The 72,089-nt window shown below is 40.6% G+C and overlaps 1 protein-coding gene and 1 long non-coding RNA gene across 2 annotated transcripts; one reads left to right on the forward strand and one right to left on the reverse strand.

The window, feature by feature from the left end:
- Positions 1–22,929: 22,929 nt before the first annotated feature.
- LOC138819669 (uncharacterized) lies at positions 22,930–34,019 on the reverse strand. Its single transcript, XR_011369567.1, has 3 exons — positions 33,923–34,019; positions 33,125–33,268; positions 22,930–23,007 (listed from the first exon to the last, which is right to left on the reverse strand). It is a non-coding gene; the product is annotated as an uncharacterized lncRNA (long non-coding RNA).
- Positions 34,020–43,475: 9,456 nt separating this feature from the next.
- Positions 43,476–49,714, forward strand: LOC138819699 (ferritin heavy chain-like). The gene is made up of 2 exons (XM_070011205.1): positions 43,476–44,943; positions 49,532–49,714. The coding sequence occupies exon 1, from the start codon at positions 43,476–43,478 to the stop codon at positions 44,205–44,207; it is 732 nt and encodes a 243-aa protein (XP_069867306.1). The 3' UTR covers positions 44,208–44,943; positions 49,532–49,714.
- The last annotated feature ends 22,375 nt before the right edge of the window (positions 49,715–72,089 follow it).

Below are 72,089 nucleotides of genomic sequence, written 5' to 3' on the forward strand. Positions count from 1 at the left end.
AATTTACACAGGAGAAGCTATATCGCATAGACGCAAGCACTGCGGTCATGTCCAACAGACACATGCAGCATCTGGTGGGAGATCACGTGGTGAAAGGCTTTGTGGGGGTGGGCCTCACAGCGCAATGATGCTCACGTCCTAGAAATTGTTAAACCGAGTTTATCCCTTAAAGTGAGTCATCTCTAGATAGCTCCTTCTCTCTGAGCACCAACTAGTTTCCTAAGGACTATGAACTTACTTTCTTCCTAGAATAAAGAAGTCTTTGGAACGTGGCAGATATGATATATTTTTCAATTAGTTTGTTTATAGTTGGTTTGGATGGGAAGAACAGAGCAATTTTCACCAATCTAATCTCATTAATCTCCAAGTTATCTATCTGAGAGAGAAATGCCACAGAGCCAGGCTATTTATTTTCTAGGCAGTGAATTCTCGTGTTGTTCCCCTTGCAGCTTAATGAACAGTTTCTCCAAATCCTCAGAGCAGCTGAAGTGTTTATTTCAGCAAATAATACATTTTTCAGAAGCACACATCATTACATAAGTCTGTCCTGGGAAACTTCCCTTCTGATAGATCGTCACTGCTCATTCCACTGTGAGGAGGAAGGTCACAATAAAGTGATAGAGCACATTTATTCTTGGTCCACAGATAACAAAGTACAATTTGGCAAATGATTTATACCCTTTACTTTATAGGATTTAATCATCTGGATTCAGTACTTTTCTTTTTCTTTTTTGGTGCCAATCCTGAAGTTTAAGCTCAAGGCCTAGACAGCGTCTCCCAGATTTTGTGTTCAAAACTAGCACTCTACCACTTGAGCCACAGATCTACTTCCAGCTTTTGTGTGTGTGGTATGTGTGTGTGTGTGTGTGCTATGTGTGTGTGCTGTGCGTGGTGTGTGTGTGTGTGTGTGTGTGTGTGTGTGTGTGTGGTTAATGGCTATAAGAATCCCATGAACTTTCCTGCCAGGTTGAAAACTACAATCCTAAGACCTCAGCCTCCTGAGTTGCTACGATTATAGGCATGCTCCACCAGCACCTGGCTTGATTGAGCACCTCCTCATGAAGTAAAATATACATATTTTAAAGGATACATGGTATACAGGCCTATGAATTTCTACAAGTTACATACATTGGCACTACCCATACTCAAATGATGAAGCACACCATTACCAACAGCCCAGAAGATGCCCGCAGGCCTTTGGGGCTCCCCTAACTACTGCGTTCTGTCTTCCATCAGCTTCAATTGATTTGTTGTTTGCATTTCATATAAGTAAAATGCACAGCACAGAAACTCTGTGCCTAACTTCTTTGATTCAGCCTTTTCAAACTGTTGATGAATTCTTGAGTGGCTTCAAGCTTGCTACCATTACAACTCTTGCTTTAATGAAAATTCTTATATAAATGTTGGTGAGCATCAGTGTTCACCCCTATAGGAGGTTCTGCTGGGCGTGGGATGCTGGGGTCATGGTGTATGATGTATTTGTGGGATCATATTTAATAACCCATTTTTATAACAAAGGAGGTGACAATCCTCAATAGGAAATGTACTCATTACCTTACTTATGTAACTGTAACCCCTCTGTACAATATTTCTACAATAAAAACATATAAAACATTTTTTAAAATAACCCAGTTTTATGAATTATTTCTATCAATTTTCACTATCAGCAGTATTTAAGTGTTCATTAATTTACATGATCATCAACATCACTATAGATAGTTGGGTGGTTATGTAGTTATGTGACATTGTAACATAATTAGTTATAAGACTTGGAATGTCTTTTATAATTGTGTACTATTGTGTATTTTTGTTTTTATTTTTGTTATAAAAGTGATGTACAGAGAGGTTACAGTTACTCAAGGCAGACAATGAGTACATTTCTTTATGAACACTGTCACCCGGGTCTTCCCTTGCTCTCCCCCAGTGTTTCCCTCCCATCCCCACCCACAAGTTGTATAGTTCATATTCAACCTAGTGTCTAGTGAGTACAACTGTTGCATTTGTTCACCCTTTGTCTCTCCAGTTCTGTGTCCCCCTTACCCTCCCAAAGACAGATAAATGAACAAAGAAAACAAAAAGAAAACAAAAACAGCAACAAAGAAAAACACATCTTGCTTTCATTTTCTTTATATTACTTTATATGATGTGCATAGTTATTGTGCCTATGTGATCCTCTCCTAAGAATATCCTCCTTTGGTCTCACTGTGTGTGAATGCCTAGAGACCTGTATAATTTATCATGTCTCAGTGTATTTTTTTCTTTTTCCATCCAAGGTGTTTACTTGTCATTTATAGTACATTTCTTTTTGGACAATGTCACCCCGTCCTTCACTTTCCCCCAGTTTTTCCCTCCTGTCCCCACCACAAGTTGTATAGTTCATTTTCAACATGGTGTCTAGTACACTGCTATATTTCTTTACCCTTTATCCCTTGATTTGTTCTCCTGCCTTACACCCCCCACACACACACAAGACAGATAAATGAACATATGAGACAAAAAAGCTCTTGTTTCCATTTCCAGGAACTCATTTAAATAAATATTATTTTATATGATCAGAAGTATTTGTGCCTTTGTGTTCCTCCCCTAATAGTATCTTCCTTTTGTCTCACTGTTTATGAATGCCTAGAATCCTGTTTAATTTAGCATGTCCCGGTGTATTCTAGATCTAGCTTCTGAATATGAATGGGGAAAAAGGCATGCACCATTGGTCTCTCTGAGCTTGGCTTATCTTACTTAATATGATTTGTTCTTGTTCCATCCATTTCTCTGTAAATGGCATAATATTCTTTCTAATGGCTGTGTAAAATTCCATTTTGTATAAACACCACATTTTTCATCCATTCATCTATAGTAGGGCATCTGGACTGGAATGTTGATTTATATGTTAGTTGGATATGTGTGCATGTATGTTTATATATATATAATATTTCAAGTATGTTAAGTATTTTTCAACTGAGTTAGAACATTCCATCCTACAGCTACAGGATAGACACTCTTCTCCTCAGAATATAGAATGTTCTCTAGGATGGACAATATGATAGATTGCAAAACAAATCTCAATAAAATTTTAAAAGTTGAAATAATATCACGTGTCTTTTCTGACCATGATACTAATTGCTAATTACTATTCATACAAATTTGCTGATCATTATTCAGAACCACAACTTTATATGTACTATCAAACATAATTTGGTAGATCAATAATTTTAAGATTTTTGTGAATAAAAGACAGTCAAAATGAAAAAGACTATTATTGAAACATAAGGGAGTAAAATGACTGTAATTCACAGTAAGCACCAAAAGTAGATGATGAAATATCAGTGACTTTAATAGCAGCTGTCATTACTCCTAAGCCTTCTGAAGAAGTCGTTTTTTCCTCTGATTCCAACTGTGAAGTATGATCCTATTTCCAAATAGGAATAATATTATAAAACTTTATCTAATAATTATATCCTTAAAAATTTAACTTCATCTGTGAAGAGGAAGCAGGGAGGGGCTGTTCTCCTGGGCAGACCTAACAACTACCACATTTAAACACCTAGGCTGAGCAGGGTTTGGTTTACTCAGTTGTGCTATGTCAGGGCAAATATATACATGTAATAGGCTTAACGTGTTGAAGGTTTAGTCTCCAAAGCATCTGTGTTCAGAGGAGGGGTCTTCAGATAAAACTGAATCATGAATTTTACAAAATCATTCGTGAATTAATAAAGAAGTAGTAGAAACTTTGGTGGGTTAGGCCTACTTGAAGGAAGTAGACCATTAGGTATTATGGTAGTATGTACTTGGAGGGTTCTATGTTCTTTTTGGTGCCTCTCTGTCTCTCTGTCTGCTTGCCTGCCTGCCTGCCTGCCTGCCTGCCTGTCTGTCTGTCTGTCTGTCTGTCTCTATCTCTGTCTCTGTCTCTGTCTCTGTCTCTGTCTGTCTGTCTGTCTGTCTGTCTGTCTGTCTCTCTCTCTCTCTCTCTCTCTCTCTCTCTCTCTCCTTCTGCTTCTTGACCACATTGAGGTAAGCAGCCTCTTCTATTTCTATTACACAGCCCCTGCCTTACCACAAGCTCAGAAACAATACAATCTAAGAGACCATGGGCTGACAACTCCAAAACCATGAGCCAAAATAAATCTCTCCTCCCTCAACTTGAATTTCTGAAGCTCTTTGTATCCATGATGGAAAACTAACAGAATATCCATTTGGATTGCTTCACAATCCAATCAGATCAAGTACCAAAGTGTAAATCTAATTTTCAAAATGGGTTTCATTAAGTTCTTAGTTATATCCTTACAAAAATACACTGATAAAAAGGAGAGAACACACCCAAATTAATAAACTCAGAGATGAGAATGGAAACATCACCACGGAAACAACCAAGATTCAGAACATTATAAGGGAATACTTCTCAAAACTTTATGCTAATAAGTTTGAGAACTTGACAGAAATGGACCTTTTCCTAGCAAATATTGACATGCCAAAACTAAACCAAGATGAGTTAAACCAGCTTAACAGGCCCATATCAAGCATTGAAATAGAAACAGCAATAAGAGACCTCCCAGCTAAGAAAAGTCCAGGACCAGATGGTTTTACAGCGGAATTTTACAAGGCCTTCAAAGCAGAGCTCACACCAATACTCCTCCAACTCTTCAATGAAATTGAAAGAGAAAGCTCACTACCGAACACATTCTATGAAGCCATCATAACCCTCATCCCAAAACCAGGCAGGGACTCATCAAAGAAAGAGAACTATAGACCCATTTCTTTGATGAACATTGATGCAAAACTTCTCAACAAAATTTTGGCCAATCGACTTCAACAATTCATCCAAAAAAATCATACACCATGATCAAACAGGATTCATTTCAGGGATGCAAAGCTGGTTCAATATACGCAAATCAATTAATATTATTCATCACATCAACAGGAGCAAGAATAAGAACCACATGGTTATCTCAATAGATGCAGAAAAAGCATTTGACAAGATCCAACACCCCTTTATGATGAAGGTTCTGGAAAAATTAGGAATCCATGGAACATTCCTCAATACAATAAAGGCTGTATATGACAAACCTACAGCCAGCATTATACTCAATGGTGAAAAACTAAAGCCATTTCCTCTTAACTCAGGAACAAGACAAGGATGCCCACTCTCTCCACTTCTCTTCAATCTAGTATTAGAATGCCTAGCTACAGCAATAAGACAAGATGCAGATAAAGGGGATCCAAATAGGGAAAGAAGAAATAAAACTCTCTCTCTTTGCAGATGACATGATCTTGTATTTAAAGAATCCCATAGACTCCACTCCCAAATTACTCAAGCTGATTCAAAACTTTGGCAAAGTAGCAGGTTATAAAATTAACCCCCAAAAATCAATGGCTTTTCTATATGCCAACAATGAGAAAAGTGTGGCTGAAATTAGGAAAGCAACTCCATTTGTAATAGCCCCACAAAAAATAAAATACCTAGGAATTAACTTAACCAAAGAAGTGAAGGACCTCTATGATGAAAACTTTAAAATCTTGAAAAAGGAAATCAACACAGAACTTAAAAAATGGCAAAACCTCCCATGCTCCTGGATTGGCAAGATTAACATCGTGAAAATGGCAATACTTCCCAAGGCTATCTACAAATTCAACGCGATACCTATCAAAATTCCACCCTCATTCTTCAAGGAAATAGAGGAGGCAATCCAAAAATTCATATGGAACAATAAAAGACCCCGAATAGCAAAAACGCTCCTCAACGGAAAGAACACTGCTGGAGGAATATCAATAACAAATTTCAAACTCTACTATAAAGCCATAGTAATCAAAACAGCTTGGTATTGGCATAAGAACAGACCTCAGGACCAATGGAATAGAATTGAAAACCCAGAAATGAACCTACAGACCTACAGCCATCTAATCTTCGATAAGGAAGCTAAAACAATAGAATGGAAGAAAGACAGCCTCTTCAGTAAATGGTGCTGGCAAAATTGGTTAACTACATGTAGAAAACTAAAGCTAGATCCTTATATATCACCCTGCACCAGAATCAACTCCAAATGGATCAAAGACCTTGAACTCGAAGCAGACACTCTGAAAACATTACAGGATGGAATAGGAGAAACCCTAGGTCTCCTTGGCTCAGGTCGAAATTTTCTGAATAGAGACCCGGAAGCACAACAAATCAAAGAAAGGTTGGACAAATGGGATTGCATAAGATTGCAGAGCTTCTGCAGGGCAAATGACATAGCTGGCAAGATCAATAGAAAGCCCACCGATTGGGAGAAGATCTTTACTAGCCATACAACGGACAAGGGTCTCATATCTAAAATATACTTGGAACTCAAAAAATTAAACCACCCAACAACAAATCCTCAAAGAAACAACTGCCCAATAAATAAGTGGGCGAAAGACTTAAAGAGAAACTTCTCTGAAGAAGAAAGAAGGATGGCCAATAGACACATGAAGAAATGTTCAACATCCCTAGCCATAAAAGAAATGCAAATCAAAACAACATTGAGATATCACCTCACTCCAGTTAGAATAGCAAAAATCAAGAACTCTAACAACAACAGATGCTGGAGGGGATGTGGACAGAAAGGAACCTTACTTCATTGTTGGTGGGAATGTAAACTTGTTCAACCACTTTGGAAAGCAGTATGGAGGTTCCTCAGAAGACTTCACATAGATCTCCCCTATGATCCAGCAATCCCACTTTTGGGCATTTACCCAAATGTTTACAAACAAGACCACACTAAAGCTACCAGCACAACTATGTTTATTGCAGCATTATTTACCATAGCTAAGATATGGAACCAACCCAGATGCCCCTCAGTAGATGAATGGATCAAGAAAATGTGGTATATATACACAATGGAATTCTATGCCTCCATCAGAAAGAATGACATTTCCCCATTTGTTAGGAAATGGAAAGGTTTGGAAAAAATTATATTAAGTGAAGTAAGCCAGGCCCAAAGAAGCATAGGTCCCATGGTTTCCCTTATTTGCAATATCTAGTATAGGTATGAGTCAAGCGGAAAAGGTCAGATAATGTGATGTTAGGAAAATGAACCCTTAAATATGTATTTTAATGTTTTCGTTTCTTTCATGCATGTGTTTCTAACGCATTTATAAGATTATTTCTTTGTTGCTTTGTATGTCCCTCCCCCACAGTGTAACCCCCGCTTTCACTATATTTGATGTCAGTATAACATGTGGAGGAGATGGGGACAAACAAGTCGTTTAAGGATTCAGGTGGACCTGTTGCAACAATGAGAAGTACAAAATGTCATGTCAAAACCAGCTTTACAATGTCGGTGTGGGGGGGGGGAGGGGGGTAAAATTGGGTGGGGGGAGGGGGGTAAAATTGGGTGGGGAGAGGGGGGAGGCGGGGAAGGGAAGTGAAGGGTAAACAAAGGAGGAGGCTGCAATGCTTGGTAAGAAATGTATGCATTATCCTGCCCATGTAATTGTAGCCCCCCTGTACAGTATGTTCTCAAATAAAATAAAATACAATTAAAAAAAAAAAAGAAAAGAAAAAAAAATACACTGATACAAGCCTGTTTGATTTGAGCTATTTCAGTTCATTCAGAGTAATAATAGGAATTGTAAGTGCAACCTTGAGTCCTTCTTTCTCTGCTTGTATTTTAAATATTCAAACAGACATACAAACCAGATTAAGAAATAGAATGTGAAAACAAACAATAGGATAAATTAATGCCAACTATCAACTGATTTTATAATGTTCATTGGTACTATTATTTTCCAAGTTATTGCTCTGTAGGAACACATAGTTATAATTATCTGCACTTTTAACCACCAGTTCTTCCAGGCAGAAAGGAATGAATTTGTATTTGGGATTCGTGAAATTCGTGAGAAACTAATTCCCAAGGATCAGCGTATATACCCTGTGCTATAATACAATGGTTAGTTAAGAACAATTTTAATTGAAAATAACATATGAGTTTCTATTTCTTGTACCATTTGTAAGCAGTACAGTTACCACAGGTGGTAGAAACATCAGTTTGGCTGAGTACTGTGAAGAAAATAAAAGTAGATCTATGATATAGCATGGAACAGAGATTTATAAAGGAAGAAAAACGATGGAAAAGTATTGGAGGGAAAAACCTTAAAGAAAAAACCAATAGGAATAAGCCAAAACAACATATACATAGAGAAGGAAAAGAAGTAAATCCTGTAGAGAAGAGTAGTATGTTTTTTCAGAGTTTGCTTGGGTTGTGTTATATACACTTCATTACCTACCTTCTCCTCAGTGAAGTTCCTTATTAAATGATATGTTATTGCTAACAGTGACATTTCATAGGTTGATTGTCCTGAAAAATTGGAAGGGCTGATTAGTGTTTATGAGGATCAGGGATCAACAGAAAATAATTCAAGAACACAGAGTTTGAGGTGATGGAAGTGTCAATATCCTGATTATGCACTCTGTGTCTAGTTCATAATTTAGACTGTTATTACCTGCTTTCAAGATTACTGTGCCTCAACAAAGGAACTCGGGAGCCGTTGGAACACATGTTTATGTAACTCTTTGATATAACTGAATAATACTGAGTATTGACAACAAATTGTGCCCAAATGGCAATTTTATAATCTGTACATGCCCTGAAATAGCGTAATTGTAAACTGCTAATGCCATGCTGGAGAACAGATTCATTTTTCTCTACCCATTATAGAATTAAGAGGCAGGAAAGTGTTCAAGGTAAACAGAGTATGTTTATGAGAAAAATGAAATGAAAGCTGTGAAGGACAGTCGCAAAGCTGTCCATCAGGAGTGGGACCACAGGGGGTACAGCGAGTCCTCTGGGAGGGCGACTGCACAGCATGGTGCTCCTCCCTAGCCCCTCCCCTCAGCTTCGCACTGATGGCTCAGTGGTTGGCAGATGCACCACGGTGGCTCTTGTCATTGGTGAAGTGGACACCTATGGCATCCTGGGGGAAAAGGAGCATTTGAGCAGGAGCCAGGGATGGAAACAAGAACTGCCCTGAGGGGCACAGGTTATAGGTCACCTGCTTTTTATCTCCATCTAGCTAGCGATTCCCTTTTCTCTCTCCCGATGTGTTGATTATTATTATTATTATTATCTGAGACGGAGTCTCAGTATGTAGTCCAGGTTGGAGGGCCACTCACCACCCTGCTGCCTCCGCAGGTCCCAGCCGGCAGTGACTACTTCTGTGCATTGTGAATTCTCAGCAGCTTTCCATTCTGTGAGGGTAATAAGTTGGCTCCACACCAGATGTCTCTAGAAATATGAAAGTTGTACTCTTCATGTGCATACTGAGGCAGGTTAGCCAGAAGGAAAGAACGCTGATGTGTTCTGTCTCCTCCCTAGTACCTCCCATTGCCACACCTCCTGGAGAGTCTTAATGACCATTCTGATGACAGAACTACTCCACAGTGTAGAAAGACTCCAGACCGGTTCTAACCAAATGAACTCTTCATAGGTCTTTAGCCTCAACCAACTCCTACATAAGGCTTCATGCACATGTGTTGCATTTCATACATAGACTTAAAACTATGGGATGGCAGCCTTTTCTGTGTACAGATCCCTTCCAAAACGCTGTCAGATCGTGATCCCTCCTTTCCCTAAGATTAGCTATTATCATTATTACCATTACTATCATTACTATGAACTATTATCATTACTATTCACTCTTCCCTGAGCCCTAGAAAACTACCATTTTGTTCTTGAGTCACCTAGCTCTGGTCCATCAATTTTTAAGGGTGACTATCTCCTTTGTGACTAAACTTTTAGCTTTGCCACTTTGCGTGTGTGTGTGTGTGTGTGTGTGTGTGTGTGTGTGTGTGTGTGTGTGTGTGTGTGTGTGCGTGTGTATTCAATCAATTCTTTGTTGGAGATAGCATGAATCTGAGATTTTTACCTCCTCAACCTTCCACTGGTAACTACTCTCTGGTTAAAATTCTACCCATCTACTAAACATGCCAATATAGAATCCCCCGTGATGAGTTTTGCCTCAATAGATAATGTGATTTTCTGCTTAGGAACTAAAAGTGTTTCATTATAGGGAAAATAACTTCAAGCTAAAGTCATTTGCCTCATCTTAGAAAACCTCCACTGTTCTTCCCATAACTGAATATTTCCAATTGACTTTTATTTAAATCAATAAGCCATGCTGTCTGCTACTCACCTAAAGCCAACTTAATATTAGCAGGTTTTTCCTAAGTGGAAAAAGGCACAGAGACTGACAGCCTCATGAATAGAAAACACATGGAGAAGCATAATCCTCTCCCAATATGATGTTTGAGTGACAGCCACCAGGCACAGGTGCAGCAGCTGAGAACTAACAAGGTAGATAGGCATGAGGGGAGCTCAAACACAAAACTCTGTTCACCTGCATGTAATAAGGACGACTGTCCTTCACACAGCCCACAGAAGGAACTTCAAGAAGAATGTATTTTGGGAGCCAGGGAAAGAGATGGAAAGCCAATATAAAGATAATGTGATAGTTATTCCAATAAAATCTGCAACAAAGGGAGAGTTGAGAATAATGAAATGCAGGAAGCATAGAAGAAAAAGTAACTAGAGGGCAAACTTTAATTGTTATCGACTTTGTCGCATAGAAAGAAATGATGATTACTCCGATGCTGTGTTTCAGTCTCACATTTAAAAAACCTTTTACCCAGAGGATTCAAGACTGCTGGAAAAAACCATAGCATGGCCCAAGATACACGCAACAACATAGTTACAGTTAAGTAGACATATCATTAAGTTCAACAAGAATACATTAAAACTAAAGCAACTTTTCACTTGATTGCCAGATCTAAGTGAAAGAAAATGAATTTTTTAATCAAAAAATAAAACTAGAAAAATAAAAAATCCTTTTGCTTCTTGGTATTGCTACAGTAGTTGGTATGGTAGTAAATGTTCCACAACTTGTAGCAGCGGCCTTTTTGCCCATGCTTTCCTTTCCTAGCATTATTGTAATAAGTGAGGAAAAAAGCATTTGGTCACTAGATGGTATTTTTAAACAATTTCAAACAATTTCTATAGGAACAGGGCTGTCATCTTTGCCAAGAACAAAGAATACTTCAATTATGTATGTGCAATTTACTAATAGTAACTGTGGTGTTTCAAAAGAGCCAGAGAGCACAGCTGCCACAGGAGGAAATGAACAGTCAGAATAAAAACATTGTGTGTAAACTATTTACTTACCTTTGTACAATGATAAGGAAAAGTCCTTAGGATTTATCATAGGTTCCTTTAAAATTAATTTCTGTTCTCATAATATTTCGGTCAGTCAATAAACAAGGGCCTTTAACAGTCTACTACACAATTGTCCTAAGCATATTCTGTGGAACTTTTTCCTATGATATGTGGATAGATGTTACAGGAAAAAAACTTGTTTGAGTCAGATTAACAGATTTTTTTAAACTACAAACCTTCTCAAAACGTAAGATGTGCTCAAGCACCTATTGGATAGAAAAGGCAATAGACCATGCATAGTCGCATGCTTTCTTTGATCAAGAAACCATTGCACTGAATAACGATCCCATGTGATTATGATGTGGAACATGCTTTAGTAGATGTTATTCTGTTTGTTACTCAGTCCCAGGCACAGATGTATTCATGAGGTGGGGGGCGGGGACAGAGTCACAGCTGGTCCAATAGCTCACTGTCTCAGGATTGCTCCTAGGAGGGCTGGTCACAATAAGAGTAGGTGGTGCCCTGCAGGTACTCTGGTCCTTCCCAGATCCCAAGATGGCTGCAAAACAACAGACACATTGGCATGTGTAAGTAGGTCATCATGGTCAAGTGATGGGCTAAGTTAGCTGGATACCAGTAGCTCATACTTGAAGCCAGTCCAGGGAGAAACAAATCCATAAGACTCCATTTCCAATTCACCAGCAAAAGGTTGGGGAGGAGCTATGGTTCAATGATCCCCTGAGTTCAAGCCAAAGTACAGGCAAAAAAAATATGAAAATCCTTATCCCATGATCATTGGACAGTGTCTCCTCATAATAAGAAAGCTCTGCTGTTTTCTTCTGGTTTTGGCTTTTTCAACAGAAAGTAATACCCATCATGTTTGTTTTTCCTGAAGCCTCAAGGTGACTGAGAAGAGACACAAAAGGAAAAATAGTTGCATAGCAAAGAGAGACAAAGTGATTTTTTTCCCCTTAAACCTTTTGTTTCAAGCCTGAGTGGCTAATACCTACAAGCTGAGCTACTCAAGAGGCTGAGACTTAAGGGTGGTGGTTTGAAGCCAGCTGGGCAGGAAAGGCCATGAGCCTCTATCTCCAAATACCCACCAAAAAGTAGAGAGAAGCTGTGGCACAAGCAGTAGAGTGCTAACCTTGAATGCAAGAGTCCAGGGACAGCGCCAGACCCAGGTCTGGCACAAAAACAAAGACAAGGGGAAAAAACAAACACTTGATTTGATAAGGGTAAACATTCTTATATTTTTCTTTTTTTGTTTCATTTTTACCTTTAAGTAGTTGTATAATGGAGTTGATACTCAAGAAAGGAGGTGCTATGCAACACCTCATCTATGCAACACTTTGTCGATACAAATACTTAAAAGAGGTGTTTGGGTTTTTTTTTTTTAAGGTCAGAATCCAGAACTTTCTCTTAGTAGCTCTGCTCTTCAAGTGTGGAAAAGCAATATATCTTCAAATTGATGGGAACTAAGGGATGGAAAATTCCTTCCATTAAGACTTACATTTTACACAATAATTTATATAGTCCAGTAGGAAAGTGCTTTAGGACCCTTTAATTCATATCTCACTACAAAAAAGGAAAAGCAAGGAAAAGTGGAGATATATTTTAGGTTTTGACATTGTGTTTTCCCAGTATTGTTTAGGGTGCAGGCTTATTTGAGAAAGTATAATCCATTAGAATATCTGACAGAAATCCCATCAGAGCTGAAATAGGGTGATTTAAAGGAACATTGGAGCAAGATATGGTGGTTACCCAGGCAGAGACAAATTAGAATCACATACACACACAACATTATAGATGTTATTCTAGATGCAGCAAAACATACTGAAGGGTTCAGGTAAGGCTGCTTGTGCTTTAGCTGACTAATTGCCTGGTATATGAAGAACAGCTTGGGAAGACTTAAGTGAAAACTAGGACACCCTATGGAAGTTGTGGAACCCTTCTAGAGAAAAAGTGCTCTGGTAGATGAGTATGGTGAGAGGTGGGCACGTTTGAGTTGGGGAGAACTGACTGGACTGCTTAGGGATCTGCTGGACACACAAATGAAGGGATCAAAAAGGACTCCACATTTGTCCGTTGGAACAAGATGCTGGTTGCTACTCAGTAAGTAAGACTGCACATGGAAAAAGTTGTCAATTTTATGGAACACCTTCTAGGCCTATTGGGTGTGTGTCTCTATTCAGAGTGAAAGAAACAATAAACTTAGTAGGGGATATCCTTATTTCTCATGTCCTCTCTCTAGGCTCTACCACATTTTTTTCCTTATTTCCAGTTTGGAATATCTATGAGGAGTGACACCAGTAAGAAAATGAGAATCTGGGGGCTGGGAAGGTGGCAGAGCGCTTGCCTTGCATGCCTGAGGCCCTGGGTTCGATTCCTCAGCACCACATAAGCAAAAAGAAAAAAGCCGAAAGTGGCGCTGTGGCTCAAGTGGTAGAGCGCTAGCCTTGAGCTGAAGAGCTGAGGGACAGCGCCCAGGCCCAGAGTTCAGGCCCCGTAACCGGACCACCCCAAATAAAAATTTAATAAATAAAAAGAAAATGAGAATCTGGAATGGACCAGGCTATTGGACTAGAGTATGACAATAAATAAAAAGAAAAGAAAGAAAAGGAAAACATGAAGCTAATGTAGGATGGTTATGATCACATTTTGCCCTCAGTTGTGTTTTTGTATAATAATAAATCTACTGAAAGTGTGTACTAACCCTTAGAAAAAGAAATGAGTATAAAGAAAGGTACTAGAACTATAGAAGGCAAAGTGTGCCTCTATCAAATGAGTATTGGCATCAGATTTGGGTGATACATTCGGTTCTGGTTAACTGTTTCTGTATTTTCTATATCATTCTGGATTACCTGTAGATTTGTGAGTCTCAGTCCTACAGAAAGTATCAATGTAATGCATTTTCAACTCTTGATTAACCATTTTTAATTTAATTTAAGCCTATAGTTTTGATTTCTAACATTATAAAACATTTTAATCATGCTCTAAGGGGTGAGTTCTTAAAGATGAGATTAATCAGTAAAAGGATTAATAAGGCTGGGCAAGGACATAATTTTTTTTGTTCAATTGTTCATTCTTTGTTTTAAATTACTTAAAACATAGCTCTCTAAACCATAAATAGAACCCAAGACTCAACCACATTGCCTATACAATTATGTAATAAGGCCCAGTGGGTATAATGATAAGAGAGTTTCTATGAAGTATTTATGATGAAAGCCTATATCTGTGCTTCTAATTACCATATATTTGGCAGTCATGTTCAGGTAAATATTTTTGGCAATCTGTGTTTAGGAATGTAGTCTTGTAGCACTTTGGGATAACAGAATTTGTTCTTTAATTAACTAATTTGGGGGCTAGGAAGGTGGCTCAGTGGTAGAGTGCTTGCCTCACATGCATGAGGCCCTGGGTTCAAATCCTTAGCACCACATAAGCAGACAAACCCAATCAAACCCAGAAGTGGTGCTGTGGCTCAAGTGGTAGAGCGCTCGCCTTGAGCTGAAGAGCTGAGAGTCAGCACCCTGGCCCAGAGTTCAAGCTCCATGACCAGCAAAAAAAAAAAAAAATTGTTTTTATTATAATGCATTGAATTCAAGATTTTCCTGGAATTTCTGCATAGTAATCTAGGAGTTCCCTGTGGTGAAGGTATTCACCACAGAGCACATAAAGTTGAAGTCAGGACACAGGTATTCACAAATGAGAGAGGCCAAAACATGGGTACAAGGAGAGTTTAGCAAACTATAAATCAGAGTATGCTTTTTACAGAACATAATTGGGCTGGGACAATTGATAGAGGGAGTGATCCAAAAACAAAGGCATTTAAATATTTAGAACAGATTCTCTACATTCGTCAGCAATAAGGACCTCTGGTTTCGCTATCAAACATGGCACTGTACACCCTAGGATAGTGATAACGCAGCTGCTATGATTCTCACTCACCACAGTTAACTAAGATGTATGCAAGTGAAAGTAAGTTTATGTTTATACGCTTTGAAATAAGAGCCAAAATGTACCTGTAAGGACAGTAAAATTGAAGGGGGGGGGGTCTTATGAAGAACAACTGGTGGTTAAAAAAAAAGAGATGTCTCAGAAGAAGTGAAAATGGCCAATAGAGACATGAAGGGAATGTCCAGTCAGAATGGCCATCATCAGGAATACTAACAACGTGCGGGCAAATTGGGGGCGGGGGCAGGCAAGAACCATAATACATTGTGAGAATGTAAACAACCACTCTGGAAGCAGTTTGGAGATCCTCACAAGACTCAACATAGAACTAGCCTATGATCCAGCAATACCACTACTGGACATTTATTCAAAAGATTACACATCAGGATACAGTAAAGCTGTTCGCACATGCTCATTGCAGCACTATTGACCATAGCCAAAGTATAAAACAGCCCAGGTGCCCCTGAGTGGACAAATGGATCAAGAAAATGTGGTATGGATACACAAAGAAATTTTACTCATGCATTAGAAAGAGTGATATTAAATAATTTGCAAATAAATGGACGGACTTGGAAAAATATGTTAAGTGAAACAAGTCAGGCTCAGAGACAAAATGTGCATGTTTTTCTCATATTTGAAAGCTAGATCTAATTTATAAATATGCAAGTAAACACATATGTAGCATATGCAAGTGTACGCAAACATTAACCCAAGAGTGGCATATGCAGATGAAAATTAAAATAGTGCAACTCTTTAGACAAACTAACTCACAGTCTAACCAAAAAAATACCAGGAAGCTGGTACTGAGATTTACAGGGGTGGGAGCCAAAAGGAGTGAGGTAGATGTAAAAACAGAGACAGAAGGTGGGGTGCGGTCATCACATCCAAGGTACATATGTGAAAATGAAGCCAGGAAATGTGAGTCGAGAGGGAAGGGAAGGGAAGAATCATGAAAGGGGTGGCACCAATCACGATGCATTTCACTCATAAGCTGACATGCCAAATGGGAACCCTTTGTACAACTACCCAAATAATTTAACATAAACACAGCCAAAAACCCCCAAAAAGTTGGAGCTGAAAGCCATGAGCTCACAGTTGATAGTTAAATATGAAGGCCAAAGTGTTTCCTGGTAGCTCACAATGACCCATTTATCTCTGCATAGAGAAGAAAGAGATATAGAACAGATCTCCGATTTGAAACTTTCAAGTATCTAACTCTGAAAAAAGTTAAACTCTCAACCAGCACAGATCTAGTCTGGTAGTATCAGAGTACCGTGGGACCAGACATGGTAGTAATCCAAGCCTCTAACACCAGCTACCAGTGAAGTAGAGATCAAGAGGATCGAATTTTTTTTTGGTCAGCCGTGGGGCTTGAACTCGGGGCCTGGACACTGTCCCTGAGCTCTTCAGCTCAAGGCAAGTGCTCTACCACTTGAGCCACAGCATGACTTCTGGTTTTCTGGTGGTTAATTGGAGGTAAGAGCGGCTATAGATATGAGTATGGTGGCCCAAGCCCAGCCACACACAAACATTTGGGACTTTATTTAAAAATAATGCCAAAAGAGCTGAGGGTGCGGCTCAAGTGGTAAAGCACCTACCTAGCAAGTTCAAGACCTTGCATTCAAATCCCAGACTGCAAAAAAATGAAACAACAAAAAGAGTCCCATTTGCAAAAGAATGAAACCCTAGAAATTTTACATAAACTCAAGCACTGAAGTATAAGACTTCTCTTTGACAAATGGCAGGCTGGGATATGAGGTCTAGGTCATGGGAAAGATAGACATAGAACTCAGTAAACTGTAACAGAAGAATCACAAAACAAAATCTGTTAGAAGTCTTGAGAAATGCCACACAACCTGTAGCTGAAATTATTAACCTTTTACATATAACCCCTAGATAGACAGCCAGCTCCTGGGACACTCAACGATGTCTGATATTTCCAGGCCCATAGAGTCAAAACATCAAATAGAAATGGTAAATCTTGGATCTAGCACAGGCAGAAACAGACACTGTAAACCAAGTACATCAGCATGTGGCCCAGATCTCCACGCTACTGTTCCACTGCCTCTCCCTTAGGCAAAGCCCATTGTCACATGAACAGCAGCAGAAGACGAGGGTCAGCAGATTTCACTTTCTCAGTTTCCGTACAAAGCATAGTCACTTAAGATCCACAGGGAAAATCATTTCAAGTTGTATCAGGAAAAGAAGTTCAAGCAAGGATCTATTTTGATATAAAAGGAAGAAGTAGAGAGAAAAAAGATAAAGTTTGAGGAAAAGAATTCCAGTTTCCCACATGGGAAGCAGAAATGAAGAGGCTTGTGGGCTCTCGTCTGGGGTCTTTGTGTTTGCTGAGATGGAGGATTACTGCGTGGCTTTTTTTAAAGAGGTACTTCAACTGCTTTTTGCCAAGAAATATTGACACTTGGGCCCTTGAAATAAAAGCAGTATGAAAGCTAAACACACCCAGTCCCCACTTTGCACTTGGGTCCTTTAATCTTCACATTCTCTCCTGCAGTTACTTTGCAATCACTTTTGGCTCTAAGAAGCACAGGCTGCACCAATAAGTCTCAGTGATACAAGGCAAACTGTTCTGTAGAGAGGCCTCGCCTCTTACTGTCTCATGGCAATAGGGGAAAGTGCTACAAAGGAAGTGAACAGCCAAAGCTCAGGACAGACCACGCAGGCATCTGCGACTGACTTTTCCTGCTCCCTTCCAACGATGAAGGCAGGAGTTTCTCCTTCCCTTCATCCCCTCCCCCCAAAAAAACCTGAGATAATGGCCAATCAGGGTGTGACCAAGACTACTAAGTCCCTCTCTGTCCCTGACCCCTAGTTCTTTGTCTATAAAACTTAAGGCTCAGGTCTAAAGAGGTAAGATGGGTAAAGATGTGCTCAATTGTCATCTTCCCTTCATTGTAGTAAACCCTTTACTACCCTTTTATTGTGCCTCTTTATTTGGGACCTGACAGGTGAACCTGACAGGTGGAACTCATGGAGTTAGGTGTCAGGTGCCTAACCGGTGTTTTCAATGTTATCTAGCAACCCTGAATTATTAGCAATAACCAAGGTTTGGTGGGGACCACTATTCCCCCAAGCAAGGCTGAATGCACACTTGGCTGAGTGCAAAGGCACAATGCCAAGAATGCTTACCTGACAAGGCTCACTTAGGCGAGGTGCAGTGACACATGTAGGAAAACTGTGTCCCTGGCTCTTACCCCTGACCCATATTCAAGATCAAAAATAAGAAAATAGCTAGGCTACTCAAGAATGTTAGCTTAAGAAGATTATGTTCAGCTTGAGGTTATTTTTCTACTAGTATGATGTATACATTGTGATTAATAGAGAAATTCACTACACTTCACTAGTTATATACAAAATCACTTCCTTTCATACTGTGCCATCGTTGATAATTAAACCTGTCTGGGAGATGAACTGGGGGCCTTCGTCCTGCAAGATGGACTGCCCCTTGGTTTCCTGGCTTTGGCTGTTGAAATTGTCTTTGTGTCTTTCTTTTTCTTACCATGCTATCCCCTTCTAGGAACCTGACCACTCTGCCATGCTGGATGCAGCAAAGGTTCAAATGGACCAATTACCCTAAGAATGACCAAAATGGTTCAGTGTAGGATGCAAGTAATAAATGGACAGCAGTTTAATTAATCACGTCCAAATATGATTTTTTTACTCTCCATTGGATAACTTGCAATTTATAGACATATTCTAGTGATTACAAATGAGAGAAACCATGCAATCTATTTCTTTGGGTGTGGCTCAATATAATTTTTTCCAAGTCTTCCCATTTCCTTAGGAATGGGCATCATTCTGATGGAAGCGTAGAATTCCAATATATATATATATATATATATATATATATATATATATATATATAACATTTTCTTGATCCATTCATCTACTGTGGGGCATCTGGTTTGATTATATATGTTAGCTGTGGTAAATAATGCTGTTATGAACATGGTTGTGCTGGTGGCTTTAATGTAGCCTTATTTGTAGCCCTTTGGGTAAATGCCCAGGAATGGGATTGCTGGGTCATAGGGAAGCTCTGTTTAGTCTCTTGAGCAACCTCCATACTGCTTTCCAGAGTGGTTGAACAAGTTTACATTCCCACCAACAGTGTAGCAAGTTCCCTTTTAGCCACATATCCACCAGCATCTGTTATTATTAGTTTTCTTGATAATGGCCATTCTAGTGGTGAGATAGAATCTCAATGTTGTTTAAAGCATTGCACATGGAGAACAAAGGAGGATATTCTTAGGAGAGGATCACAAAGGCTTAATAGCTTTGTTCATAGGAGCATATACTTATCAAAATGAATTCCAAGAAATGGAAATAAGAGGGTTTTTTAAAATTGTACTGTTTGCAGTTATTTTTTCTTTCTTTTTTCATATTTTTGTTTATTCCTTGATGTCACTGTTTTTTATTTCAGTACCTTCTGTCTTATATATAAATTTATCTGATTTGGGGAAGGGAAGGAGAATCACAGAAACAATAGGACAAAGAATAAACCAATTCAACAGTGATACTCACTAGACACTGTGTTGGAAATGAACTTTCCAGCTTGGGGGCAGTGTGGTCAGGAGGGGGGAAAGTGGGAGAAAATGAGGGAGAGGGTAACACTGTTCAAAAGGAAATGTACTCATTACCTTACTTATGTAACTGTACCCTCTCTGTACCTCACCTTTACAATAAAATTTAAATTTAAAAAAAAAGGACAGCAGTTGTACAATCTACCTGTCAGAGATGGCTTAGGTGATGGTAGCAATGGAAAACCCTCCCACTGTACAAACTGCATTGCATGTAGTCATCACTCTGTGTGAAATTAGTGCGCCCTGAGAAAACACTAATATTAGTACTCTGCCTGGGAACAAGTTATATTTTACTTTCACATTAAAACACATGCTGTTTTTCTAGAAACTATAACCAGAAATATGTAATAAAATGGGTATTCCTGGGTTCAGACCTCTTGAACTTAGAGACACATTTAGAGAGCAAATTGACGTTTGCTAGTCCATGTAATTTCCATAATCATGGGAGTTTTCTTTGTCAACATTTTAAATTATTTACTGAAAGTTGACAAGTACAACAGCCAAATACAATGGGGGGGAGGGGGTTCCTATAGAAGCTTGACTTTCTAGTAACATGTTTTTTCCTAATTATAATGTAGATTTCTATTCAAATATAATGTGTCTATTGTGCCTTTAAAGGATATTGTTCTGAAAAGAAACTAGATAATTGCACTGTAACAGCTTAATTGGCAGATAGATATTTTTATTCATTAAAAATCCCAGAAACAGGGGCAGGGAATGTGGCTTAGTGGTAGAGTGCTTGCCTAGCATGCATGAAGCCCTGGATTTGATTCCTCAGTACCACATACACAGAAAGGGCCAGAAGTAGTGCTGTGGCTCAAGTGATAGAGCTCTAGCCTTGAGCCAAAGAAGCTCAAGTACAGTTCCCAGGCCCTGAGTCCAAGCCCCAGGCCTGGAAAAATAAAATAAAATAAAATACCCAGAAATGTGGCACAAACCCTAAGGCATAACTATTGAGATAACTGTTCTTGGGCCTTTTCTTAGATTCAGCACACTTCCTCCCCTCACTTTTCCCTACTTTCTTGCCTTTTTTTTTTTCCATTTGCATCTGAGTCTCTCCTATCTTTTTGTCATAGAAATACAGATTCAGCCAATACTCAGCAAAAAAGGTTAGTCAACAACGCCCTAAGAAGTTACTCTCCACATTTTAGTAGAAATCTATTAATGATAAATAGTTTAAGACCCAAAGGAATGATTCTTCGACAACTGGACTTGACACATGCACAGGAACATGCAGCTATCTTCTCGCACTTGGCATTATCTCCTGCATTTGGAACAGGAGAATTATGTTGTCCATGAAGATCTCAGAATTGCTTTAACTCAGTCAAGGATCTTGACAAGTTTTGCTTTCTAAAGCCTCAGAAGACAGATCAGAAGAAGCAAGTATTTTATAGCTCTACTGCCATGTTTTCTCCTATGGATTTTTATTACTAAGGAATCTTCTGAATAAATGGAAATAACTATGAAAGCTACTATGTGAACACAACACTTTCCACTTCTGTAAACTTCATTTATGACTCTGCATAACACAAAAGATGTGGCATGACTATCATTTCTGTTGCAAGTAAAGTTGTCATCTGCTGCTTTATGTTACTTTTAGAATATAATTTTCCATGCTTCTAAATGGTTTTGAGATACTAATTGTAATAGCTGAATAATTTTTTAACAAGTGGGTATAACATAATTTATCTAATCATTATGTATGTCATTGTAATTAAGGCTCTTTCTAGGGCTTTCACTATTTCACATAATTCTATAATGAGCATGGGGCACCGCTGTAAGCTCTTGTTGAATTATTCTGCAAAGTTAAATGCCAGTAGAAATTCCCATCAGCCCCTCATTTCTGAAGATTAGGTTGTTGCTATCATTCCACTCTTCTTGTAGAAGCTATTAGAACTATAATCAAACATTAATAATTCAAAACTTCCCTACTAGAACAGACACCAGACCCTCTCATCTCACCCCGCCTTCTGCCTTTCCCTTCCCCTCCTTCTCCCCATTGCCTCTCCCTCCACAACTCTCCTCCTTCCCCCACCCCCTGTTCTGTTTTGAGACCGATTCTGCGGTTAGAGGCACCTTCTGGCCTGGCTCTGTCTCTCCTGTCTCTGCATAACTGCCTAAAGCAGTGCTTCACATAAGAAAATGCATGCTTATTGATGAATAATCAAAGCTTGTGTAGCATGATTGATGAGCAAATAAATATACTGTTAAACAGGATTAGATCACATTCACCCAAAGTAATACTATATTTAAAAACACCTACTAGGAACCATCAAGAGATGAATTTAAATTATTTTATTTTATTGCTTCTCCAAATCACAGCAAAATGGCAGTAAAAATGCACTGAACATAATAAAACACCATAACTCTGACAGTAGAAAATATGCCATGAGTGAAGGTAATTTTTGTGGGGACAGAGTGCACATGAAAGTACAAGGTCAGACAATTTAGACAGAGAAATCTGCAACCTAAAACAACAGGAAAGGATAATGCCCAGGTAAGGGTTGCTTAGCCTGTCAATGATCTGAAAACGTTTCAAGCTTGAAGCTTTCAGGTATAGAAACAGATCCAACTGTTGAGAAGCTGTGGTGTATTGACTGAGAGCATGCCTATGTGTTCCTGCTGGGCCCCTCAAATTGACTCTGAAAACACTTACACTCGACAGTGTTTGCCATTTTCACTGGAAAGAAATTACCATTGTAAAAGCAGTAACTCTTTTTTCATATCACAACATAACAAGGTTCCAAATAATGGACTTTTCATTATATTCATAAAGTGAAAGTCGTAATTATAATGGTTGAATTAATGTTTCAAAGATAATAGTTTTGAAATGAAATTAATCCCATTTCTCTAACTAAATGAACTAACAATTTTCTTGTCTTTATTATTGCTCTAAGGTTATTCATTTTCAATTCTCAGGAGAGAAAAACAGAACCACCAATTGTATTTGTTGGTAATTAATATGTCAATAATGTGTTGTTTTTTTTTTTTGGTCCAGTCATGGGACCTTAACTCTGGGCCTGGGCGCTGTCCCTCAGCTCTTCAGCTCAAGGCTAGCACTCTACCACTTGAGCCACAGTGCCACTTCGGGCTTTTTTTCTTTTTGCTTATATGGTGCTGAGGAATCGAACCCAGGGCCTCATGCATGCAAGGCAAGCGCTCTACCACTGAGCCACCTTCCCAGCCCCTATGTCAATAATGTTACTAACAACTCATGCATTTCCAATGGCTTCCAGTATCACAGCTTTATTTTCCACTGGTGTTTTGCACTGACAGCTGTCTCTCTTCCACTGGTCCTGAATGAAAAGGGAGAAAGGAGGGAAGGGCTGTGTTTAAAAAGAAATATACTCATTCTCTTACTTATGTAACTGTAGCCCCCCCCTCCCCAGTTCATCACCTTTATGATATTTTTTTTAAAAAAAGTTCTAGGCTGAAGAAAAGCCACTTACCCAGAACTTACTATTCTCACAGTAAAAAAAATCAGAGTAAGTTAGTAGAAATAGACACAATATTGAAGATTTCTGACTGGATGTTTGTGTCTAAGTTATCACAGGATATTAGCAAAAGCCTGGTATTGATAGTGTAGAAATCTCTACTTCTCATGGTAGAAATCATAATGCAACATAATAAATAGACATCATAATTCTGTTTTTGGAAAGAAGGAAATTTGGGAACATATAGAATCTTTCATCATGTCTTTCTTCTTCTTTTACTTTACTGTCTAACACACTCACCTTGTGAGATGTTTTCAAGCCAGATGAGAGATGATGAAGTATTCCAGAAATGAACATTTAGAGGGTTTATTTTCCTTAGAAAAGTATGGCTGTGTAAATTGAATAATGAGATATTTTTCTCTTCTGTAACTCTACATTTTTGTGAAACTACCATCATTTAATTATATAATGAATTCATCACTTTATGAATATTCCTGAATAACATTTTAAATGACAATAAAGGAAAAGAAAATATGGATATATTTCAGGGAACATAGAAATCCAAACCTGTTTGGAGAACCAATAGGACAGAAAATGATATTGTTTTAAAGACATATTTAGTTGAGGAATTTTAGTGATGTTTTAATTTTAAATGAGGAGGAGGAATGCTATTCATGGAAAATTCTAGATATTATCAACTATAGGGGAATTCAAACATGGATTAAGGATAATGGATAAATCAAAAGGATGTGAAAATTTTACCTGCAGTGCTTCATACATTTTAATCTTACTTCTTGTAAGATTTTTTTTGTCTACTATAATGTGACGTGTGTGGACACCGGCATGTACTACATGGTTAAACAGTACACTGGTTTGTGTCCTACACTCCTACTGTAATCAGCAACAGCACCTAGAACATTCACAGTTCTTTAAGCTAACTTGAAAAACCAAGCTGCAACTATCACAAGACATATGAAGAGTAGGAAAAGGAATAGAATATTTGTCTAGAGAAAAAACATTGGCCTAATAACTGCTTGAAAAGTTTTATTGCAACTCAATGATTAAAAAGCAGCAGATCTTTGCGTCTGGATTAATTCTGAGAACAAAAACTTGAAAGACATCCCTTCATAATATGTGGGGAAATTACACAGGGTGTAAAGAATGTAGAAATTAAACAACTGATACTGCCTGACCTATTAATCAGCTAGGATTCATCTAATTAACACATAAGACTCTCCAGTAGATTGAAATCTAACCGTGTATAAGCTCATTAACTAGTCTGTCATATATCCTAGTATCAATAGTAAAATTCTGACCCGTCTATAGATCAAAGATTATAGACTCATTTTTCAAGAAGTTTTTAAACTAAACAAAAGCAGGCACAGTGGCTGTCTCTAGATGTGCCTTGTCTTTCTTCACGGTGCTCTTTGCAGTGTAGTTAGTTCTCTGGCTGGGGAGCCTGGTGTCTGTGGACTCCCTGCAGTGGGGAAGGGCTGGGTAGGGTAGTATGGTCACGCCAGCGAGCCATCACTGAAGAGGGTGTGTATGGAGAAAGCCATTGTCTGTGGCGGACTGAACTCCGAGGCACAGCACTGACTTGTTTGGAGTGAGCTTCCTTGGACTGCTCCAATTCACAGATACGTTTCCTTCCTCTGAGTTCAATGTGATAGCACAAATAACCACCCCGCTGTGCTTTTGTGTTATCTCATGTATTCTTGCATTACATGGAACTTAATATTATGTTGCCGTGAGTTACATTTCGATGCTGAAACGTTTCTTTTGTTTGTTTTACTTATTTGCCTCGCTTCTGACAGTGAACTATGACACTAGGAACCCTCAATGTTGGTGAGGCTGACTCTCTTTCTGCTCACCAAATGGTGCAATTGCATAGGCCTTCTAAATCGTATTTGAGTTGGTTTATAATTTTTTATCTTTATTTCATTTAAGATTTTCATTAGTAATATGCTTCTCTATTGTCCCAAACTACAGTTACTCTCTCAACGTGCATTTTTCCTGAAAGGCAGTAACAAAAGACAAAAGCAACGCTGCCCACTGACCTTTCCTGGTATGTTTCTATTTGTGCTGTTTGTGTTGTGGGTCGGGCTTGAACTCAGGGTCTCACATACTTGCTTACCATTTTCCCACTCAGGAAACTCCCACTTTAGAGTTGAAACCCTTCCAACGTGAGCCGTTCCTCCACTTCGGGCATCTTTTTACTGGATATAAGATCTTCTCTTTTGACTGGATATAAGATCTCAGATATGTCTACCTAAGTTGGCTTCAAACCGCAATCCTCAGATCCCAGTCTTCAGAATAGTTAGGATTATAGGTGTGAGTCACCAGACCTAATTCAAAGTCCTTTTTATGAATGAACTAACAGACAAGTAAAACTAAGTTCACCAGTGGGAAAACATCAATTTACTCCTCGAGTTTGCTTAAAAATATACTATACAGTGAAATATTTTTATATACCAAAACTGAAGTCAGAAATGTAGTGCAAATTATTCCTTGAAATAAGAAACCATAATTCATTTTATCAAGCAGCAAGAACTTTTTTCTTTTTTTTTTTAGTTTTTAGTACTGAGGGTTGAACCCGGGGCCTTGCAGGTGTTATGCAAGAGCTTTACCACCAAGTTACATTCTAGATCTTTTCAAGAGCTTTTATTTTCTAACAGGATTCCAGTAAATTGTCCCCAGGTTGGCCTGAGAATTCTCATCCTTCTGCTTCTCCTCCTGGATAGATGGGATGGATTACAGGTGTGTGACCACCCAGGCAGGTAAGAGCCAAACACATGGTTTGCTATATCGCAGCTTCTACCAGCAAGGTAGAGGGTTCTTCACTGGCAGGGAGAACGAGCCCCCAGGCCATGACATCTGAGGACGCTTCAGCTCCAGTGTTTCATATTTTAACATCTCCATTACTTGAAAGTGTGAAAATGACTAGGCCGTAATGAAGAAGGGTAAGGTACGGACACAAGTTCACTACTGGAGAATATGTTCAAATAATTACCAAGCTGCTGTCTGTCTCTCTGTCTCTCCCTGTCTGAGCAACACTGCTAGCCTGAGCTATGATTTTCTATTTGCCCCTATTTCCCCCTTGCTCTTTGGCTTTTCCTTCTCCCTTTCCTGTTTCCAAAATTAACAGACATCCACCTGTATATCAGCTAAAATAGACCCTTAAAAACAGCTATATAAAACATTTCTGTCTCAAATGTCAGTAACAAAAATAAGTCATGGGAAAATAAGCATGAAATAAATCATTATCGTAGTGAGACCCTCAGAAATCCAGCAGCTGTCATCCTTGCAAAAGCCAAACATATAATAAGCCCAGCAGTGAAAAAACGTTTCTTGTATAAATAAGTGATTGATATATTTGAATAAATCATTAATAACAAATACTGTCTTAATAATGAAAATTGAAATTGCATATGAAAATAGATTACTCAAAGATTAAGCAAAGAGAAAACAAAATTATATTCAGTAAGAATTAATGCATGTCAAGTATTAAGTCGGCAAAAGGATGTTAATTTTCACTTTAGCAATGGAGTCCTTTCTGTTAGCTGTTTCAATCAAGAACAGAAGAAAACAAATTTGCTAATTTTAAACACTGGATTATGAAGTGGTTTTGCTCTAAACATTTGCTTCAACTTCATTGTCATTCCATTCAAAGAATGGGATTCTTTTGTTCTTTTGTTCCTCCAGTTCTTAATTACCTTCAAAAGATACCTTAGTGAGAACTCTCTCCAACTTAACGTTATTGCATGCTGTCAGCATTAGAGCCAGCAAAATGAGACTATGTTTATAAGCCCCCCCACCCCCCCACCCCCCCACCCCCACCCCAAATCCCCCATCAGCTATCAGAGAAGCAGGAGGGAGGAAAGCTCAGCAATAATGAAAACTACCACTCCTGCCCAGCGGAGGCGCTAGATCTCAGTCCACACACTATCCTGTGAGCACATCTTTCTCTGAAGCCAACCCTGTAAGTGTTTGACACCCGAAATCACTCACCTTGAGCTCAACTTAAGCTCTTTTTCCATGACACAAACATGATTTCAGAATATCCTTCTCAAAAAAAAAATAGACCTTTAGTATAATGATAAAGAAATAAGCTAGAAGCTGTTAGAGATTAGTGGAGTGTAAATGTTATTAATCTAGGCTCAATCTACGTGGCACAACAAAGAATTCCTTGTTCTAATGACAATTGTTAAAAATGATTAAATTATACTAAAGAGGCTTCTGATATTTTAATTCAGAATATCATTAGCTATGAGTAATCCATTGAATAAATCAATGGGTAAATGATACAGTAAAATACAATAATCAGGGATCACCACTCAATAACAAATATTTTATTGGATTGTTGGTGTTTAAGTTGCAAGACCAGGTACCATTGGCAGTTACAATGCTTTAATTAAAAATAGCAAATACAAGCCTCATATTTATCACTAGAGTCATCTCTACTGATAATCTTCTTCAGTATTTTTGGTTCATGTAGCTCAAAATTCTTTATCCTGCACTTCAATTTCTTCCTCTTTAAAATTGATAAGGTTGTTATGAGAATTTAATGAGCTAATACATGTAACGTGGTTACAAAGGTTCCAAGAAAATGCTCAAATATGCAATCACTACTACAATATTAAAAACTGCTATTTATTATGTAACTATTAAATTCTGGGTACATTCAAGTACTTTTTATATCTTACTAAAGATTTTAAGCACTTTTTATTAGTCTGCAGGACAGTTGTGGAAACTGAAACACAAATAATAGCTCATAGAATTAGTAATTAGGGAAGAAAAGGTTGAAGAATAGATTTGTGAGACCTCCAATTCCTATCTCATGTCAGTTACATTTACTAGTGTAACTTCAGCATAATCAGAATTTCCTTGACAGCTATTCAAGCAGTATCTGGTTCCCAGAGAGTGACATTTTGACTGACAGGTTGAGGTGATTGTTCTTCAAGAACTTGGGTTTGTAACAAGTTCATGTATCAGCTAATGCTAAAGTTCCTCATGCAAGGATCACACTTTAACGTTATGGAATAAATTGATGGGATTTTTCTGCTGTTTAGAGAAAGCACATGAAATGATTTGACAGAACTTACTATCAGAACACTAGATTATCAGTGCTGTTATTTAAAGTTGCAAATAAATGGTTGGTTTTAGCATTGCACCTGAGAAAACTGAATTTCTTCTGGGAGTTCTGAATCTTATCTGCCACTACATCACACATTCACAAAATCTTTCTGCAACCAATCTTGCTCTCCTAAAGCATCTAGTAAATAAAATAGAGCTTACGTAAGAGTATTTTATTAACTCTTGTTTAAGATTAAGTAACACACGTTGTGCATTATGCACAACATTCAACACCTCTGTGTTGTTTCCACTGCTGAGAAAGGCAGCGTGCAGAACACCACAATATTTCTGGAAGTGTTGGAAGCATTGTCACTGATGCTTGGTTCATTTCTAGTACTTTTTGTACATGCAGGATTCACTCATCTACAGCTTCCATTCTTCCAAGGACCACCCTCAAGAAATATTCTGAGCTCTTATAACTCTACATATTTATTTTACATTATACTATATATTTATTATATAATATATCTGTATTATATTAATATTTATTGCATTCATCTAAAAACAGAGGACTGATAGAAAAAATACATAATTGATTAATAAACAGTTCTTTTTGCAAGAAAGAAGCCCAAGACAAGTGATCATGTATTCATCCCAGAATTCTTGAGGCTGTCTACCTTATTTCTCATCAATTCCATGTTAGAACTCTCTCTTTCTCTCTGTCTCACTCACTTCTTCCCTCTTTGTCTCTGCATTTTTCATGACAGTCTTGGTATGTATCCTTGGCTGGCTTCAAATTTGTGATCCTCCTCCTTCAACCTCCTGAAAGTGTGGCTTACAAAGTGTACCACCATTGCTCCACTTCCAGCCTTCAGAACAATTTTTGTTCTACTCTAAAGATCTTTAATCTGAGGTTCATGAACTTTCTACCACTTCGCTTTTTAATCTATGGGTTTGAAATCCTGAGCAAATGTTAGTATGCATGTTGAAATATACATCTTCCATTAAGTTGATGACTCGGAACAATTTAGGAGCCACTGATCAATCTCAAGAAGCCTGCATCCTTATACACAATCATACCTTCTAATTGTGCCATTAGATATTTTACTTCTTTTTATTGCTATTATTATTTCTTGTTAGTACCTGGCTTTGAACTCGGGGCCTTAGGCTTGCTCAGTTTGCTTATTCTCCTGGCACTCTGCTATTTGAGCCGCACCTTCAGCTTAACTTTTTGTTGGTTATTTTGGAGATGAAGTCTCAAAGATGTTTCTGCTTTCTGTTTTGTCTGGTCTTGAACCTTAATCCTCCAGAAATCAGCCTCCTGCATAAGCTAGAATTACAGGAATGAGCCCAGCACCCAGATAGCACTGGGGATTTTATCATTTCAAAGTACAATACCATTTTAGCCTATAGACTTCCCATTAATTTGAAAGCTGCAATCCTGTCATCCTCTAATTGATCTCCTTACAGACTAAACAATTCCAATCATTCCACCATTCTGATTGCTGAGCTTTCTAGATACCTGGTTCCTTTTTCAAATCCATTTTGGGTGGATTTATATTTTTTAGTTTATGACTGTCAGTACTTGTACTTTAGACAAAGGGACATATGTGCTCAATATTTCAGTGACTAGATGCCGGCTTGGATCATTATAACAATTTATGAAACCTCAAACATCACTTCTCTAATTACCTAGTTTTTTTCAATCCACTTATACAAGAATTGTTAACTGTAAGTTCATAGATACCCTTTAGCAAGCCCATAAACTGAAATTTTAAAGGGGTGGATTTTTTTCTGCAAAGAGAATGCCTATGTATAAATAGATTTTAAAAAAAGATTGGTTGGTCTAAGTATATAAGCATAAATTTTAGTTATTTATAGTAGGTAAGCAACCTACAGAACATTATTCTTAGAAGTCTTTAAAAGTTAATGACCAAACAGTTTTCTCATATATTTACCTGTGCATTCCCTTAAGAATTTCTTTTCACACATCTACAATTTCCACACATCTGCTATAGCTATCTTTGTTTCCAACTACAGAACCCCTTCCAAGCAGAAGGTAATATATTAAGAGCACGAGGGTAGTTTAAGAAATTCTGTCTCAGCCAAAGAGACATATTTAGGTGCTAGACAGCTGGGTAAATGCAGCCAGGTGGGACTCTGATATTGCGCTACTACAACCTCTACGTGGCTGCCACATGCTGCCACAGTAGACCTCAGGGATCAAGTTTTTGTCAGCTGCCAGGAACCTGAACAGGGATCTATCTATTCTCTGTCATTTTCTATTCTGCCCATGGTGCTGTCCATCCAATTCCATTAATAGGTTATTGACTCCTATGGCTTCTCTTTGAGTAGACTGGTGGGATATTGGAAATGACTGGAGAAAGACTATGAGATTTATTCATTTAGATCTCTCCTTAAGTTATTTCAATCTGTACGATTCTTCACAGGGAAATTTTACTTTCGAGACTCTCCCTGCATCTAGATCCCATGAACCTTACCCATTTCCTATTCCCTTGCAGATGGGTCTGGTGCTGCTAGGTTGGGATTCTTTTTCTTTTCTTTTTAATTTTATTGTAGAGGTGATGTACAGAGGAGTTAGAGTTCATATGTAAGGTAGTGAGTACATTTCTTGTCGAACATTGTTACCCACTCTCGTTTTTCCTTCTTTCCCTCCACCAAATCTCCCCCCTGCAGTTGTGAAGTTCATTTCCAAAGTATTGTTTTGTGAGTATTGCTGTTATATTAATTCACCCTTTGTCCTTTGTCTCACCATTTTATTGTTCCCTTTCCCTTCCCTAATTTATATATATATATATATATATATATATATATATATATATATCACAGGGTGCCAAAATCAAATACAGTGACAAGGGATAAACTGTAGGGGAAATAAAAGAAGAAGAAAAAGAAAGCAAAAAGAAATAACTTCACATAGTACATTAAAAACAACAACAAAAAATTGGAATTCTTGCTCTACTAAGACCTACATTTCCAGATGTTTGCAATTAGTTCTTTGCAAAAAGACAGTATGTCTTTGGTCACCTGCTCTACAAATTGTTCTCCCCATCCATTCATCCATACTGTAACTTACTTCTGCCTCTCAAAACCCAACAGTAAACCTGCCTGGTAGACATGAAGTAATGTGAATAATGTTGTTTTCAGTCTCAATAATTCAACAAGATACATGAGAAGGAAGGGAGTTAAGAGTGCTTGAGAAAACATACCATTATTTACTACATGAACTACAAAGTAAACATGTATGACAGTTGACCTGTCATACATATCTACAAGTGTTTATGTATATGCTTTGCCTGCTTTGGGGCATATATTTCAGATATTAATCAAAGAGAAAAACCTCAATAATATGCAAGGAGAGTATTATTAATGATCAATAGCACAGTAGGTCTGGAGAAATTAATTGGGTAACTGCTTATTATTGTATTCAGAACATATAATTTTCACATTTACAAAAGGTAGAATTAAAGTTTGTCCGAGTAAATACAAAAGTAGACAAGTCTACTTTTCTTGTGAATTCTAGTATTGGTTGATTAATATATAAGACCGTGGACTTCGGATTGTAATAACAGAAAATAGTTCCAGGATTGGCAGATTATCAAATGACTATTATTCCCCAGTTCTCACATTAACACTTAAATATATATAATTGTGTTTATATATGTGTGTGTGTGCACATGTGTTTATATACCTATATTCAGTGACATTTATATACATACAAATGTATATATGCACATACATAAAGGTTATGTGAATTGCTTTGAACCATTATGGTACTGGCAAAGATAGAAAAAGCATTTGTGCATTTGTCTTGTTCACTCTTTGGATGACTTGACACCATCATAATTTAAATAATGCTCAACTCACTTGTTTGGGTCTAGGCCAATAGCCAACAATCTCCATCTGTCAATACACAAACCTCAAGTGGACCCAAAAATGGATCTCCTTCCAGAGTTAAAGGAAAAAGATAACACACCACCCTTTCTAATAACATGTGTGTGCTGTCTGCCCTGCTATCTTCCTAGGTCTTCTCTCTTGAATCATACTGATAACACTCTGGCCGCACTGCTGCTCATTGTAGACGGATGCCTGACCTCCACGCCATCTTAGGCAGGGCCCCCTGTCCTCATTCCAGCTTTGGGTGTTCCTCAGGTATTTGAGGCCTCCCACAGTCTTTCTCTGCCTACACCACATGTCCTCACCCACTTTTTGCCCAACAAGAGGATAGATTCCTCACCTGGTAAGCAATTTCCTAAGGAAACTCCTCCTGGTAGATTTGCCTGAGCCTCTGCTAATCATCTGCTCAGCATTGCTAGCTAGTTTTCTATGGGAAGGTGAAGGAGAGTCCTCAGCCCAGTGACTAGGACACTGACAACATTGTCTCTCATCCCTAGCACCAGAGAGAGAGAGAGAGAGAGAGAGAGAGAGAGAGAGAGAGAGAGAGAGAGAGAGAGAGAGAGAGAGAGAGAGAGAATTCACAGAAAGTAGAGGTGACACTAAAGAGCCACTCAGGAAATGTTCAGCCCCACAGTTCATAATATAAGTTAGATCTATGGTCGCCTCTCCTGACAGGCATGGTTGGCTCTGAATTGTACTCTTGCAGCCAGACTTCTCATTTCTCCCCAGAGCCTAGTTGATGGTCTCCCAGTACCTAACTTCTAATTGTCTTCATTCTTATAATGACAGCCTATCCCGTGTAACTGTATTGAAACAGATGGCATTTAAGTTCTTTTCATAGTCTCACAAACCTCTGCAAAAAAAAAAAAAAGAATGAATATGCCTACTACAGGATTATGTGTGTATCTTATCATCTTCTAAATCTATCACCCACATATGAGAGAAATGTGCAGCCTCCGTCCTTCTGAACCTGGCTTACTTCACTTACCATGATGTGTCCAGTTCTGTCCATTTCCCGGCATCTATGGAGTTTGTTCTGTTTATGGCATTGTGCAGAAATATACCTCCTTTTCTTGATCCACTGTTGTGGGGCATCTGGGTGGCTGTCACAATTTGCCTATTGTAAATGGCCCTGAAAATGAACAGACAAGGATGGAGGTGATATCCTTGCATACCAGCTAAATGAGATTGAGAGTAAGTCACAAAGTGGCATAGACTGTTTATTATGTGATACTTCACAGGCTGTAGCACGTTATTTCCTTGATAAGGGAAAAGGATTTACATCACTTTTGCCTTCTCTTTACATGGCAAATATTCTAAGAGATTTGGAGTTGCCCAATATTTCCAAGAATTTAATTAGTATACTACTATGGTCATTTCAAAATGTGCCCACAAATGCTCAGCTATTTCTCTCATCAGAAAATTGAGTTCGATTTCCTTACTCTTGAAAAGAATTGGCCTTAAAGAATCACTCTAAGAAAAACTTTCTGATACACCCAGGGGGAAGAAAGTGATGTGTGACTTCTAACGGTCAAACTATTGTTTCTACCTCTCTGCCCTCTTTCCTCCCTCCTCCCTGAGTCTCTCTCTGTGTCTCCCTCTCTCTACAAAGTCTATGTACTATCTACCTACTTATCTATCCACTCACCCATCTCTACCCCAAGCAAAAGGAAGAACATGAGCAACAGCACTGTCTCTCCCATTAATACCACCTGTGTAAATGACCTAGTCAGCCTTGAGAAAAGAGCAGTGGGGCTGACCATTGATTGAGGTTGTGATAACTTACACGTGCAAACCAGCGGTGCTGTTCTAGCAGCAAGGGAACGTACTCAGCAGGCAACAGCAGTCCCTTCTTCAGAGCCCAAGAGAGGGAGTACATAGTGTAGAGGGCATGGGAAGGCTGGGGGCATGTAAGACAGAAAAGGAGGAAGTGAATCACTGTGGTGCTGCTCTTACTGGAAATCTCTCGAGAGATGGTCTAGAATGCCCTCCCGGAATGGCCCCGTGGCATAAGGATGCTGCGTACTTCCATCAACTCCTACCCCTTCTTACCCGAGACTGTCCCAGGATGTGAACACACAGCCAGCAGCTGTCTGTCTGTCTCTGTAAGACAAGCGTGCTCACAGGACTGGAGAAGGGCTGCAGCACCCCTGGGGAGCCAAAATGATGTTCCTGCAGATGACCACAGAGCTTTCTGAAGAGAGCAGGTGGGCAAGGTGAGTTTGAGGTAAAGTCCTAGAAACAGCGATTAAAAGGTAATCCTGAACCAAGAGGAGATGCTGATGGCAGGTGCGTCATGGTTCCCACACGTACTGCATAGAGTCACGGTGCTTCAGGCTCAGCATTCCAACCGCCACAGGATACAGGACAGCTGGGCCTGACAGCCTGACAGCGGCTGAAGCGTCTGTCCAGACTCACGAGCTTCCCAGGGAGAACACATACTCCAGACATCTGCGCAGCTGCCACAGATCGCCTGGCGGTTACCCTCAGCCTGTCAATGATTTAGAGGGAGAGAACGAGGAGACAGGTGAGGAGAAGGAAGAGCTAGCACACTTGCGGGAGAAAGACATGCCCTGCTGCATTCTGCAGGGAACAGGAAGCTCCTGAGAGGAGATTTACATGTGACCTGAACAGTCATCCAGCAGGAGGAAGCTTCTGGAAATGGGTATGAATGTTTTTCCTGAGGACACATTTTTCTATTTTCACAGCTGCTACTCTTTTTGAAGAAGTAAAAAAGAGAACATTTTGCATAGAATACTGCCATTTTCTATGGACATTTAGGTTCACAAGATAGCACATAGGAAGTACCTAAGAAGTAAAACTAGATTAACCCAGTTTAGGAATAAAAAGCAAAGCAAATGCTCACATATGCTAGTCACTCTCCAAGCGGCCAGGGGAGCAGGATTCTACCAAGTGCAGGTTATCATGGGTTGGGCATTAACACAGCATCAGCCACTTAGAGGAGGATGGCACTGTCAGAACTGAATCTTAGGAACTGCCTCAAACTTTCTTAAATATGAGACCAATGCTTTTGCATGCTGTCTTGCTAGAGATCATGTTGACACAGAATGACTGACTCAAAATGTAGGAGAAGTGAACAAATTAAAATCTCACATTTGAAACGTTATCTTCTGTCTGGACAATAATTATATTTGAGAGTAAAATATGATGTGAAAAAATAAGACGGAAAATAAACTGAATACAATTTTTATGGAAAAGTATACAGTAAATATAAGCAAATGTAAGAATAAGTGACTATAATTGTTGCCACAGCAATTTTAAATGACAGGCGGATGCTATGCAGGATTATTTTAATGAGGGTCAAGTTTTCTAAAGACTCATGTGAGATTTTGACCTGTCTCTCAACACTCTAAAATAAAATCTTCTTCAAATGATGGCCAAATCTTTCTAGGTAAAGAGTGCCAAAGAATCAGTCAGTCTCAGACCACCTATATATTTTTAAATTCAATTTGCACCAAATTGATGCAGGGTTTTGGGCTGGGCTAACAGCCACTTGAGTATGTTTCTTCTCTTGGCCTATGTCTACTTACCATAACTGAGTTGTCATCAAGGAAAAAGGAGCCACAAGGGCCCAAGTGATACTTTTACCAAAGAATGCTTCCAGGAAAGAACAGAGTAAGCCTGCTTTTGATTGGCGGTGGCTCCTTTGACAACCCCCCCCCCCAGAAGTAGGTATTTTGCAGGCTTGGTCTATGCCCCCTTGTAAAAAATGTCGACAGACCCCAAGTTTGCCAGAAAAGTGACATCTGCCATCAGATTCCTTTGCAACCTTTTTTTGAGCTGAGTAAGGACATTTAAGTCTCATCACCTAGGACAAGTGAGCACGCATTCCTGGTCATCTGGTCTTGCTGCAGGGAAACTCTTTGGTTGTTCTAACTTTCCCATTTGTGTGCCTACATAATATTACAGATGAGACTCACTGACGCCCAGCTGCAACCCATTCATTATTAACTTGCATAACAAACAGAAGAATGCATTTGCTCTGAGAACCTAAATGCCTTGAGTAAAGGCTCACAGATAAAAATTAGATGGAGTAAGGACTTGGACATAACGTTTTTTTCAATGCATATCCTTATTAAAATCTTTTCCAAAAGAACAAGGAGAAGAAATGGTTAGAATAGAAATAGCTGCATCAAGTTTGAGTTTATTGTGTATATTCTGAAATTACATTTAACATGAAATGTATTTAATGTACAGGAAATATTTTACTTGCCCCAAGAAGATACTGTTATCAAAGTTTGGTGGAGAAAAGAACAGGCAAGCATTGCTCTTTCAATATTCATTAAAAGTAAAACCAACAAACTTGAAGATCTGACACTAAGTTACCAAGCTTCTTTCTTCCTTTCTTAGAGAGTCTGCCCTTGGAGGCACAAAACCATGAGGTTTTTGCATTTGCCAGTTGTCAGAATAGAAAATCTATTTGTGAACTTCCATTTTCTCCATTTGTCACTTTCCATATCATACGTATTTTTTCAAAGTATTACAACTTCCAGGAGCCCTTCTGAAATTCTTTTTGTTATTACTTCATTACCACATTTATTAGTTTCTGCAGATTTAGAATTAAAAACAGTTAAGACAAAGCAGAACAGAGGCACCCAAGGGTGTCAAGGTTAACCAGACTTACCGTCAAACAGAGGAATTGGAAGACTGGTATATAAATATTCTGCTTCTCTTTTCTTTACAAAATATCTGCTGCAAGTATTATCTGTTTAGCAGTTCTGGCATTGTTTCTGCAAACCACAACTGCTCCTATCTCCTAGGTATTACCAAAAGCAGTTAAAGAATATGAAAAAAAAAATCTTTGCACTAGATATCTACTGAAATTACTATGTAATAATCCTGTTTCAGAGCATTCCACAGGAAACTGGGGACAAAATAAAAACTGTCTTTCTTTTTTCTTGTTATTTCCTGAAACAATGCAGGATACAGCAATTTCAAGGCAGTTACACTTCATTTGATAAATAAGCATATATATTTTGATGGCACAAAGGGGTTCTGGAACCAGTCTCCTTAAGTTCCCAAGGTATTTCTTGCTGGATTCTTCCCTTTGAGGATTCCTGGTGTTGGCCTTTTCCCTCAACCAGGGATCCCTTCACCAACTCCAGCTCGATCTTTCTCAACACCTGGCCTCTGGCGGGCTCCTCTGACACTATCTCCAGGGTGCAAACCTATCTCTTCGCTTTCCTGCCCATACATACATATGTAATCATTTTATTAACCCTTTCTACAAGTATTTCAATTTGTCTGTGTCCTATGTTTTCTGCTGTGCCCTTTGCTAATTGTAGTAACACATGAAACCAAGAAATGTTTGTGGTCACATTCTGCAAAAAGCAATCCTTTGGAAACTTTTTATTACTGTGTGCACCTACTACTCTTTCTTACAAGATTCTAACAAGAGACCCTGTAAAGCTAATAGAAAGGCAGCCCTCAGACACTTGGAGCTGCTTTGGCAAGGCAGAGCTAGGCACAGAGCAGAGCTGTGTGTATTTTCTAGCGTGGCCCGTGGACTATGACCGGCTGGTGCACGCGTGTGACAATGCAGGCTCTGCTCTCCTTTGAACCATGGCTAAGGCAAACCTGTGAGGCCTGTGTATCTGGGGGTCAACTGGAGTTATGCTGTCCACGGGGCCTAGGAGGAAATGAAAAGCCATGCTACTCCCCTCCGAAGACGGAGGGAGTACTACTGAAGTGACTAAATGGTAAGACATTTGCCTACTTCCTATGTGCTATCTACTGTCATTCTAAGTTTTAAAACTGTGTAAGAAAACACTTCAGCAGCTAATAGACTGTGCGACAACTACACACACACACATAAAACACAATTAACTCCTTTCAAAATAACTGGCACTTCGTAACAAACATGCACATGGATTTCAGTCTTACCAAGAACAGAAACAAATGAAGTGTTTTACTATTTTTAATCTATGCATGTTCTACCAACTCTGCCTCTGACATAATACTAAGAAAATTCCAAAAACAAATGAGCTATGGACTGTTGTAATCCTCTCCCCTCCTCCCCCGACATCATGATTTTAAGTGAATAAGCAACACTAGTAACAAAAGAACAAGCTATTTCTTTTGTCGTGTGTCTCTTTGAATGCCACTGGCGTCTTCCTGCATTCCAAGCAAGTTCTGCTTTGAAGGGAAAGCCTGGCTTGCCAGCCTGTTGGTACTCCATGTACCAACTATGCGCTAGCTTTGAGTGTCTCAAACATATATTTAGCTGCCAACCAACTGTGGTCATGGGTATTTTCACTGCTACCTTTGAATGAGGCGCGCGCACACACACACACACACACAGAGCTTCTGTACAAGCCCATCCCATCAGACATCACCTAGGATTTACAAGTTTGAAGATAAACTTGTTAAAAATGACACCAAGTGCAGGCCCCTGTTGCGTGCAGGCTGGATGCCACGCACAGCTAGTACCTTGTCTGTGAAGCAGGCCTTGTCTGTGAAGCAGGCCTTGTCTGTGTGGACTTTGTAGAAATTGTGCCCTTTTATTGCTTCCCCTTTTCCTGCTTCCTCTAAATTCTTACTGGTTTTTTTCCAGAAAGCACACCTTTCATAAATCACTTGTAAATGAGTTTTTCTCAAGGCTTGCTTTGAGAATGCAACTAAAAATAGACTCCCCTGTGTTTCCAAGACATAAATCTAAAGTGAGACTCAGAACCTGGGTGACTTGCTCCCAGGTAATGAGAGCCCGCCGTGCCCCACGGCTCCCGTGATGAGAGAAAGGGGCAGGTCCTGGAACGGAGCGGCGTGGCAGTTACTAATGTCCGCACCTTGGTCACTGTACCTAGAGACAGGAGCTGTCCAGGGTGTGAAATACTCTCTCAGCTGAGGTCATGATGGGGATGTGGAATTGGTTGGGTTGAGTTCAACTAATTTGTTAAACAAGGATGGGACAGGCTCTATAGAGTTAGTTGCTAGCTTCATGGTCTACACATCAGAAAAACTCTTGGAAGTATCTAAAGAGGCTCTCGTCTCTGAGGTGAGCAAACCAGATTTAGGGCTAAACTTAGTTTTGCTGTTGTGACATGAAAGCAGTCAGAGAGTACATTTAAATGAACAAGGCCCAGTTAGGGAAATGTTGAGTTTGCTAAGAATTATATACCGAAGGAGCTGCAAAACTTGGCTGTGCTGCCTTAGACATGACCTGGGAGAGTGTATTTGGGGCAGATCCTGAGGGTAGCATGCTGGGGTGAATGCAAACGATTCCAGTATAGGGTTGTGCATTTTCCGTAGTGGGAGACTCTTTTCAATGACTCCATATTTAATGCCCTGACAAGGTAAGCCACAGCTATATTAATACACTGCTGGGAATGGCTCTTTTAAATCTTAATAAAAACTGACACCGTGTTAATGAGGAATAAATAACAGACCTTTCTGCAGAAGAAGTGAGCCTGATCTGTTTCTCAATTTTAAGGTGAAGACAATTTCAGAAAGAGCATGCTAGAATAGACATATGAAATAAGACGCTACCATTCACCAGCTGAATACATTCTAGACAAACAGGACAGCGTTTACACAGGCAGAAAAAAAATGAGACCATGAGACAGTCATCAACAGTATTCAAAAGAGCAAAGGTGAAAGCTAGCTAGCACTGATTTTACAGATAAAAAGGGCTTTAATATTATCAATGAATATGACAAGCTCCTAGAACAGCAATAGCATAAAACTGTAAGAGGAAAGAACTTACCATAAGGAAAGCAAGATCTAATTGACAACTATGATCACTGACCTAGAGACTTAAGATAATGTCTACTGACATTACTATTACAGGAAATACAAATGACTGACCACTCTGATACACATAACACAAAACAACATGGATACTGCCATCTGGCCAATGGAAAATTATTACCAGTTGTTCAGTTCCCACACATATAGCAATTTTCACACCCAAACCCATCATGTGCAAGAGAAAATTTTCCCTCTTGTAGAAGGGTCTTTGAAGTCCAAAGCAAGTATACACAATTTCAATTCTGCCTTTCCTTTTCCAGAGGGACTGTGATGATTAATCCTGAGTGGTAACTTGAGTCATACTTGTCTGGGAGATTACATGCAAAACATCTAAAGATGTTTTGCATGGGTATTTGTCAAGGACTTATAGGCGATGGCTTGAGTGGTCAATCACAAACTAGTGAAAGAAGAATGTTCACACTCTTTTTGTTTTGCGGGGGGGGGGGGGGTCCAGTTCAGTTCATGCCAATATGCAGATAGAATACCATGGCCCACCATCACAGTAAGTAAATGTAGAACTCATATAACAAAAGGAAGCCATGATCCTGAATTGTCCCATTGTTGGTTCAGCCCATCTATGTGGCTGTCATTATCTCGGTTCTTAATGGAAATGCAAATGGAATATTCATTCTTAGCAGGTCTCAAAACTCTCATGTTGCTTCATTATATTATGTAGCATAAACCATTTAAAAATTTTTTCTTTGTTGCTTTGTATGTCCCTCCCCCACAGTATAACCCCTGTTTTCACTGTATTTGATGTTGTTATAAATTGTGAGGGGGAAGGGAAAAAACAAATCGTTTAAATAGGGATACAGGTGGACCCATTGCAACAATGAGATGTACAAATCATATGTCGAAAACGAACTTTACAACTTTGGTGGGGGGGGAGGAGGGTTGGGTTGGGCGGGGGGAGTATGGGATGGGAAGGGGAAACAAAGGAGGAGGCTACAATGCTTGATAAGAAATGTACTCATTACCTTGCCCATGTAATTGTATCCCCTCTGAACAGTATTTTCACAATAAAAAAAAAAAAGCAATATAAATACAAGGTCCTAGAAAAGAAAAAAAATGTCATAAGTTACTAAGTTTGTCTCCCACTGATATTCATGAAGCCAACAAATGCCACATCCTGATTGGAATGACAGAAGTCAGTGTCATCTTCAGACTTAAATTAGGCAGGGTGATTACACCATTCTATTTCCACCCAATTTACTAATTTACTCAGGAAAAAAAATATCAAGAGAATTACAGTATAGATGCACTTATGCAAGAAGTAGTCCCAATTGCATCTGATGTTCTGGGTATGATAGCTTTATTAAAAACTCAAAGTACCTAGCTCATAGTCTCACAATATGTGGATTCTGATCCTAGTGCATATTACTTTTATTATCTGTCAGAAAAGATTATCTGAGACAATTCACATTCCCCTAAGCAAACAGCAGTATAGTCCTGCTTCTGTGTTACTTGCTCTCTAACACAATAAATCCAGGTTCCTGGACTTACACTTTACAGAATATTGTGTTAGAATCATAACATCAAGCCAGCATACCTGAAGAACGTAACAGTGCTATGACTATGCTAGAATTCTAGAAAAGGCAATGTATTTGGTGAGGTAGAGCAGATCTGTGATTATCTGGGCTGTGTTATTTGGTGAGATACAGCAGATCAGCGTTGTCTGGGCTGTGTTATTTGGTGAGATACAGCAGATCAGGGTTGTCTGAGCTGTGTTATTTGGTGAGATACAGCAGATCAGGGTTATCTGGGCTGTGTTATTTGGTGAGGTACAGCAGATCCAGGGTTGTCTAGACTGTGTTATTTGGTGAAATAGAGCAGATCAGGGTTGTCTGGGCTGTGTTATTTGGTGACGTACAGCAGATCCAGGGTTGTCTGGCTTCTTTATTTGGTGAGGTAGAGCAGATCCGGGGTTGTCTGGGCTGTTATTTGGTGAGGTAGAGCAGATCCGGGGTTATCTGGGCTCTGTTATTTGGTGAGGTAGAGCAGATCCGTGGTTATCTGGGCTGTGTTATTTGGTGAGGTAGAGCAGATCCGGGGTTGTCTGGGCTGTGTTATTTGGTGAGGTACAGCAGATCCAGGGTTGTCTGGCTTCCTTATTTGGTGGTACAGCAGATCCAGGGTTGTCTGGGCTGTTATTTGGTGAGGTAGAGCAGATCCGGGGTTATCTGGGCTCTGTTATTTGGTGAGGTACAGCAAATCCATGGTTATCTGAGCTGTGTTACATGATAAGGTAGAGCAGATCCGGGGTTGTCTGGGCTGTGTTATTTGGTGAGGTACAGCAGATCCAGGGTTGTCTGGCTTCCTTATTTGGTGAGGTAGAACAGATCCGTGGTTATCTGGGCTGTGTTATTTGGTGAGGTAGAGCAGATTCGGGGTTATCTAGGCTGTGTTACTTGGTGAGATACAGCAGATCCACAGTTGTCTGGACTGTGTTATTTGGTGAGGTACAGCAGATCCGCAGCTGTCTGGGCTGTGTTATTAGGTGAGGTACAGCAGATCTGGAGTTGTCTGGGCTGTGTTATTAGGTGAGGTACAGCAGATCCCGGGTTGGCTGGGCTGTGTTATTTGGTAAGGTAGAGTAGATCCACAGCTGTCTGGGCTGTGTTACATGCTGAGGTAGAGCAGATCCGGGGTTGTCTGGGCTGTGTTATTTGGTGAGGTAGAGCAGATCCGCAGCTGTCTGGGCTGTGTTACATGCTGAGGTAGACCAGATCCGGGGTTGTCTGGGCTGTGTTATTTGGTGAGGTAGAGCAGATCGGGGTTGTCTGGGCTGTGATATTTGGTGAGGTACAGCAGATCCGCAGCTGTCTGGGCTGTGTTATTTGGTGAGGTACAGCAGATCCGCAGTTGTCTGGGCTGTGTTGAGGTGGGGAGAGGCAGGAGAGGTGTTAAAAGGTAAAAGGCGCAGGGGGAGTCTTTGGGGTGATCAATACCCTAGTTACCTGGATTCAGATGATGAGCCACAGATGTACACGTGTCAAACTATCCAACTGTCCTGTGGACCTGCAAGCTGTTACATTTCCATGATTCCGTTGTGAAGCTCCTGCAACGTATACTGCACACAAGAATGTGTCGGGGGTATCTATTCCTCGTCACCTTTTGAATCAGCAATGAATGTCTCTGGGAGGAAACCCACGAGAGCTTTCTTCTGGGAGCGGCTTCACCTCCTTTGAGTACCCTACAGTGATGCGAATATTCTTCTGACGGTTCTAGCCCAAGTTTCCAACCCCAGCTACTTGGCGAGGCAGGGGCAGCGGAGAAAAGGGGGCGAGACCCGGGCTCGGAACGCGTTCAGATCCTGGCACAGAAACAAGAGGACCGGGACGGGGCCTGGGGGTGGGGGGGGAGGAGGGGGAGGAGGAGGGGGAGGGCGGCGCGCGGCCCGGCCCACCCCCCCCCCGTGGGCCGCAGGGCCTTGTGACGCCGCCGCCCGCGCCCCGCCGCCGCCCGCGCCCCGCCGCCGCCCGCCGGCCCCCGCGCTCCATTCGCCCCTCGGCCGCACGCAGGCAGGGCGCGCTGGGCTCCGCGCCGCGGCCTCCCTCGGACCGGCCGCAGCCATGCTGTCCTGCTTCCGGCTCCTCGCCGAGCGCACCCGCCCCTCGCTGGACACCCTGCGCCGCGCGCGGGGCAGCTTCGGGGCGCCGGGGCCCGGGGCCGCCCGCCGCCGCCGCCGCCCCGGCCCGGCCCCGCCGCCCGCCGCCGCCGCCGCCGCCCGCCGCCCGCTGGCCGCCGACGCCCGGGACGCCGCGCCGGTCTCCCCGGTGCGCCAGAACTACCACCCGGACTGCGAGGCCGCCGTCAACCAGCAGATCAACCTGGAGCTGCACGCCTCCTACGTCTACCTGTCCATGGCCCACTACTTCTCGCGAGACGACGTGGCGCTGGACAACTTCTCCCGCTACTTCCGGCGCCAGTCGGGCGAGGAGCGCGAGCACGCCGAGCGCCTGATGCGGCTGCAGACGCAGCGCGGCGGCCGCCTGCGCCTGCGCGACATCCGCCGGCCGGCGCTGGACGACTGGCAGGGCGGCCTGCAGGCCATGCGGCGCGCGCTGCTCCTGGAGCGCGACGTCAACCAGGCGCTGCTGGACCTGCACGCGCTGGCCGCGGAGAAGGGCGACCCGCACCTGTGCGACTTCCTGGAGACGCACTACCTGGGCGAGCAGGTGCGGGCCATCAAGGAGCTGGCCGACCACGTGCACAACCTGGCGGCCCTGGGCGCCCCCGACTCGGGCCTGGCCGAGTACCTGTTCGACAAGCACACCCTGGGGCCGGAGGGCGCGCAGAACTGAGCCCGCCTGGCGCCCCGACAGACCGCTGGACGGACGGACGGACGGACGGACAGACCAGGCGACCATGACACTACCGGGCCTGCAGGAAAAGGCCTGGAAAGCGCTGCCGGACACCTCCTCCGTCCCCAGACCCTTCCTCCGACGCGACCAGGCCCCGAAGTCCCGCCCCCGCCAGCCCCGCGCGCGCCCGCTGGTTTCAAGATCCTGCCCCCCTCCACCCCGCCGAGAACACGCGTGGTGTGGCCGGAAGCCGCCCCCGAGGAGGCCGCCACCGCGCGCCTGCGCTCTCCCGGTAGAACCGTCTGAGGATGGCCTGCTTTCGGAGAAGTGTATCCGCAATCCGTCCGTCGGTGTGCCAGACGCTGGCCTTGGAAAGTCAGTGTGTATTCGAATTGGAAGGGATCTGAGAATTGTTGCTATTAAAACCAGAAACGCGAAGAGGCTGGAGTGGTTGGTGTGTCGCTCTGAGTCCCCCCGAGCATTTGCAATCTCAGCTCTTTGCCTCTAAGAAACCATGGCAAAGCGAGCTGTTTGGCCCCATGCTCTGTAGGTGGCCACTGGGCTACATAACCTCCTTCGAACACACCCCAGGGGATGAACACACCGCATAAAACACTTCTACGTGGTCCTCAGAATAGAGGGGAAAGAACTTGGAGTGGAAAAACTCAACCATGGGTCCAGAACCAAGAAAGCATCTGCTGAGTACATGCTTTCTTTGGCCAAGAGTAAGGGTGAGGTAAGTGGGAAAACTTGGAGAAAGAACAGGCACTGGGCCAGATTAGAATGGAAGTTGGGGAAATGGGCAAGTACAGTGGATAGCCGGGCAGTGCCCTCCACAGAGGACTGCTAACACTGGACAGTCAGAAGCTTAAAAATGGTTGTGTAGAAGAATAACCTGAAAAGCACCTGACTGTCTTTGGTTGGTTTTTCTTTTGTGTGTGTGGGGGGGGCGGGGGGGGCGATTGTCTGAGGCACCAAATGCCAAGATAGAATTCACTGTACAAGAAATCAGAAGCAAAAAGCTCTAAGAGAAAATGAGAAAGGAGTTGAAAGAAATAAGGTGTGGTCTTCACACTTTGTGTAAGTCTGGTCCCCAGGGAAGGAAGAAGGAAAGTCATGCAAGGCTATCCAGATCTCCAGCTGGTAAAAAGCAGAGGAGTCCCCGGTCTCCCAGAAATGGCCCACCTAGGTACATTTTCGGTATTCACTGACTGACTGAGAGGAAACCATAGAGAATATAGACTGGCAACTAACTAATGAATCCGTTTCAGAGCACAGCAACAGGGACTGTTTTTAAATTATGTTCCCAGCAGCCCAAGAGCTGAATAGTATATGCACAGCATCACATCAATCTAACACATTTTTAGATTAAAGCGTCACATGGAGAATGACACTGAAGCTGCTATTAAATACAATTTTGTCAAACATCATGACGTGACAGATTCCATCATATATTATTATTTAATGTAATTTTATTGCTATTAAGGTGTTACACGGAGGTTACCATTTCACAATTCAGGCATTGAGTACATTTCTTTTTTTGGACAGTATCACCACTTCTTTTGCTTTCCCTCAGTTTCCCCTTCCTGTCCCTGCCCACAAGTTGCATAGTTCATTATCCACGAAGTGCATACTTTGTCCATGATTTCATTTGTTCACCCTTCCTCCCTCCCTGTCTGTGCCCCCTTTATCTCCCTAAAAAGACAAAAAAAAAATCTCAAAGCAAAAACAAACCCCACCAACAACAACAATAAAAACCATTGTTTCCATTTTCTGGAATTCATTTTGATATATAATTTTTTAATGTGGAGGGGAGTTACACCTTTGGGTTCCTCCCCTAAGGGCCATTAGAAAATATCCTCTTCAATATTTCTAAATGTTTTTCAAACAGCAGACTATAACCCATTCTATGACATCAAAATTGTTCAATGAGTCACCAGCTACCTTTTAAGAATAAAATAGAATTTTAAAGTAACTGAAAGTTGTGCCGTGTGTGTGTGTGTGTGTGTGTGTGTGTGTGTGTGTATGTGTGTGTGTGTTCTCATGAATACCGGTCTTTTTAAAACCATCTGAGCCATTTATCCAGTTTGGCATTTTGTAGGTTAATTGAAAATGGAATATTCAATACTTTTATCCCAGGACTGTCTCCAAACCATAATTTTCTAGGTCTTGTCCCCCTGAGTTCCTAAGATTATAAGTATAAGCCACTGGTACCTGGCTGTGATATTTCATATTCTATGTTGTCAAAAGCATTCAGTCTTAGGAAATTATTTTTGTCTACTTTCTGCTCAAAACCACAAATTTCCTTTCCCTATTGTTATTTGCTAATCCTCTTATTTCACTAAGAAATTAGAAGTCATGGTGGGAGAATCTCATATTTGTCTGTATTGGATTAATCATATGCTTACATCTGTATTCACTTGTCATATCTTTTGTTCTGCCATAATGATGAAAGCATCTATGTCACCTCCTCAAACTGACCTCTCACAATATCCTGCACCCCAATCTTCCCACAGGAACATGAGAGTACTTGTAATAATCCTCTTTCTTGAATCAATTGTGCCTTCTTTATCGGTTGGTTGCAAAGTAGGCATTGTGTTATTTCTCTTCATCTTTAGCGAATAATGGAAAACTTGCAGTACATACCAAGCCACCACCTCTACTTATCTTTTCTAACATACCTTCCTGAAAAAGTCTACTTTCCATCTTCATTTCTCTCATCCTGTCAATTACCTGTGCTTTTATCCTCCGTCAAGATCATCTATGGATTCAAAGTTTAAAACGCATTTCTCAATCTTGCTCTTAAACAACTAAGTAGTAGTACTTTTAAGTCCTCATAAAATACTCTTCCTTATCACATTTTCTCATTCTAATCCCTTCAAACATCTCCTTGGCCTTTAAGCATCTAATGTCTTTAGAACTCAGAGCTCCCTTGCATCTGGGCTTCCTACCCTTGTTTTCTAAAGATCTATCCAAACTAGACACTCTTATGTAGTTGTTTAATGTCATTATTGAACTCAACTTACATACTGAAATATATCTTATATTTAACAGTTTAACACCAAGCCCTTAGTTGGATCACCTGCTAAACCCAATCTTCTGCTTCTAAGCAGGCACTATTCAGGAAGTTGAGAGCTGAGAATATCAAGTTTGAAGCCATCCTGGACAGACAAATCCATAAAATTCATCTCCAGTTAACCACCAAAAAGCTAGATACAGTGGTGTGGTTCAAGCAGTAGAGTTCAATGGCATTATGGACAAATGAAACAAGCATCCACAGTATTTGAGATAAGGGCATGAAATGAGATCTATTTTTAGCAGTATTAATGTGGGCAACAGTAATTTTGTGACAATAATATGACCTATTCCATGTCGTTTCAAATTATGGATGCTCAGTCCTACTGTAGATACAGTTTAGGTAAAATTGAATAATTTCAATTACTGAGTAATAAACTCTATGCATTATAATTCTAGAGTTTTCCTGAACATTTGTGATTTTTCCTCAATGACAATCTCCTTTGAACCATACACCCATGGAGATTCAGAGGCTACTGTGTATATACAATAATTTGTCTGTATATGTCAGCTGTTATTATTTCTCTGTTCAAAACTCTTTTGTAGTTTCTCTTCAAATTTGGGGGGAAAAGGAAGAGTAAGGTTCCATACCTCACAAGGCTATCTAAGGTCTGAGATTTGTTCAAGATGAATCTCAGTGTTGGAGCAGCCTATATTATCTCTCTATAATGAATGAGAGAGATGAAAAAGCAGAATAAGAAGGAAGGAGAGAATGCCTTTCATTTACTATACTCCACACACATTTGCTCCCTGCATCTCAAGGCCTGTTTTTCCCATGAGGAACTCTGCTTTTGAACATGAACATAGTTTGCCCTCAGTCCTTCAGATTGCTGATTGTCATATACAGGGACTTCACTAGTTATGTGTTCTAATCTGTTTCCTGTTACTTGATTTCCTCTTCTCTGTGGCACTTTCTACTACATGACACTTTTTTTGTTTTATTATGCCTTCTTCTCTCACAAGAACTTAAGACCTTTGTTCATAGCCATTGCATAGCTCTCAAGGAGTAACTATTCCTTGCTATATTTACAATGAAAACAATGAATGAATGAATGAATGAATGATCAAGTTAATGATTGAAATGCAAATTATCTGGAAGTCCTTCATCTGGACTTCACAAAGTTAGTATCAGAGAAGTCAGTGTAGAAGTTATTAATGTGGAGATAAATAAGGTTGAATTAATAGCAAAAGGGCAATACAGAGAGAGAAGGACTCAAATATAGGCACTTGGAAAATGGAAAAATTCTACATTTAGGGGATATGGAAAAGATTCAGAAGAGGAACCTAAAAACATGAAGGCAAACATAAAAATAAGCTGGTCTTCGAGGTTGTGGACAATGAGCTGGAAGGCCATCGGAGCTGGCAGCCGGAAGCCCCTGACGGACTACGCCGCTAGGAGTGAAGATCACACGCCATTGGGCGTTAGCAATGAAGTCAAATAATAGTACAAAAGCTCTTGCAGAAAGGTTTTGCTTTTGTGATACTTAAAGGCACAAGACAGTGGAGAAAGGATATGTATGCAGTCAGGCAAGGAAATAAGCCAGTGAACACTTGGGAAGTAAGAAGGTATGCTTCTGAAGAGAAAGGGGCACGAGACAAAGAACTCAAGGATGACCTGAATGTGTCCTCACAATGCACAAACACAGAAGAGACAGTGGAGACTGTAAAATGAGAGGAGGGTAATTGAGGATGCTTACATTGGCTAACCTCAGATTTCTAAATAAATTTAATAAAATGATTTACATAGAAATCGGTTATCCCTATGTAGAAATTATGCCACTTGTAAATATAATCAAAAAAGGAATGTTATTTTACAACAGAAAATAAGCCATTCTTATGCCTCAAAGTCTAGAAGTTTCAAATAGAAAATATATGCAGTTGGAATTGAACCAAACTGAGGGTAGATTTCTAAACAAAAATGCAGTATGCAGAAAGAAACGACATTAAGTTCTACAGATCATAATGGAGGGCGCCACTCCTAGCACCATCCTTGCCAAAGTTTTCACAGCTATCATCTTTCACATAAAATTGTCCATTAGGTTTTGTGATGTTCCCTTAAAAGGCCAGAAGATCCTTAGCGAGGCAATTAGTCGGCGTGCTAAGACATTCTAGGGCAGAGATGAACTATGAGAATGTGTGTGTGTGTGTGTGTGTGTGTGTGTGTGTGTGTGTATGTGTGTGTGTGTGTGTGTCTTGACTTTTAAAATTTGAACTTTAACTTCAAGCTTTCCACCCCTTCACTGTAACAGGTACGGTAAGGAAGCGGAAGGCACAGCAGAGAAGAGGGAACAAGGCAGCCTCCTTCCCGGGATTCTCCTCCTACCCTTCTACACATCTAGAAAACACACACACTTGTTAGCCAAACTGGCAAGTGTACTATCTCTGCTTACAAGGGACTGTTAAGCACCAAGTGCCCAGCAGCCATGAGTATATGAAACCAGCAAGTGCACAGGCCTTGGGGTATGTTGTCATCTCACCTAAATATAATATTTCTTTTTACTTTATCATGTTCTGTACCAGGCCTGAGGCTTGAACTCTGGGCCTGGGCACTGTCCCTGAATTTCTTTTGCTCAAGGCTAGTTCTCTACCACTAGAACCACAGCTCCACTTCTAGCTTCTTGGCATTTTCAATTGGAGATAAGAGTCTCATGGACTTTCCTGCCTGGGCTGGCTTCAGATCCTCAGGTCTCAGCCTCTGGAGTAGTTAGGAGTACAAGCATAAACCAGGGGCACCAACAACCATCTTATTTTAATGTAAAAAAATTTTTGAGATTCTGTTAGTGAACATGTATGTGAATGTGTGTGTATGTGTGACGGATGTGCTGATTATCAGCTGGAACTCCAATGTCCACTAAAGAGAGCTTGCATGGCAATTCCAGAGAACAGCCTATAAGCAGACACTTAGGCTTGGGCTCCTTCCAAGCCAGCTGGCTGGCTTCCCGGTGCACACAGTGGCCAGCATTCTCCCGAGAGAACTAACTGAGGTTTCTGCAGACACCTTAAGCTCTCTCAAATCCCCTCGGCACCAAATTTTCATAGGATGAAATAGCAAAAGGAATTTCTAGCACCACGAAAGGCCTGTCAGACTAAGTGCTGTTGCGTGACATAGACACAGTCCTAGGCAGTGTGGTCTAGCCTAGGAAGCATTTCCCTGGGCAAAGACAAAACATCAAGATCAGGATAGCTGCCCTGCAGCTGTTATTTGGGAAATAAAAGTTAATTTCAAAGATTAATTTTTTTCTACTATTATGATTACCTACCTGAGTTTACATGATAATGCATGTAAAGTTCAGAACACTGTCTGGTGCAGAGCGAATACTTAGTAAATATTAGATGCTTAGAATCCCTGTGTAAAAGGAGAGAAAGAATGTGGATATTATTTCCACTTGATGTGTACACATTACCTAAGTGATAAGCCTTTAGTGACTGCTGGAATTTAACTACTTTAATTTTCATCTATTCGAAATAATAAAATACCAAGAACAAGTTTAAATAGCCGCTGTTACTCTTACTCATTCCTAAACAGGAAACATACCATCCGTCAGGTTATTGTTAGGTCCAGATAGCCAGATGCCTCCTGCACGGTGCCTTGGGTCACTACCAGTTCTGCCTGGGCTAGCTCATGCGGCAGGCAGCAAACCAGAACTTGCTCCTACCTTCCACCTGGAGCACATACCCTTCCTCAGCTCCCTCTCTTTACAGATGGACTTCATTTCCCACAATGTGTCCCCCAACTAGCTACCTTCAAACCACCTCTGCTAGACAACTTTAGCATTCTTTCAGACTCACTATAAATACTTCAGATTGTAAGCAAGGAGCAAAACTCTAATTTTGCCTGGAGGCTCACCCCTTGCACGTTTTTTTTTTCTAATAAGCCTGCACTGGTTTTGAGCTATCTCCTTACTCCTTTTTATCTCCTTTTCAACTTAACCATTAAGAGTTTTACCTTTGAATGAAGTACAATCCAGCTAATGGTTGGAAGAGTAACAAGAAGCGGACTCATATTGCTTTTCTCTCAATCTAAGGACTATCCCAACATTATTTTTTCTATCTTTACTTCACTACTGATTACGTATTAGTCTTTACATTGCATCTCTCCATGTTGGATAAGTTCTGGTAATATTGTTTAGTTAAATAACATCCTAACAACATATTTTAAACTTCAACATTAACCACAGTATAATTGCTAGGAGTAAGTTCCAGTAAGACTAAGTCTGCTGCTCTTGATGTACAAATCACTAACAAGCAGGTGTGGAGACAATTACGGCACTTCTGTCTAGATCTGCTGGTAATTAGTCACCTTGCCACTGTTACTTGGCATATCCCCAGTAGTGAACCATGTAGTGTTATCTCTTGGTTTCCCATTAAGAAACCCATGGAGAGCTGTATAAAATAGAACAAGCTGAGCTGGACGCCGGTGGCTCACACCTGTCATCCTAGCTACTCAGGAGGCTGAGATCTGAGGATCGCAGTTCAAAGCCAGTCCAGGCAGAAAAGCCTGTGAGACTCTTATCTCCAATGAACCACAGAAAACCAGAAGTGGCACTGTGGCTCAAGTGGTAGAGTGCTAGTCTTGAGCTGAAGAGCTGAGGGACAGCACCCAGGCCCAGAGTTCAAGCCCCATGACCAACAACAACAACAACAAAAAAGGACAATCTGAAGGCTGAATTAATGTAAAGATAAAGTGCAGAAAACAAATGAAGACCAAAAATGCTAGAGAAGCAACACATGACACCCTAAGCACTTGTCCATTTAAATGAGCAGTTATAATCAAAAGGATGAATAAATCGGGCTGGGAAGGTGGCTCAGTGGCAGAGCACTTGCCTTGCATGCCTGAGGCCCTGGGTTCGATTCCTCAGCACCACATAAGCAAAAAGAAAAAAGCCGGAAGTGGCGCTGTGGCTCAAGTGGTAGAGCGCTAGCCTTGAGCTGAAGAGCTGAGGGACAGCACCCAGGCCCAGAGTTCAGGCCCCACGACCGGACCCAAAAAAAAACAAAAAACAAACAAAAAAAAAGGATGAATAAATCCCTGAGAGAAATAATTTTGTGAACCCATCCAAATTTAGGAAGGAATATAACCATTCACCATGATTCTAAAAGATGGTGATTTCACATGCCAAATTAGACTCTAATGAGCATTATTCAGATTGCTCTTCACTTTTTTTTTTTGCAAAATTGAAATGTAGCATTAGAAAACGCAGTTGAGGAAGTAGCACTGTGGCTCAAAGTGGTACCCCCCTAAACTTGAGCAGAAAGAACTCAGGGACAGCAACCAGGCCCTGAGGTCAAGCCTAATGAAAAAAGAAAAAGAAAATGCAGTTGATGGGGCTGGGAAGGTGGCTCAGTGGTACAGCGCTTGCCTTGCATGCATGAGGCCCTGGGTTCGATTCCTCAGCACCACATAAGCAAAAAGAAAAAAGCCGGAAGTGGCACTGTGGCTCAAGTGGTAGAGCGCTAGCCTTGAGCTGAAGAGCTGAGGGACAGCGCCCAGGCCCAGAGTTCAGGGCCCACGACCGGACCCAAAAAAAAAAAAAATTAAGTTGAAATTTGGGAATTAATCTACATCTAGATCACTGATCATCAAGCTATAGCCCTTAAATCAAATCCAGTCTACTGTCTGTTTTGTAAATAAAATTTTATTGAAACTTAACTTCTTTCATTGTTTTCACATACTGCTTGTTGGCAGTAGAAAATGAAGAGTTGAGGATCTGCAACAGAATATTATGCCCACAAAACTGAAGTTACTTATTACTTAGGACCTCGCAGAGTATGTTTGCTGATTCTGATATAGATGATAGAAATCACAAAAATGAACCTTCTTGATTTTTAAGTAAATCACCATTTTATCAGTTTTTAAAATGTTCCAACTACACTGCACTAAATAAATAGTTTTACTACTCTTTCAATAAGCTTTACAGGTCTAACCAACAATAAAAGATCGCTAAATGTTCTGACAGGTGACATTTTTAAAGGTCACAAAACAATTGTGATTTTTTTTAATTATTCATTAAGTGCATTGTTTCAACTTGAAAATTCATTTTATATACATGTTTTTTGTTATGTTTTTTTTTTTGTCAGTCCGTGGGGCTTGAACACTGAGCCTGGGTGCTGTCTCTCAGCTCTTTAGCTCAAAGCAAGCACTCTACCACTTGAGCCACAGAGCCACTTCTGGCTTTTTCTGTTTATGTGGTGCTGAGGAATCGACCCCAGGGCCTCATGCATATGAAGCAAGCACTCTACCACTGAGCGACCTTCCCAGCCCTATACATGTATTTTTATACTATTCAAAATAAAGAGTATATAGTCAGTTACTAAATTAAAAAAGCAAACTGATTTTATGTTAATAAAATTATTCTGAAGATAGTTTTCTGATCTTTATCAAGCCTATCCACAACTGAAATAAACATTTCTGTTATTAAAGAAGAATATAGAATGTAATTGATTGTGAATGCAAGAAAATGGAAATATTAAAGTTTAATCATAATTTATAACAGCATTCTACTATGAAATTTAAGAAATGCCTTTGCATACATTAATTTAACTATTCTTACAATAGCCTTATTATTTAAGTGTTATTTCCATATCATTGATTTTTTTTAAAAAAGCACTCAAATCCTGGGGTTTGATTCTAACTCTGATATTTCTGCCATGTAATTCCCTACAGAAGAATTCAAAATCAAATCCATATAGAGTTTCTCATATGATGAATTGGATAAAGTATAATTCTTTTGCACCACAAAAGTACACTATATGCTAATCTTAACAATATGATTTATAAACTCAGTTATAGTCGTTAATAAAACATAATAATAAAAATTCTTGTTAGATGTATTTTCAATTGAATTGACATTAAAAATATTACATATTTAAGCAGGATTTGGGTTTAATGTCCTGTTAGTATTCTGTTGGAACATAGAAGGTATTCACACTTTTAGAGGCACAGTAGTACCAAAAATAATGTAATCGTTGAGCAATATCCACACAAAATAATTGAAAGTCTTTTAGTTTATCCTCTTATCAGCATGAATTCAGGAGAGTCTATCCATCATTGATGATAACACTTGACGTCTGGTTCACAGTTTTCTTTACAGATAAACATGATATGTTTGAAGAATAACTCCATTTTAGGATAGATTTACCGCCCCCCCCCCCATGGGTAAATCTATTCCTCCCGCTCCCTTCTCTTAGACGGCCTCAGGTTTGGCCCATCCATCTACAGTAGGGATGGCTCCTGGAAGGGAAGGTATCTACCTCCAAGTTGCTCCTCTGTCACTGGGACTCATCCTCCCCCGTCCCCCACCTTCCCCCAGCATGCTTCCTGCTGAAGCCCTATGTAAATGTCCAACTCTTGTCCCTTTTCTGTCTGTGTAAATAGTTCCCATGTTATATGATCCCCAGATTATCTCCTCTGGCTGTGTTTCCCATCAGACTCCGATGATGATGATGCTCTCTCCTCTCATTCTTCAAGGTGATTTCCTGTCATCCAGGTGCACATCCCGCCCACACCATTGACAGTCTCCAAGGCAGCCCTCGCAACTATTGATACTTCCCTCCGGGTACCCTTGTGACTTTCTGGTGTCTGATCTTACTATTCATCCCACAAGTCAGGAAATTCTCTTTCCCAACACATCCCTCCCCTCAATTTACCTGGTTCATGTACATTGAACATTATGACTGTATTTTCAGATGTTAAATGTAGTCATATACAGTACCAGATTAGCTCTTCTGATTTTTATCTTTAAGAATACTTACTTATTGTTGGTGTACAGATGCGTTATGCTTGTATAAATGAGATAAAGAGTACATTTCTCTTTGAGCAAAGTCACCCCTTCCCTCATTCTCTCCCAGTTTTTCCCTCCCATGCCCACCCACAAGTCGTGTAGTTCATTTTCAGCATAGGGTCTACCAGTGTGAGTATTATCAGCCCTGCCTTTGTTTACCTTTGACCCACCATTTCTCACCCCACCACTTACTCTCCCCAAGGAAAGCTTTGTTTTCCTTTCCTTTTGTTTTGTTTATCTACTCTGATTTTTTGACAGCAAATCATTGGGGACGTTTTTTTGACTATGATGAAAACCGTTAAGTTCTTAAGTTTGATTCTACTGACATCCATAAAAGTTATGTCACCTGAACTTCAGCTACTGTGCCATTTGAAATTTTGTGTTGATTTGCAAGAAAAGCAATTTCCTGTCTGTTTTGGCTAAAGTAGAAGTTAGTGAACTGAGTATTCCACTAGAGCATTCATGTAAATAAATATAAACCGATAACAAAGAGTTCATCGAATTGAGCTGAACGACACATTTTTCCAAGTACATTTTGAAATAAACCACAAGCCAAAAAATCATTATTTTATGGATGTTCACTTGGCATTTTTAACTGATAAACTGATTTGTGCCAAGTAGCTTCCATTTGCAAATTCAACCTACTGATTGTTGGTGTTAGATCACCATCTTGTGGATGGACATCCAATTTAGGAATGTGTCCCTTTGATAGTCTTTACATAGGAAAAGATAAAATGTCTTTTCAGTATCACAGAAATTAATCAGTAGGTTCACCCTATTGTATTAAAACATCCACAAAAAGTTAGGAAATCAAGAGACTGAATAACTTTTTATCATATAAACTCTTACTGTGCATCTATTACCCACCATATTTTCCAAAGCATGTCAGTAGAGTCTTTGTTTTCAATGAATTATAAAATCCTTATTCGTAGAGATGTATTTCCATGTGGTAGTCTACATAGTGCCTGACACCTTAAGTGCAGTGTAGAGGGCCCATTGACTGTTGTTGGATGTTATAAGGGCAAATACTGAGTTGCTTTTGTCAACAAAGTGTACTAAGATCTTGCTGGGCGCCAGTGGCTCACGCCTATAATCCTACTACGCAGAGGCTGAGAGCTGAGGATCACAGTTCAAAACCAGCTGAGACAAGCAAATTGTGAGACTCTTATCTCCAATTAGCCATCAAAAAGCCAGAAGTGAAGCTCAACCAGGAGGGTGCCAGCTTTGAGCAAAAAAGCTAAAGGACAGTAACCAGGCGCTGAGTTCAAGTCCTAGTATCATGCCAAGAAAAACATAAATTAATAGCTGTATTCATGTGCTTGTTTATTTACTTAAGACGATCATACTTCCAGCAATTCTAAAAAAAAACTTGACTTCATAAAGGAAACATAGATTAGTGAGACAGTACAATATCTATCTAGGAGGGTGGGTTCTAGTTTCTGCCCGAATGATGAACTGGCCACTCATCTTGAACAAATCAGTAAGTAAATTCTTTATATCAAAAGCGATCATGGAAGGTTATACAAAGAATTTTTGCAAATATTAATTTTGGAGGTCTATCATAGTATAGGAATGAAAGGAGAAATAGGTCTGATTTGATGCCAGTCCTCGTTCAAATACCTAGCCTCTGGAACAGTTGTGTGGCTTTATCTATGTTATGAATTCTGAGTCTTCTGTGTCCCTGCTTATGTTCTTCCAGAACACTATTATATGGCTAATAGTACACTTTAACCAGCACATTAACCATGTGACATGGGAAAGGTAATTGTATTCAAAGAAAAGGAGGATTAATAATGCTTTTTTAATGTAATAGATCTGAGTTGGAATTCTTATTTCCTCTCTTACAAGTGGAAGAAAGTACTTTGGGTAACTTACTGAACTTTTGTTGCCTTGGTTTTTCATTGTTTTTCATTCACCAATGAATGCTAAGTTGAAGTGTGTTTTAATCATAATGACAGCTACAGCAAGGGAGATATGACAGAAAAATACGTGGATTATTAATAGCTATGATAAATGAACATTATTTAATTTGATCTCTTGAAATCTAAAGGTAAGTCACAACATAAAACTGTCACCAATCATAATATTTGTAAAAGAAATAATTCTGTCTGCATTGAGGAGCATATACTATCTGTTCAGAAGAAAATTTAAAATGGTACTTTAATGGAGTCTGACACAAAGCACCCAGTGCTCTGATTTCCCAGCTACTCCATAATACACAGATAAAGGTATGCTCAATTCCTCCCAGTATTCAAGTAATTTATGAGAACCTTTGACTTCAAACAGCAACTTCCTTTCCTGGGACAGAAAGCACGCAGAGTCAATCCTCAGCAACTATTCAGCTACTTGCTCACAGTCACAAGGTGTCAGGGCAAAGATCTATTACATTAAAATACCAAGATATCCCTTTAGTCTCCTCCCTCTTACTGTGTAATACTTTGAAAACTAAAAATATTAATTGATTATTTGAGAACTGGAAGCCTTCATTGTCCTCAGCTACACATATGAACCACATGTATGACTTATTGCACTCCAAATTGTTACCAGAAGCAAAAGCTTTACCTAAACACACAAAGTCTAAAAAAAAAGCCAAATTTTCTTCACCTCATGCATTCTCTTCCTTTCCTGACTTTCTTCATTTTGTGTTCATCTAGTCCTTAGACTATTTCTGTCCTTCTCCATTCATCTTACTAACAGCTGTACTTGGCTATACTTACACTTTATTAAAATCTACATCTATAAATTGGGGCAAGTCAAAACACCCTTAGCAGGCTATAAAATAGAATCCCATCAGATCTATAGCTTTTAAATATGAATTTAGTATTTATAGTAAACAATTCTATTTTCCTGTAAAGTATAAATTTCTTTTTTCAGATTAAACTGTGTGATATTTTTCTGCATACTATATTTAAACTTACTTGGAGAGCCTGTCTTTTTTCTCTCTTGAAATTTAGTTTATCCACATTAGCATCCAAAAGATCGGGCCAGGGAAACAATTCAGGGCTGGACTGTTTGCTTAGCATCCACAAGACCTTGGGTTTAATCCCGAGTGCCAACGAGACAGCAAAACAAAAACACAGAGAGACATAGTTCCAAATTCTCTTCCAAAATATCTGTGATTTTTTTTTCCCCTAGTCTTCTAACTAAAGCCAAACTACTGAGGGTGCAGCTCAAGTGATAGAGCTCCTGCTACCTAGGTCCTGAATTCAAATTCCAGTGTCACAAAACAATGACAACCACTACTACTATTACCCCCCCCCCAGCGTTTTAGAATAATTTGGACCTATACTAGGCAGCTAATATTAGGTCTTCCTAATAAGGTCTTCCCACAAATCTATTGTTTACATGCCTCTGTACCATCCTATATTTTATCCCCTATCAAAAGCTCATGAGTCTTTAAGAAACTTCCTAATATAGTTTGAATTAAGAACACTTCGCTTATAATATTAGCATTTTTACTGCTTTATTAAATTGATATTTTTCAAGAATTGCAGTTTTATGTGTTTACAATCTACTTAATAACCTTTTAATAAAAATCTATAGTGCATTCTATTATGTACTGTTTTATTGGTAGCAAACAATTAAGAGCAATGTATTGCAGTATTGCTTTCAATTGAATACAACTGATCCTGGACATTTACGCTAAGAAATTTTTTCAGTGAAACCAATGGAGCTCAGCTTGAATTAAGAATGCTCCACTGCTTGTGAAGAAGCTGAGTTATAAAGCTTGTTATACTTAATGTCAATGGTCTTTTTTCACCTCCGATCTTCCTACAATAATTGATGTACCATCCTTTAACCCAAGATGGCTCAGTATCATTACTTATCTCAAGGTATGTTTCTGAAATATATTGCAGAGGAGATTGAAATCTAGGTAAAAGTCTCAATTCATTATTGTTATAGGTAGTAGTTAAAATAAGAGAAATTAGGATGTCTGTAGTATTGTTTTGTGCTTTACTTTACCACCTGACAATTCTGTAATGTCACTTTGACATGACAGTCCAACAGCTAAGACAAAATGGCGGAGCTTTTATCAGATGGAACGTGGTGGTGCTGAGTTGCTTTCTTTGCAGTCTTGCTTACTAGCTGTGCTGAATTTTTTTCAATAACAACCATTGTAACTGCTCACTGTCCTCCAGGACAGGGAACAAACATCAGATTCTACAAATCCATGAATATGGAGAAGCACAAGGAGAAAGAATCTCTACAGAATGCCTTATTTACATGATGTGAAATTCAATCATTTTGAATTTCATTGGCATTGACCTCAGAGTTGAACTGAATTGAGAGAAATTGTAGTCTATAATTCTAGACAACTATAGTTGTCTTTAATTCACTGACTTACACATTTTCAAATGTGTAATTAAACATGAAGCACAGACAATAAGTGAATCCCTGTTTTGAAAAGTTTAAAAATATTATCTTGTTCTACTGTTAACCACTTAGCCTGCTCATGTGAAACAAACAATAGATAAATTCAGGACTGATAAAATTGAAAAGAACGACACCACTATGGGATAGATATTAGAAATACCTTTCCAGGCACTTCAAACATTTGAATAGTTACAATATAACTATTTAAGAAAGATAATTTTTTTAATCATTGAATTTTTAAATAAGAAGAAAATAACATCCTGTTAAAAATTCATGCCTATAAAAAATTTTAACCTACAACAGGCACAGATACAACTGGCATTAAAATTACTCTGTTCAAGTGCTACTGGCTCACACCTATAAGCAGGAGGCTGAATCCTGAGAATCATAATTCAAAGCCAGCCAGGAAAGGAAAAGCCATAAGACTCTTATCTCCAATTAACCACCAAAAAGCTAGAATAAACAGAACTGTAGCTCAGGTGGTAGAGTGCTAGCCTTAAGTGAAAACTCTGAGGCAGTGCCAAAGCCCTGAGTTCAAGCCCTGGGAACGGCACACACACACACAAAATGTATTGTCCTGATTTTTATGCTACAAGAGACATGATCAGAAGTACTTGCACAATTCCCTCATACTCATGAGCGACTTGCCCAAGAACCTCACTGTGTCAGACCCAGCTACAACCAAAGCACACCAGTACTTTTCCTTGTATATTCATAGTTATGATAAAATTAAATTTCAAAATTAAGAACATATGAGGTTAATAATACTAATAATAAATTATAACAATATAATATAATCGTTATGTGACTATAGAATGTAGACTCTATGTCTGTTTCCTTCTCCGAGTAGCTTGTAATGATTATACAGATTTGTCCTATCCATGGTTATGAGTAACGGAAAACACAGAAATCAATCGTATGAATAATGGGGAAGCCATTGTAATAAATTTTAACCTAGTTCAAATGTTGAGGCTCAGAGATATTACTGTTTAAGTATCTGATTGTAATTTTATAATTATAGATAGACAGATAGTAATGTACTTTCTTAATCAATGAGATTCTTTGGCACCAAAGTTTTGGATTCTTTTTTTCTACTTTTTTATTGTAAAAATGCTGTACAGAAGAATTACAGTTACACGAGCAAGGTAATGAATACATTTCCTATTGAGCATTGTTGCCTCCTCCTTTGTTTCCCCCTTACCATCCCTTCCCTCCCACCTCCACAACTACCCCCTCCCCCCACCCTCCACCCCACCCCCGCTGAAGTTGTAAAGTTCATTTTCATCATAGTGTTTTGTTTGGATTCTTATGTTAGGCAAGTAACCCAAGATAGACCAAACACTAAATGAGAAGCCTCAAAAAAAAAAATCAGGAAATAAAAAGAAGGAAGATTTCTACAAAGGTAGAAAGTGTGAGATATTAGCTTCACTGCATACTAGAAGCAAACAATGTGGGCAGTGAGGAAGCAAGGGTAATGTCCGACACTGATGGAGTTCTGAGTGAGATCATGGCATTAGTTTATCTTGCCAACGTCCACCCGATTTTCTTTTTGCATGCAGTGCTACTGTTTTGTTTGGAAGGCTCTGTGTGTGCCTGTCTTGGTTAACAAGGCTTCCATCCAAGATGCTCACTCAGGGAGAAATAGACATTGGAAGCAAAACAAATGGTAGGAGTTACATTTATTGTTATTATTATTATTATTATTTGGCTTAAAATTACCATTCAAGAGGCCAAAAGTCTGAAACTCTGTTCAAAGGCCTATCTTCTGTCCGAAGTCTCTAAGCAGAATTCCTCCATGTCTATTCAAATTCCAGAGATAGCAACATCACTCTAATCTCTGCCTCTGCCTACTTCTTTCATGTGGTCTTCATGTAAAAACATCAGCATTTAATCTACAATAAGCACATATTGAATGGAACCCAAATGTCCTTATCTTACATGCAAACAGCCAGTGTCCATACAAAACTGCATTCTGAGGTTCTCGGTGGTCATGCGTTCTGGGAGTGGGAGCACAATTCCCTTTGCTCACAAAAATCATCACTTCTGAGTGTTTTTTCAAGGAATTTCCAGGATTGCAGTATTGCCAGAATAATGGGAGAGAGGCAGGTACCACAATCACCCAGTTCAAGGTGGCTGACTTGGCATGTTTCTAGGTTTGCCTAAGCAACTGTGTTGTCATGATATGACAACAATTATTTGACATGTTGGGTTGTCAGTATTTACCTGTAAATTTCTTTGAAGCAGGAAGCCATCCGAACAAGGACCACGGGAGCATTCTCCCAGGAAGAAAGGAGAGAGTTCTAGAGAGTCCATGGACTAAAGTTCAATACAAAAACTGAACCTGGGTCCAAAATAACAGGGAAAAAAAATCAAAAAGCTTTTCTTTAGCCAGGAAAAGCACATTGGCGGAACCAAACTGCCTTTAGTTACAACATACTCTCTAGCATGTTTTTGTCCCATTTCCTAAAGATATTATCTCTTCACATATAAGGACATGTGTCTCTCTTCTTGGAATATTCTTTCCACATTCTTCCTGTGGCAAAATTCTTCTTTTATATCATAGCAGTTAAATACTGTTCATCTTCTAGGGAGAATATTTGCTCTAAAGTGGATTTTATGAAGTTCCTATACAATTCTAACTTAACTGTTCCTCCTACAGGAAGGCATGAGTAACGGCTAACAGACAGACAGAAGCATGCACTGTGTTGTGCATATGGTAGACACATTGCTCAAAGACTGAATGTCAAATGCATGACAGACGCAGCACCTTCTTTAGTTGAAGGAACTTATGCCTCTGTTTAATGTCTGAAGTATTCATGGGAAATGGTTCCGCTGGAAATTAGTGTATTAAAATACACGAAACCATATGTCTTCCTGGATGCACAAAATTCTGTTATTAATGGAGAAGAGATTCTTTCCAATGAGAAGTGAGGAGCAGAGAGGAAAGAAAGCATATGTCTCAAAGCTCAGCCATAGAAATGTCTTCTGGATTCCTCAGGTACTGTTCCCCAGTGTCCAAATGCAGGAGAAAAGCAAGGCAATGTAGTTTGTAATTAGAAGCTATGACCAAGAATTTCCATTGCCATGCATAAGAGAAAGCAGCCAACTAGAACTCTTTATTTGAGTTCAGAATTTGAAGCATATATTTTCTTTTGTGATTCCTGGAATACCCATTTTAAATTACCACACTGGTCTTTGTTGTGAAGGCTTTTTCTTTGATGATAAAGAATAGCTATCTACTAATGCAAATACCTGAAGGGTATTCCACTGAGAAATTGCCTCTATTTACAACAGAAAATGCCTTTAAACATATTAACTTGATTTCTGCTTTTTATCTAGACAGAACCAATGTACCCACAATGCAACAGAATTAAAGAATGCAATTTTAAAATAGTGTGATGCCTCTTTCCTCATATTATATTCACAAGCTCAACAGAAAAATAACATAGTAAAGAGAAACTTGTTGCCCACAACTGTAATCTCAGCTACTTGGGGGTTGAGATCGAAAGGATCTTGATTCCAGGCTGGCGGAGGCACAGAGTAATAATCCATGTCAACAAATTGCTAGTGTGGTGTTCCCAGCAGTGTTGGGGGCGTAGACACGAGGATCTCCAGGTCTCAGCTGGGGTTAAAATGTTTCTAGCTCAAAAGTAACCAAAGTGAAAAGGACTGGGGTATGACTCAAGTGGCAGAGCAAACATCAGGCCCTGAGTTCAAATCTCAGAAACAAAAATGAGATACTTTGTTTCATCACATTTTAGATTCACTTAGTTGGGCAATTTAGTTCAGCAACATCTATAGAAACTCCACCCATGTAGCCCCTGGAATAGTGACCTTTGGGGAAAAAATATCTCTTTTGCAAAGATAACCAGGAATATGTCCAAGCATTATTTCTAATGGCTTACAAGCATTTGTGTTGAAGTTTCTTTGGGGATTCTTCCTATGTCTTTAACAAGCTCAGAAAAGCGTTGTGCCCCTCAAACGTGTTGGCAGTTTGCAACACAACCATCCTGCAAGACACTCCACCTACATTTTCACTTATGTTCCTGAAGTTTGACATTATACAACAGTGCCTCGCATTTTCTAACAAATGATGCTGCGAGTTCATTTATGGAAGAGACTAGATTTCAAATCATAGCAATTTGAAGAAGTTTCTTTTCAGCTATGAGGTCCTGAAAACCTTAACGCTGTACAGCAGAGTTTGTGCGATGCCAAATGAAGCCTCCCACAGAAGCTCTTCCTTTCACTAACTCTGCGTATTAATTGCACCACACAGAGTATAAAAGGAATGCTTCCTAATAAAAGGTTAACGTAACCTACATCTTCCAACCTTTACAAGAAAAGAGTGATCCTAATTAGCATAGGGTCACCCTAATGATGCAATGACAGTTTTGGCCTACCTTGTTTGGTTTCTTCTTGTGTCTTTTTGAAAAATGCAAAATGACCTTACACTTGCAGACAATCCCCAACTCCATGGAGACATACAAAATAATTGAACACTCCGCTCTGACTGAGAAAAGAACATAATAAGATTTCCAAAACATTCTCCTCAGAACGCTCTCTATTCCACCATTATTTTCCCTTTGTCTTGCTAAACCAGCAATGCTTCTTCAGCAGCTCCATGACAACAGATCTGGTGTCGCTACCTCTGTGACAGTGTATGTCATGAAGCGTGAGATGAACATAAACTGGTCACGTCATGGAAGTCAGGCTGAAGTCAGTGCCTTCCTCCACACTGGCTTCCAGGTGCCATCAAGGCTGGAGTTCCCCATGCGCGTGGGCCAGGGCAGAGCCCACTCAGGCCTGTCCTCATCCTGTGGATGAGGAGAACGTGGCTCAACAGAAAGTTCCAGTTCTTCCACTCAAACTATGGAAACTACGAGATCTGATGATGGATTCTGAGAAAGAGGAAGTGTTTGGGCAGATAAGGGATAAAAAGGGCAGACCATAACCTACAGCCAATAACGTGTCCCCTCCTGATGCGTCCTGTTCCTCCTGCCTCGGGCTTCTACTCAAACGCTGCTTCGGGCTCACACTCTTCTTTTTCCCACAATGCCTTAGGCAGTGCAAGCACAGGCCTCCGAGCCATCACCATAAAGCTGGGGAAGAAGAAGGGGAGGTCCTCCACACCTAAGACCTGCTCCCAGAGAGGACTCCACACCCTGACACCTGCCCCCAGAGAGCATCTCCACACCCTGACACCTGCCCCCAGAGAGCACCCCACACCCTGACACCTGCCCCCAGAGAGAACCCCACACCCTGACACCTGCCCCCAGAGAGCATCTCCACACCCTGACACCTGCCCCCAGAGAGGACCCCACACCCTGACACCTCCTCCCAGAGAGAACCCCACACCCTGACACCTGCCCCCAGAGAGGACCCTACTCCCTGACACCTGCCCCCAGAGAGCACCCCACACCCTGACACCTGCCCCCAGAGAGGACCCCACACCCTGACACCTCCTCCCAGAGAGAACCCCACACCCTGACACCTGCTCCCAGAGAGCATCTCCACACCCTGACACCTGCCCCCAGAGAGGACCCCACACCCTGACACCTGCCCCCAGAGAGGACCCCACACCCTGACACCTGCCCCCAGAGAGGACCCCACACCCTGACACCTGCCCCCAGAGAGGACCCCACACCCTGACACCTGCCCCCAGAGAGGACCCCACACCCTGACACCTGCCCCCAGAGAGGACCCCACACCCTGACACCTCCTCCCAGAGAGAACCCCACACCCTGACACCTGCCCCAGAGAGAACCCCACACTCTGACACCTGCCCCCAGAGAGAACCCCACACCCTGACACCTGCCCCAGAGAGATCTCCACACCCTGACACCTGCCCCCAGAGAGGACCCTACTCCCTGACACCTGCCCCCAGAGAGGACCCCACACCCTGACACCTCCTCCCAGAGAGAACCCCACACCCTGACACCTGCTCCCAGAGAGAACCCCACACCCTGACACCTGCCCCCAGAGAGATCTCCACACCCTGACACCTGCCCCCAGAGAGATCTCCACACCCTGACACCTGCTCCCAGAGAGGACCCTACTCCCTGACACCTGCCCCCAGAGAGGACCCCACACCCTGACACCTGCCCCCAGAGAGATCTCCACACCCTGACACCTGCTCCCAGAGAGGACCCCACTCCCTGACACCTGCCCCCAGAGAGCATCTCCACACCCTGACACCTGCTCCCAGAGAGATCTCCACACCCTGACACCTGCTCCCAGAGAGGACCCCACACCCTGACACCTGCTCCCAGAGAGAACCCCACACCCTGACACCTGCCCCCAGAGAGGACCCCACACCCTGACACCTGCTCCCAGAGAGGACCCCACACCCTGACACCTGCCCCCAGAGAAAACCCCACACCCTGACACCTGCCCCCAGAGAGGACCCCACACCCTGACACCTGCCCCCAGAGAGGACCCCACACCCTGACACCTGCCCCCAGAGAGGACCCCACACCCTGACACCTGCCCCCAGAGAGGACCCCACACCCTGACACCTGCCCCCAGAGAGGACCCCACACCCTGACACCTGCCCCCAGAGAGCATCTCCACACCCTGACACCTGCTCCCAGAGAGCACCCCACACCCTGACACCTGCTCCCAGAGAGAACCCCACACCCTGACACCTGCTCCCAGAGAGGACCCCACACCCTGACACCTCCTCCCAGAGAGAACCCCACACCCTGACACCTCCTCCCAGAGAGAACCCCACACCCTGACACCTGCCCCCAGAGAGATTTCCACACCCTGACACCTGCTCCCAGAGAGATCTCCACACCCTGACACCTGCCCCCAGAGAGATCTCCACACCCTGACACCTGCTCCCAGAGAGGACCCTACTCCCTGACACCTGCCCCCAGAGAGGACCCCACACCCTGACACCTGCCCCCAGAGAGATCTCCACACCCTGACACCTGCTCCCAGAGAGGACCCCACTCCCTGACACCTGCCCCCAGAGAGCATCTCCACACCCTGACACCTGCTCCCAGAGAGGACCCCACACCCTGACACCTGCTCCCAGAGAGCACCCCACACCCTGACACCTGCCCCCAGAGAGATCTCCACACCCTGACACCTGCCCCCAGAGAGATCTCCACACCCTGACACCTGCTCCCAGAGAGGACCCCACTCCCTGACACCTGCCCCCAGAGAGCATCTCCACACCCTGACACCTGCCCCCAGAGAGGACCCCACACCCTGACACCTGCCCCCAGAGAGGACCCCACACCCTGACACCTGCCCCGAGAGAGAACCCCACACCCTGACACCTGCTCCCAGAGAGGACCCCACACCCTGACACCTGCCCCCAGAGAGAACCCCACACCCTGACACCTGCTCCCAGAGAGAACCCCACTGGACTCCTCCTTAGGTCCCCTTCCAAATGGAGAATTTCTGCTCCCTTCTTTCACGGCTTTCCTTTTACTTTCTTTTTTCTTTTTTTTTTTTTTTTTTTTAGTGAGATAAATATAGGGTCATAAATTATCCTGTGAGTCAAGTAAAGAGAAAAACAAAATCAGACAATGTTAACTGTCAATTATAGGAAAATAATAGTATATGGTAACAATGCTATTCTTATTTTTTATGTTTTTATTATAAAAATACTGTACAGAGAGGTTACAGTTACATGAGTAAGGTAATGAGTACACAAATAAACTTACTTTGTTTACCTTACACATTTTCCTGTCTTGTGATAGTTTAATGAGTAGAGAAAACATACCCACTCCTAGACAGTATCAATTCCTTTCTTGTATTTCCCACCATTGCACAATGTACTCCAAGAAACAAGAATGAGAAGATGAAGGACACAGATGGCCAGGATACTCTCCTACATTCTATTGCAGAGTCCCATGGACCCTTGAACCAGGGAAGTCTGATGGGCATCAGTGAACAAAATGTTTCACAACCTAGGCCTCCAAGGTAATGAGAGCTTGCTCTATCAAGACTCCTACCAACCCTACTACTACTCTTTGCGCAACGTGACACAGTTAATGTCAAAATCATCTGCTGATGTATCTATTTATAGCCCTGGTTCTTATTTTCTTTCACTTGGGATAATTTTTTAAATCTTTTTTGGATAATTGTGTTTCACTTGTGACAGTTAAAAGGTATCTATAAAACTTTCTGTCATTTTTAATATAATCACAAAAGGACTGAGTTCTATTTCTTACATGGTTGGCAAAATTTTTAAATAATGCTTTAGAAGTCTGTTAAGTCTGGAAGTTGCCTCAGATTTCTTAGCAAAGTTCTCTACCCAGTGACTTGTGACCTTTCCTATACCTAGCCTCAAATACTTCTAGTGATCTCAGTTTTCTAAAATGTATTGAATCCTTTAAGGGGAAGAAAGTGCTCTTTGAGGCTTTCTGGTATGGATAGAGTATTTCTACTATGCCTGTAAAATATGAATAAAGACAAAACTAATACAAGGCCTGATGATTAGAGCTTATGTAAGTATAAGCTTAGATAAGTCTAAAACTAAAGATAATTCTAAAACTAAACATATTTAGTAATATAGAAAAAACAAAACAATAAAAAGCAATGCAGTCCAAATTGACATTCATTTAGTGTGATAAACATGTTATTATACTTGTAACTAAATTAAATATATCACTATTGCTTCTGTGCAGATTTATTATCCGGTCACAGTGGTATGCTTTCCATGTGACACTGAGTGACTCAAATATTTAAAACGTTGCTGTAAAAGCAGATAACTGTGCAGTGCATGACAAAAACAGTGCTTGATATGAAAGGCATCAAATGTTTATTAAGTTCTTCCTGTGTTCTCACATTATCCTGATGGAAAGTGCCACTTCATCTAAGAAACCTCGTCAACACCAATAAAGTGTAGTTTTTCTCCTCAGGGAAAGTTGTCTTTCAGAGAACAGTTGGCCACACTGGGTGACATTTTCTTATTTCAATACTTGGAGGGGATCTATGAGAAGATATAGAAGCCAGGGATACAAAGAATACAAAGAAGCATCTGGTCCAAAATTATGTTCTTGTATCCAGTGGGGAATCAGCTGATGGAAATGCCAACTGTGAGCTGTCACATCTTCTTTTAGTATTTGGTTTATAAGTGGTCTACTAGATGACCCAAAACCTGTATATACATCTTCCATTAAGATTTTTATTTGGAGCTCTAAAAGTAACCTTAAAAGAACACTCTATCTTTTGCAAAATATCTGAATTCCATCAGACATAAAATTTACATTAAAAACTTAGTTTTATAAAAAGCTTAGTAAAGCTGGGCGCCCATGGCTCACGCCTATAATCCTAGCTACTCAGGAGGTTGAGATCTGAGGATAGTGGTTCAAAGCCAGCCCAGGCCAGAAAGTCCCCGTGAGACTCTTATCTCCAATTAACCCTGAGAAAACCGGAAGTGGTGCTGTGGCTCAAGTGGTAGAGCGCTAGCCTTGAGCTGAAGAGCTGAGGGACAGCACCCAGGCTCAGAGTTCAAGCCCCATGACTGACAAATAAAAACAGCTTAGTAAAATTTCCCACTTTTATAAAGTTCATTTCCTTATATATGTTACAAGAAGCTTAGAAAAACTAAGCCCTCAAAAAGTCATAACCCAATCACTGAAAGGGCAAAGGAGCTAAGGAGAGACTTCACAGAAGAGGTAAGAATGGCACAGACACACCTGGGGAAATGCTCATCATGTCGAGTCCTAAAGGAAATGCAAATCAGAACAACGCTAAAATTCCATCTTACCCCAGTTAGATTAGTCAACATCATGAATTCACACAACGAATGTTGGCAAGGATGTGGGGAAAAAGGAACCCTATTGCACTGTTGGTGGGAATGTGAACTAGCATAACCACCTGTACAGTCTGGAGGTTCCTTAAAAAACACATACATCCTCCCTACAACCCAGGCACACCACTCCTGGGCATCTATCTGCTCAGAACATCACAAGCCAAGATACCGTAAAGACACCTGCACACCCATGTTCACTGCTGCACTATCCATAATAGCCAAGTTGTGGAAATAGCCCAGATGCCGTACAATAGATGAGTGGATCAAATAAAAGGTGGTGCCTGAACCACCTTTTAGAAAGAATGATGTTATGGCATTTGCAGGGAAATAATGGATGGGCCGATAAGAAATCTTATGAAGTGAGGTAAGCCAAGCTCAGAGAGACAAAAGGTTCATGTTTTCATTCTTATGGGGGAGCTAGATCTAGTATACCCTGGAGCATAAGTTATGCAGGACTCTCGGCACTGACACAGTGAGACCAAAGGAGGATATTCTTAAGAAGACACAAGACACAATGCCTGTGTGCATCTCATCATATAAAGTAATAGTAAATTTGTATTTATCTAAATGCACTCCAGGAAATAAAAACAAGTGGTTTTTTTTCCCTTCATTGCTGTCTCTGTTTCTTTGGTATTTGTCCTGTTTATTCATCTGTCTCTGGGAGGTAAGGGGGGACACAGAAATGGAGGATCAAAGCATGAACAAATACAGCAGTGATACTCACTAGACACTATGTTGAAAATGAACTATACAACGGTGGGTGGGGCCAGGAAGGAAAAAGTAGGAGAGAGCCAGGAAAGAGGTGACTGTCCAAAAAGAAATGTACTCATTACCTGATTTACTTAAACCCTCTGTACATCACCTTTATAATAACAATTTTTAAAAGAAATTAAGACTATGAAAAACAATGCTGGTAAAAATACAAGGGGAAATGAACACTGTTATACTGCTCACGGGAATCTAAATTAGTGCAACCACTATAGAAGGTATTTGAAAAATTCAAATTCCTTTTTTTTAGAAAAATTGAATGAATTTTCAGGCCCATTTTCAATTAAGTATTATCACTTATAGACATCTAGGGTTATATTTTTCTTCCTATATTTCTATTCTATATTTTTTCTTTCTATAATATTTAGAGCCAATATCTTAACCTCTCTGAGCCTAGCTCCCTTATTCTGTCTACCTTCTAGGGTTGTTGTAAACAAGCAATGAGATAAAACTTTAGTACAGTGTCTGACTTTGGAAAACTGCTTAATAAATGGCAGCTTGCATTATCACTATCACATCAAAACAGTAAGACAGAGCAAGCAAACAAAATGGAAAATAAAGTACAATAAATAAGAGCTAAGCATTATTAATAGAAGTAATGAACTCTATAAATGTTCACAACAAAGGCACTAGAGAAAAAGACAGTTCCTTAAGAAATTGTTTGATATTGTGATGCTTAATTGAGCTCAAAAAGCAAAACAAACTCATGTGACTAGTGCATGTAATCCTAGCTACTTAGGAGGCTGAAATCTGGGGAATCACTGTTTGGCAGCAGCCTAGGCAAAAGTTTGGAAGACACTCATCTCAATCAATGAAAGCTGGGTGCCTTGGCTCACACCTGTCATCTGAGCTATGTGGGAAGTTTAAATAGAAAGAACACAGTATAGGTTGATTTGGAAGGAATAGTGAGAGTTTATTGAGAAAAAACAACAACAAGCAAATCAAAAAGGGCTAGGAATATGGCTCAAGTTGTAGAATGCTTGCTTAGAAAATGTGAGACCCTGAGTTTAAATCCCAGTGCTACCAATAGGAGGGAAGAAGGGAAGGAGGAAAGGAGGTAAAGGAGGAGGAAAGGAGGAGGGAGGGAGGGAAGGAAAGAGGGAAGGAGGGATCATTGGGAAAGCTGTGAACAGACACGACAGAGGCTAAGGTGTCTAGGAAGTGCGCATAGATGTGGAAGGCCGCTCTTGTATGTTCAATAGACTTTGAGATGTTCCATTGAGAAATAAAATAAAGCTTCTCAATCTCAAAATTTTATAAAGTTTATTTGTATACACTGCTAAATTAACTAATACACAATTTCAAAAATTCTACATTTGACATTTTAATTGGATCATTAAACACAGCAAGAAATAAGCCAGGCTTTAGTGCTCTAGCCACCTAGCTGCTCAGGAGGCTGAGGTCTGAGAATCAAGGTTCCAAGCCAATTCAGAAAGGAAAGACTGTGAGACTCTAAACTTCATTTAACCAGCAAGAAGACAAAAGTGAAGCTGTGGCTCAAGTGGTAGAGCACCAGCCTTAAACAAAAAACTAAGGCCCTGAGTTCAATCTCCAGTACTAGCACACACACACACACACACACACACACACACACACACACACACACATACACACACACACACACACGCACACATGCACACACACATACACAGAGAGAGAGAGAGAGAGAGAGAGAGAGAGAGAGAGAGAGAGAGAGAGAGAGAAAGAGAGAGATGAAAAGCTTTTAACTTTCCTGGCTCTCAAAATAGCAAATAACGTTGTGCTGTTTTAAGGAATACATAGTAAGGAGTAAAAAAAAGTGGTTTTTAAAATGTTTTAAGAATTTTGATTATTGACAATAATGGGGATTAGGACATACATAAAAATTTCACCTTACAATCTCAAGTGTATTGTTGTTGCACAGTAGTTTTATCTTTCCCTACTCTAGCAAGGAAGAGAAAAATCAATGACTCCATTTCATCCCTTTTTTCTCCCATTGAGCCTTCTAAATGAGCATCGGAATTACCAAGTGTGGGCAAGGGTGAAGTTGGCAAGTAACAGAGAGCAAGTCAGACATGGATAATCACTCCCTCCGTCACAGAGGTTGGTTGTGCTTTATGGATAATTACCCTT

Source organism: Dipodomys merriami, unplaced genomic scaffold (genome assembly GCF_024711535.1).
Source record: "Dipodomys merriami isolate MVZ:Mamm:240054 unplaced genomic scaffold, mDipMer1.0.p SCAF_81, whole genome shotgun sequence".
NCBI classification, from domain to species: domain Eukaryota; kingdom Metazoa; phylum Chordata; class Mammalia; order Rodentia; family Heteromyidae; genus Dipodomys; species Dipodomys merriami.

Bases quoted from the DNA above. Each gene is read 5' to 3' on its own strand.
- LOC138819699 (XM_070011205.1), top strand. From the start codon at position 43,476: ATGCTGTCCTGCTTCCGGCTCCTCGCCGAGCGCACCCGCCCCTCGCTG.